Raw genomic sequence first — 53275 nt, forward strand, 5'->3', positions numbered from 1 at the left:
GCTCCAGGACATTACTGCTGGAGTTCCTCAGGGTAGTATCCTCGGCCCAACCTTCTTCACTACTTCATCAGTGACCTTCCTTCAATCATAAGGTCAGAAGTGGGGATGTTCACTGATGATTGCAAAATTTAGCACCATTCGCAACTCCTCAGATACTGAAGAGGTCCATGTAGAAATGCAGCAAGACCTGGACAATATCCAGGCTTGGGCTGATAAGTGGCAAGTAACATTCGCGCCACACAAGTGCCAGGCAATGACCATCTCGAACAAGAGAGAATCTAACGATCTCCCATTGACATTCAATGGCATTACGATCGCTGAATCCCCCACTATCAACTTCCTAGGGGTTCCCATTGACCAGAAACTGAACTGGAGTAGCCTTATAAATAGTGTGACTACATGAGCTGGTCAGAGGGTAGGAAGCATGCGGTGAGTAACTCACCTCCTGACTCCCCAAGCCTGTCCACCATTTACAAGGCACAAGTCTGGAGTGTGATGGAATACTATCCACTTGCCCATATGGGTGCAGCTCCAACAACATTCAAGAAGCTCGACACCATCATGCACAAAGCAACACGCTTGATTGGCACCCCGTCCACAACATTCACTCCCTCCACCACTGACGTACAGTGGCAGCAGTGTGTACCATCCACAAGATGCACTGCAACAATGCACCAAGGCTACTCAGGCAGCACCTTCCAAACCTGCATCCTCTACTGCCTAGAAGGACAAGGGCAGCAGATGCATGGGAATACCACCACCTGAAAGTTCTCCTCCAAGCTACACATCATCCTGACTTGGAACTATATCGCTATTCCTTCACTGTCGTGGGTAAAAATCCTGGAACTCCCTTCCTAATAGCACTGTGGGTGTACCTACCCCACATGGACTGCAGTGGTTCAAGAAGGAAGAAAACCACCACCTTCTCATGGGCAATTAGGGATGGGCAATAAATGCTGGCCTGGCTGGCGACGTCCACATCCCATGAAACAAATAATTAAATACAATAACAGCTCATCTCAATTCCTAGTATGTCTAAATCCCACCAGTCCAACATAAGCTGAACAATTATTGCATGTTGTGATTGACGGTCTGGTCTGTAAACTGCACTGTATCACAGATTGCTGACATTTGCTAACTGGAAGTGAGAACTGCAAAATCGGGACAGTAGTTCACATAGTCTGTCAGTGTGAAAGAATCAGGCAATGTGAGGTAATAGAATTTGTCTGTAAATGTTACACTCATATTGCTTTATATTTTTATATTGAAAATAAAAGTAATCATTTCGTGAAAATAGTGACATGTTGTCCAAACTTTGGTTGCCAGTTGTTTTCGTCTTGCACTCAGCAGGGCAATCCGCAAGAATACCAATTTAAGGGAAAACAACAACTTTCTTCTGTATGAGAAGAGAGTGCTGATTGGTTGGCAAGTGAACTCTGATTGGTCGAGGCATTGCCATTCAGAATGCATCAGTTTATGGTGACTGACAGATAACTGCCCAGCTTTGTTTGAAATTTAAACCAGGCAGCTTGACTCTGATTGGTCAAGGCATTGCCCTGTGGAATGAGCCAGTGAATGGCTGTCACTTATTTTGTTGAGCTGAAACAGGCACAATATGTGTGCATGTTCTTTCTGTCTGCAAAGAACAGGGCCCTGTGCATTAATATATGTAGCTTACAGTACACACCAATGCACCACACTGCAAGCCCTACTGACAGTCTTAAATCGGTTGTCAGTGTAATTCTTAGCACACTGAGAATTATTTAGCAAATGTTGTCCTATTGTGGAATCACATCTCATGTTGGATACTGTGTTTTGAGTTCTGCAAGCACGGGTTGGTTGGGTAGGGCCCATTGCGAACAGCGGAAGGGACATGTTATTTGATACAATCCACCAGTTTTGGGATACAAAGAACAAAGAACAAAGATAATTACAGCACAGGAACAGGCCCTTCGGCCCTCCAAGCCTGCGCCGATCCAGATTTTCTCTCTAAACATGTCGCCTATTTTCTAAGCTTCTGTATCTCTTTTCTTCCTGCCCATTCATGTATCTGTCCAGATACATCTTAAAAGACTCCATCGTGCCCGCATCTACCACCTCCGCTGGCAATGCGTTCCAGGTGCCCACCACCCTCTGCGTAAAGAACTTTCCACGCATATCCCCCCTAAACTTTTCCCCTTTCACTTTGAACTCGTGTCCTCTAGTAATTGAAACCCCCACTCTGGGAAAAAGCTTCTTGCTATCCACCCTGTCTATACCTCTCATGATTTTGTACACCTCAATCAGGTCCCCCCTCAACCTCCGTCTTTCTAATGAAAATAATCCTAATCTACTCAACCTCTCTTCATAGCTAGCGCCCTCCATACCAGGCAACATCCTGGTGAACCTCCTCTGCACCCTCTCCAAAGCATCCACATCCTTTTGATAATGTGGCGACCAGAACTGTACGCAGTATTCCAAATGTGGCCGAACCAAAGTCCTATACAACTGTAACATGACCTGCCAACTCTTGTACTCAATGCCCCGTCTGATGAAGGAAAGCATGCCGTATGCCTTCTTGACCACTCTATTTACCTGCGTTGCCACCTTCAGGGAACAGTGGACCTGAACACCCAAATCTCTCTGGACATCAATTTTCCCCAGGACTTTTCCATTTACTGTATAGTTCACTCTTGAATTGGATCTTCCAAAATGCATCACCTCGCATTTGCCCTGATTGAACTCCATCTGCCATTTCTCTGCCCAACTCTCCAATCTATCTATATTCTGCTGTATTCTCTGACAGTCCCCTTCACTATCTGCTACTCTACCAATCTTAGTGTCGTCTGCAAATTTGCTAATCAGTCCACCTATACTTTCCTCCAAATCATTAATGTATATCACAAACAACAGTGGTCCCAGCACGGATCCCTGTGGAACACCACTGGTCACACGTCTCCATTTTGAGAAACTCCCTTCTACTGCTACTCTCTGTCTCCTGTTGCCCAGCCAGTTCTTTATCCATCTAGCTAGTACACCTTGGACCCCAAGCGCCTTCACTTTCTCCATCAGCCTGCCATGGGGAACCTTATCAAACGCCTTACTGAAGTCCATGTATATGACATCGACAGCCCTTCCGTCATCAATCAACTTTGTCACTTCCTCAAAGAATTCTATTAAGTTGGTAAGACATGACCTTCCCTGCACAAAACCATGTTGCCTTTCACTGATGAGCCCATTTTCTTCCAAATGGGAATAGATCCTATCCCTCAGTATCTTCTCCAGCAGCTTCCCTACCACTGACGTCAGGCTCACCGGTCTATAATTACCTGGATTATCCCTGCTACCCTTCTTAAACAAGGGGACAACATTAGCAATTCTCCAGTCCTCCGGGACCTCACCCGTGTTTAAGGATGCTGCAAAGATATCTGTTAAGGCCCCAGCTATTTCCTCTCTCGCTTCCCTCAGTAACCTGGGATAGATCCCATCCGGACCTGGGGACTTGTCCACCTTAATGCCCTTTAGAATACCCAACACTTCCTCCCTCCTTATGCCGACTTGACCTAGAGTAATCAAACATCTGTTCCTAACCTCAACATCCGTCATGTCCCTCTCCTCGGTGAATACCGATGCAAAGTACTCGTTTAGAATCTCACCCATTTTCTCTGAGTCCAAGCATAACATTCCTCCTTTGTCCTTTAGTGGGCCAATCCTTTCTCGAGATACCCTCTTTCTCCTTATATATGAATAAAAGGCTTTGGGATTTTCCTTAACCCTGTTTGCTAAAGATATTTCATGACCCCTTTTAGCCCTCTTAATTCCTCGTTTCAGATTGGTCCTACATTCCCGATATTCTTTCAAAGCTTCGTCTTTCATCAGCCGCCTAGACCTTATGTATGCTTCCTTTTTCCTCTTAGCTAGTCTCACAATTTCACCTGTAATCCATGGTTCCCTAATCTTGCCATTTCTATCCCTCATTTTCACAGGAACATGTCTCTCCTGCACGCTAATCAACCTCTCTTTAAAAGCCTCCCACATATCACATGTGGATTTACCTTCAAACAGCTGCTCCCAATCTACATTTCCCAGCTCCTGCCGAATTTTGGTATAGTTGGCCTTCCCCCAATTTAGTACTCTTCCTTTTGGACCACTCTCGTCTTTGTCCATGAGTATTTTAAAGCTTACGGAATTGTGATCACTATTCCCAAAGTAGTCCCCTACTGAAACTTCAACAACCTGGCCGGGCTCATTCCCCAACACCAGGTCCAGTATGGCCCCTTCCCGAGTTGGACTATTTACATACTGCTCTAGAAAACCCTCCTGGATGCTCCTTACAAATTCTGCTCCATCTGGACCTCTAACATTAAGCGAATCCCAGTCAATTTTGGGAAAATTAAAATCTCCTATCACCACCACCCTGTTGCTCCTACATCTTTCCATAATCTGTTTACATATTTGTACCTCTATCTCACGCTCGCTGTTGGGAGGCCTGTAGTACAGCCCCAACATTGTTACCGCACCCTTCCTATTTCTGAGTTCTGTCCATATTGCCTCACTGCTCGAGTCCTCCATAGTGCCCTCCTTCAGCACAGCTGTGATATCCTCTTTGACCAGTAATGCAACTCCTTCACCCCTTTTACCTCCCTCTCTATCCCGCCTGAAGCATCGATATCCTGGGATATTTAGTTGCCAATCATGCCCTTCCCTCAACCAGGTCTCAGTAATAGCAATAACATCATACTCCCAGGTATTAATCCAAGCCCTAAGTTCATCTGCCTTACCAACTACACTTCTTGCATTAAAACAAATGCACCTCAGACCACCAGTCCCTTTATATTCATCATCTGCTCCCTGCCTGCTCTTCCCCTTAGTCACACTGACTTCATTATCTAGTTTCTTACAGGCTTTTGTTACTACCTCCTCACTGTCAACTGACCTCAATTGGTTCCCATCCCCCTGCCACATTAGTTTAAACCCTCCCCAACAGCGTTAGCAAAAGCACCTCCAAGGACATTGGTTCCAGTCCGGCCCAGGTGTAGACCGTCCAATTTGTAATAGTCCCACCTCCCCCAGAACCGGTCCCAATGTCCCAAAAATCTGAACCCCTCCTTCCTGCACCATCTCTCAAGCCACGCATTCATCATGACTATTCTTTCATTTTTACTCTGACTATCACGTGGCACTGGTAGTAATCCTGAGATTACTACCTCTGAGGTCCTACTTTTTAACTTGGCTCCTAACTCCCTAAACTCTGCTTGTAGGACCTCATCCCGTTTTTTACCTATATCATTAGTGCCTATGTGCACAATGACAACTGGCTGTTCACCCTCCCCCTTTAGAATGTTCTGTAGCCGATCTGAGACGTCCCTGACCCGTGCACCTGGGAGGCAACATACCATTCGGGAGCCTCGTTTTCGACCACAGAACCGCCTATCTACTCCCCTTACAATCGAATCCCCTACGACTATAGCCCTTCCACTCTTTTTCCCGCCCTTCTGAGCAGCAGAGCCAGCCACGGTGCCATGGACCTGGCTACTGCTGCCTTCCCCTGGTGAGCCATCTCCCTCAACAGTATCCAAAACGGTATACTTGTTTTGGAGGGAGATGACCGCAGGGGACTCCTGCGCTGCCTTCCTGCTCTTTCTCTGCCTTTTGGTCACCCATTCCCTTTCTCCCTCAGCAATCCTAATCTGCGGTGTGACCAATTCACTAAACGTGCTATCCACGACCTCCTCAGCATCGCGCATGCTCCAAAGTGAGTCCATCCGCAGCTCGAGAGCCGTCATGCGGTCTAACAAGAGCTGCAGCTGGACACACTTCCTGCACGTGAAGGAGTCAGGGTCATCAGCCATGTCCCTGAGCTCCCACATTGAGCAAGAGGAGCATGATACGGGTCTGAGATCTCCTGCCATTTTTAATCTTAAGTTTAAACTTAGTTAAATGAAAAAGGAACGAAAAGTTTTTACCAATCACAATAAAACCAGAGAAATCGAAAAAGCCTTACCTTATAAACACCCCACCGAGTCCTTTATTTTTTGGTTAGAGGAGGAGGGCGGGTGGGAGACACTACAAGTGTGGTGTCTCGGGTTCAGAAACCGCCCAAATATATAGTGTTTTACTTACCCAGCAGCCCCCTGGCCTCCGCCGAAAAACAAAAGGAAATTAAATTTACTTTCAAACTGACTTTCCCAGCTGCTCACTCGCTCACGCGCTGCTCCCGAAAAAGCTGCTGCACTGAAAGGAAAGTTATTTTCAACCGCCCAAATATATAGTGTTTTACTTACCCAGCAGCCCCCTGGCCTCCGCCGAAAAACACAAGGAAATTAAATTTACTTTCAAACTGACTTTCCCAGCTGCTCACTCGCTCACACGCTGCTCCCGAAAAAGCTGCTGCACTGAAAGGAAAGTTATTTTAAACCGCCCAAATATATAGTGTTTTACTTACCCAGCAGCCCCCTGGCCTCCGCCGAAAAACACAAGGAAATTAAATTTACTTTCAAACTGACTTTCCCAGCTTCTCACTCGCTCACACGCTGCTCCCGAAAAAGCTGCTGCACTGAAAGGAAAGTTATTTTAAACCGCCCAAATATATAGTGTTTTACTTTCCCAGCAGCCCCCTGGCCTCCGCCGAAAAACACAAGGAAATTAAATTTACTTTCAAACTGACTTTCCCAGCTGCTCACTCGCTCACACGCTGCTCCCGAAAAAGCTGCTGCACTGAAAAACCTTACATCACACTGGTATTAAAATTCATATATCACGTTACTTATTTGTGTGATAGGCAGGACGTCTCTTTTGCTTGACAGCAACATCCTGTTAGTGGTGAACACCACACTTGTTGCTCCTGCATAGTAACAGCAGGAAACAGCTCGCTTCACCTGTTACTCAAATACTGGGGATATATTACCCTTCCAGGGTAATTTGAGGGAGACTGGGCACTTTTCAGGGCTCAAAATGACGTCCTTGAGCCCGTTTATAAGTTTGTGTGATATACAGTGAGAAATGATCTGATCAGTGTAGCCATTGTAATGCAGGATGTCTTTGATTCGCCCTTTTTCAGCATCAAGCTTGCATGGTGAGCAAATGGCTCAGCCCTATTTATGAGGTTGTCGATAAGACCAATCTTATAGCGCGTGTATTGACCAGTGAAGGTAGGTTTGCGGTAGACCGTGGTAGAAAACCCCTTAGCAGATTTCTCAACTAGTACATCAAGGAAAGGGAACTCATTTGACTGCTCCATTCCAAAGGTGAATTTGAGTGCAGGATGGAGCCCATGAAGACGTGCAAGGAAATTATTTCATGCAGCTGCGGATTCAAATATAGCAAACGTATCATCTACATATTGGAAATATGCAAGAGGTAGGAGGTTAGGTTTTGATTAGATTAGAGATACAGCACTGAAACAGGCCCTTCGGCCCACCGAGTCTGTGCCGAACATCAACCACCCATTTATACTAATCCTACACTAATCCCATATTCCTACCAAACATCCCCACCTGTCCCTATATTTCCCTACCACCTACCTACACTAGTGACAATTTATAATGGCCAATTTACCTATCAACCTGCAAGTCTTTTGGCTTGTGGGAGGAAACCGGAGGACCCGGAGAAAACCCACGCAGAACTTGCAAACTCCACACAGGCAGTACCTGGAATCGAACCCGGGTCCCTGGAGCTGTGAGGCTGCGGTGCTAACCACTGCGCCACTGTGCCGCCCTAAAGGTGTCATTCCCTTAAAAACAGGTTTGTCATGGAATCCAACAAAGATGTTTGTGAGAGCTGGGCCTGGAGGGGATCCCATGGCAACACCAGCGATACATGGTGTCAATAAAACTGAACTCAACTGTGCAAGTTGCCAAGTTCATAAGTTCAATGAATACTGATTCACACAATGGTGACGGGTCTATATCGCCATGATATAGCACTGCAGTGCAAATATCTATGGCTTCCTGAAGTGGTACATTGGTGAATAGGCTAGCAATGTCAAATGACACATGGACACGGCATTGCTATCGATATGCAAGTCCTGTATGGTCTTCGCAAATGTGAAGGAATCCTTTACTGTGCATGTGGAGAACTTGCTCAAAAACTGGTTGTAACAATTTGCCCAACCATTTGGCAAATTCATTTCAGGATACTATTTACATTACTTCAAATAAAGAAAACACAACGACACAAAGAATTGAGCACAACGCTGAAAGTTTCACAGCAAATAGTCAAATGGGAAATGGATGAAATACAGAAAGAAAAAGCCTAAAATACTGAAAACACTCAGCCAGTCCGGAAACAACTGTGGAGAAGAGAAGCTCGGGTTAGTGGTCCAGTTCTGTGACCCTTCTATAGACCTGAAACATTGCTCCTCCCTTCCTCTCTCCACAGATACTGCTGGAACTGCTGAGTGTTTCCAGAATCTTCTGTTATTATTCAGATTTCCAGTGTGTGCAGTATTTCTCTTTTTGAAAATAAAATATTCCCTGAGAGGAATGGAACTTTACATAAAAAATAGGAGTAGGCCATTCGGCCCATCGAAATAGCTCTGCCATTCAATAAGATCACAGCTGATTTCCTACATCAACTCCATCTTACCACACTAGCACAAATCCCTTGATTCCCTTAGTATCCAAAAACCTATCGATCTCTCTCTTGGATATACCCAATGATTGAGCATCCACATCTCTAGAGTCACAGAGAGATACAGCACTGAAAAAGGCCCTTCGGCCCACCGAGTCTATGCCAACCAACAACCACCCATTTATACTAATCCTACACTAATCCCATATTCCTACCACATCCCCACCGACCCTATATTTCCCTCCCACCTACCTATACTGGGGACAATTTATCATGGCCAATTTACCTACCAACAAGTCTTTTGGCTTGTGGGAGGAAACCAGAGCACCTGGAGAAAACCCACACAGACACAGGGAGAACTTGCAAACTCCACACAAGCAGTACCCAAAATTGAACCCGGGTTGCTGGAGCTGTGAGGCTGCGGTGCTAACCACTGCACCACTGTGCCGCCCACAATGTGTGATCTCACCAAGGCTCTGTCTAATTGCAGTCAAACTTCTTTATTCTTATAAAAACTCTTCACAATGTTGAACACAACTATTAACTGCCATTCTGCTCTAAGAAGAAGGACCCCAGCTTCACACACCCCAGACCCCTATTCTTTCCACATTAGCTGAATTCCTGCATTTCTGATACCATTCCAGTAAATCTCCTCTGCACCCTCTCTAAGGCCTTGACATTCCTGCTAAAGTGTGGAGCATGGAATTAGACACAACGCTCTAACTGAGGCCTATAACCAGTGAGATTTCTAAAGGTCCAGCGTAAATTCCTTGTCTGTGTCCCGTACTCCCATTTCTGGTTTCTGACTCAATGTCGGCTCTGAGCTGTTGAAACTGCCTGAATAAATATTTCCACCCAACAAAGCGCTCGGAATGTGAGAAGGGACAAAGTGAGTGACCAAGTACATCAACTCCAAATAAAACTCTACCATGTAGTGAAAACACTCGAAACACAACGGCTCTTTTAAGAGCCACCCACAATCTCTCTGAAAAAGCTGCACCAACATCTCTCTAGAATTGGTTTATTTCATTGGTTTTAATGCTCAGTAACTCTCTGGAACTTTCTCACTGTCTTTGTGTTTTCTGTTTCAATCTGGTATGGAGATTCTGGGAAGATGAGTTTCACTGCCTGGGAGGATCTTTGTGGTTTTCCTGCAGAAACACAAAACAAAGTCTCTTTTCAGAGTCACCCACCGCCTCATAGGGACAGCAGTGACCTGGGAACGGGAGCTGGGGTGTGTTTTATGCCGGAAATAACAGTTAATGATTTATGTTGTGCTCTCGTTATATTCCAATCTCTGAATTGAGCCTTTCCACCGCACCAGGGTTATGGGGAGAGTTTTCATCGTTTCTTTTCCAAACGTACAGACGATGTTATAAAGTTGCTGATTTACCCAGATGGCGGATTCTCCCCTCACAGTGAAAAGTAACATCACACCTTCACATCTGCCCATTGTTTTATAATTGAATTATTAGTCAAATGGAATTATTTGTGATGTTATTTCCCCCCGAGACGGTGTTTCCTGCAGTGAAACTGATCACTTTCAGCTCAGTCATTCAGGGACCTGGAATTCCTGCAGTTTGAGCCCGCTGGAACCCCAGCCCACTTCTGATTGGTCACCCTCTTCTCATGAAGTCAGTGACAGCACATGAGGAGGCCATTCGCCCCATTAAGTCCATGTCGGGTTTCCAATCTGTTCAGTCCCCGACTCGATCCCCAAATCCCTGCGGGTCAAAATGACTGTGGCAGGACTCGAACCTGCAATCTTCTACTAACATCATAGAATATACCAAAGTCAGACGCCTTATCCATTAGGCCACACGGCCATTAGCTCGTATGAGTGATTCAATTAGAGAACCTCGAAGCACAAAATACAAAAAATCATTGGTTGAACCTGTCAACCTGGCAGAATATTTGAATTTGTGAAAGCCGCCAATTTCACTGTGGAAAAGAAGTGATCGACTGGAAAAGTAAATAAAAATCTATTTTCCCGTCGCGGTTTAAATAAACTTTTAAAACACAATTTTGCTTTTACCGACTCAAATTTCTGGTGCTATTTTATGAACAGCTTTATTTTGCCAATTTTTGTCAACTTCTCATCCGTAACTGACAGTAAAAGACTCCGTTCAGCAATCTTTCACACGACAAATAACTCAAACTCCGTGTGGAAGTAATAAATTACAGACTATTGGTAATTCCCCTTCACACAGGCTTCAGGGGGACAGTGAGAAGCCACTGAAATAGTTGCTTCATCCTTTTAAAAGATTCCCATTCTGTCCTGTTATTGACATGTTGGAATCAGATTTGTATTTAACAAGATATTTCTGTGAAAACAAAATCCTCAACAGACCAGCTGGGAATCTGGGAATCACTACAGTAAAATAAAAGGCTTTTGATTGAGAAGACGGGACCTTCTCACCAGCAGCCGGGTTACATTCCCCTCACATCCTTATACAGTGAGCAGCTCTTTCCCTCGAGAAATAGACAGCAGCAGTTGGAAGTTCAGTAAAAGGATCAGTTCATTGAGACAAGTTTCTGACTGACAGGTGGTGCTGAATATTAATACAAGAAGGTCCTGGAATGGGAAACAAGTGTCCAGAGTGGGGTCTGAAATCAGGACAGGGAAATGGCCAGCACTGACACAGATCATTTCATTATTACATTGATATCTGACTGTCTATAAGGAGAAGCGAGTTAAACACATGATGGTGAAAGGAATGGAAGATGACGCTGGTTGTTCTAGATGAAGAGGGATAGACAGAGGTGTGGGTACAGCAGACTTCAGACAGTAATCAGCCCTTTCAGATACTGTGGGTGGATCTGAAAAGAGCCTTTGGGTATTTGATAAAATCCTGGCAGATTGACTTGGTTTTGGTGCCCGGAGCGCTGGTTTTCTTGGGCAGCAACACGGCCTGGATATTCGGCAGCACCCCGCCCTCAGTGTCCTGGAATCAAAAGCAAGTGTCCAGAGTGGGACCTGAAATCAGGAGAGGGAAAAAAGCTCTTTGTTTAAAAACCCTCAAATAGCTACCTTGTAATTGGTCAGGTTACTCATGTTTTAGTTCGTGTAATTTATGAATAATTACTAATTAGAAAGTGCTGTTTGGACAGAGTGTAAAGCTGTGAGTTGATGTGTGATGGACTTCACTGACTAGGGGAAGGAGGTGCTCTTTGGTCTCTTCTCTTCTGCCTTTTCAGCCTCCATGGTACAGGGGAAGAAGCTGATCGGTGAGTAACTGGTAAATTATTCTACTTATTACACTTATTACACGAGCAATAATGAGTTTGTAAAGCTAAGTAATGGCAGGGCAGCTCGAAAAGTAAAAGTTCGAAATTGGGGGAAGGCAAATTTTACAAAACTGAGAGGTGATTTGGTGGATGTGGACTGGATACAACTACTTGAAGGAAACCCAAAGATGTTTTATCAGTCCATTAAGAGCAAGAGGATAACTAAGGAAAGGGTATGGCCGATCAAAGATGTACAAGGGAACTTCTGTGTGGATCCAGAAGATGTGGGCGGGGTTCTTCATGAGTTTTTTGTCTCTGCCTTCACAAAGGAGAGGGATGATGCAGACATTGTAGTAAAAGAAGAGGAGTGTGAAATATTAGATACGATAAGCATAATGAGATTGGAAGTACTAGAGGGTCTGAAATCCTTCAAAATGAATAAATCACCAGGGCCAGATGGTTTGCATCTGAGGTTGTTAAAGGAAGCCAGGGAGGAAATAGTGGATGCGCTGAGGATCATCTTCAAATCCTCACTGGATTTGGGGGAGGTGCCGGAGGATTGGAGGTCTGCGAACGTTTTACTATTATTTAAAAAGGATGTGAGGGATAGGCCAAATAATTATAGGCCGGTCAGTCTGACCTCGGTGGTGGGTAAATTATTAGAATCAATTCTGAGGGACAGGATAAACTGCCACTTAGAAAGATATATATTAATCAGGGATAGTCAGCATGGATTTGTTAAGGGAAGGTCATGTCTCATTAACTTGATTGAGTTTTTTGAGGAAGTAACAAGGAACATTGATGAGGATAGTGCGGTGGATGTGGTTTACACGGATTTTAGTAAGGCATTTGATAAGGTCCCACATGGCAGACTGGTCAGTAAAATGAAAGCCCATGGGATACAGGGGAATGTGGCAGGTTGGATCCAAAATTGACTCAGTGGCAGGAAACAAAGGATAGTAGTCAACGGATGTTTTTGCGAATGGAAAGCGGTTTTTAGTGGCGTTCCACAGGGCTCAGTGTTGGGTCCCTTGCTGTTTGTGGTATATATTAATTATTTGGAATTAAATGTGGGAGCTATGATTGGGAAATTTGCTGATGACACAAAAATTGGCCGTGTAATTGATAGTGAGGAGGATAGCTGAAGACTTCAGAATGATATGAATGGATTAGTTGAGTGGGCGGAAAAATGGCAAATGGAATTCAATCTGGAGAGTGTGAGGTAATGCATTTGGGGAGGGCAAACAAAGCAAGGGAATACACAATAAACGGGAAGATATTGAGAGGGGTAGAAGAAGTGAGAGACTCTGGAGTGCATGTCCACAGGTCCCTGAAAGTGACAGGACAGGTAGATAGAGTGGTGAAGAAGGCATATGGAATGCTTTCCTTTATTGGTCGACAAAAGCAGGGATGTAATGCGAGAACTGTTTAAAACGGTGGTTTGGCCACAGCTGGAGTATTGCGTACAGTTCTGGTCATCACATCACAGAAAGGACATAATTGCTGTGGAGAGAGTACAGAGGAGATTTACAAGAATGATACTGTGGGTGGCTCTGAAAAGAACCTTTGGGTATTTGATAAAATCCTGGCAGATTGCCTTGGTTTTGGTGCCCGGAGCGCTGGTTTTCTTGGGCAGCAGCATGGCCTAGATATTAGGCAGCACACAGCGCTGAGTGATGGTCACCCCACCCAGCAGCTTGGTGAGCTCCTCATCATTCTGGACGGCCAGCAGCAGGTGTCTGAGGATGTTGCGGGTCTTCTTCTTGTCCCGGGCCGCGTTGCCGGCCAGCTCGAGGATTTCAGTGGTCAGATACTTGAGCACAGCAGCCAGATAGACCGGGGCTCCGGCACCCACACGCTCAGCATAGTTGCCCTTTCTCAGGAGCCTGTGAACACGGCCCACCGGGAACTGCAGTCCAGCCCGGAAGGAGCGAGACTTGGCCTTGGACCGAGCTTTCCCGCTGGTCTTTCCTCTTCCAGACTTTTCTTTTCCAAAAATATACTTGAGGACATTCCGTGCAGACCACTGCCTGATGGATTGGTGGTCAAAGGTGTTTTTCCACACAAACAGTTCCACGAAGGCACAGTCCAACTGGATGGAGCGTTCCGTGGCAATGTCACCAGATCGATCCTTCGCAACACCGGGGTCAGATAGCACCTCAGCAAGTAGTGACACTTGGTGTTTGCATACTGGGGCTCTGCGCACAGCTTGATGCAGCCACATACTAAGGTGGCCATCAGGTTGAGGGTGACGTTGAGTACATTTTTTCGCCTTTATCCAGAGGTTTGAACATCGTGTCCCTCCAGACCTGGTCCATTTTGCGTCTTCAGATAAAGCGGGACATGGCTCGGGTGATCGCCACAGCACAGGAGTGGGGTATGGGCCAGACCTGTGCCACTTACAGCAACAACGTGAGCACCTTGCACCTGATGACCAGGTTCTTACCCATAATAGAGAGCGATCGCTGCTCCCACTTGCTCAGTTTATGTTGTACCCTGGCTACTCGCTCCTCCCAGGTTTTGGTGCACGTCCCGGCCCTTACAAACCATATCCCCAGCACCTACAGGTAGTCTGACCTGACAGTGAAGGGGTCAAAGGATCGGTCAGCCAAGTTTCCAAGGAACATGGCCTCGCTCTTGCCATGGTTAACATTGGCTCCCGAATCCAGTTTGAACTGGTCACAGATGCTCATCAGTCTGTGAATGGACAGCGGATCCGATCAGAATACAGCAACATCATCCATGTACAGGGAGGCTTTGACCTGAGTGACTCCACTGCCTGGGATTGTCACCCCTCTTATGCTCGCATCCTTCCTAATAGACTCAGCAAAGAGTTCGATACAGCAAACACACAAGGCAGGGGAAAGAGGACAGCCCTGTCTGACTCCAGATTTGATTGGAAACTTTCTGATTCCCACCCAATTTTTTGGACTGTACTACTGATGTTTGTGGAGAGCAGTTGGATCCAATTGCAGATTCCCTCCCCAAACCCCATTTTGGAAAGCACGTCCATCATGTATGTGTGCGATATCCTGTCAAAAGCCTTCTCCTGGTCCAGGCTGATGAGGCAGGTGTCCACCCTCCTGACCCGTACATCGGTGATCGTATCCCTGAGTAGCACGACACTATCAGAGATCTTCCTGCTGGGTACAGTACAGGTCTGGTCAGGGTGAATCACCAACTCCAGAGCAGACTTGACTCGACTGGCGATGACTTTGGACAGAACCTTGTAGTCTACATTAAGCAGTGAGATGGGCCGCCAATTTCTGATTTCTGCCCTCTCCCCCTTCTGCTTGTAGATGAGGGTGATGATGCCTTTCCTCATGGATTCTGACATGCTGCTGGCCAGGAGCATACTCTCGTACACTTCCAACAGGTCTGGGCTGACCCAGTACCACAGGGCCGAATACAACTCAACTGGTAAGCCGTCGCTTCCGGGAGCTTTCTTCATCTCAAAAGACTTGATGGCCTTTGTCAGCTTGTCCAGAGTTAGCGGTTTGTCCAGATTCTCCTGCATGCTGTCATCTAAGACCTCTGTGATAGATGACAGGAAGGACTGGGAGGACATGCTGTCCATGGACTTCACGTCTTACAGCCCAGCATTCAAGGATTTGCTAATCCTCAGTATGTCGGAGTGTGAAGTTGTGACCGAGCCATCCTCTTCCTTCAGGCTGCTGATCACAGAGCTCTCTCTGTGTACCTTTTGGAAGAAGAAACGCGAGCACGTCTCATCCTGCTCAATGGAGCGGACTCTGGACCGGAAGATGATCTTGGAGGCCTCCGTGGCAAAGAGCGTGGCCTGCTGGCTCTTCACCTCTTGGAAGTCCTCCTTGACCTCGACCCCCATCGACTGCAGCCAGAGCAGATTTTGCATTCTTTTCTGGAGTTGGGACATTTCCCTCTGTCTCTCTCTCCCTCTGAACACCTTTGGAGATAAAGAACCTCTTGATGTTCTCCTTGATCACTTCCCACCAGTTCACCGGATACTCAAAGAGGGTCTCACTGTTCTCCAACTTTTTCAATCTCTTTTGAGTTCCTCAATGTTCTCTGGGGTTAGCAGTGTAGCATTGAGCTTCCATGTCCCCCTGCCAACCCGCTGGTCATCCTGTAAGTGACAGTCAACCAGTAAGAGGCAGTGGTCGGAGAAGAACACCGGCTTGACGTCGATGGATCTGACCGTGAAAGCAGGGGACACATACAGGAAGTCAATCCTGGAACGGGCAGAACCGTCCGATCTTGACCAGGTGTATCTACGCTGCTCTCTGTCTGCAGGTTTGCTGAAGACATTGTGCAGTTTGGCATTTTATACTGTTTCCTTTAAGAATCTGTGCGGAGCGTCCAGTTTTCTGTCGTCACTGCCAGATCGTCCAGCTGCATCAATGATGCAGTTGAAGTCACCTCCAAGAATGACCGGCCTGGATGTCGCCAGCAGCAGTGTGAGCTGCTGGAGGATGGTCAGCCGCTCACTGTATTGGACCGGGGCATATACGTTGCTTAAATGGAGCAGAGCATTGTTGTACATTACATCTGCTACGAGAAGGCGACCGCCCACCAGCATCTTAACTTCAGAGATGGTTAAATTGCCTTCCCGCAGCAGAATCCCCAGGCCGGAGCAACAGGAATCATTTCCCCTGGACCAGATCGAGGTCCCATGGGATCACCATCGTGACCATTGCCTGTAAGTGCTGCGGTGCAGGATTCCACACTCCTGACAAAACAGTACGCCGGCTTTGACCTTTGCGAAGTCATCCAAGGTTGAAACACAGCACGTGGTGGATTTAACACAATGCATGTTAATCGAAGCAATCTTTATATCCACTATAAAGTTGGGTGTTGCTTCCCACACCAGGTGTCCTTGCTAGTCCCAGTCCTTGAGTATGTTCCTGCATACCCATAGTGTACGCAAGCTGTTTCACATTCGTTGAGCCCAGAAACCCCTCATGGTTATTCATGAGGGTTTTGTTCCACTGGGGTGACATCGGCGGGTGGGGGGGCGGGTCTTGTAGGCAGCAAGGCTTGGGTTGCCCTCTATTGTTGGTGTCTTTCCCCTCGGTCCCTCCTCGAAGACATCACTGTTCCTGACTTCCCGGAGCTGGAGCTGGAGTGCGCAGGACACTTTGCTGCTCTCGGTCTCCCGGAGCTGGGGTGCACTGAGCATCTCCTTGGGTTCCATGCTTTTGGTTTGGGGTGCGCTGGGCGTGTCACAGCTTCCAGTGCCCCGGAGCTGGTGGGCTTTATCTTCCAGCTCCTTTGAGTTCTGCTGCTTCTTTTGGAGGTGCCATCGTTCTGGCCCTTCCTCATCCAGTGAGGAGGAGCTGCTGTAGTCTGTCTCAGACGGTAGCCTCCTCTTGCCACTGGTTTGGGTGTTGACCTGTTCTTTTTTTGGAGCTTTTTTCTTTGTGGTCTTCCTTTGTACCACCTGCCACTGACCTGTTTGTCCATCTGCTGCCTCCTCCTCCATTAATTCTGTCTGTGGAGGAGGAGTTTCCAGGCACGGAGTAGGTGTTGGGTCACTGGTTGCAGCTGCCTCCTCTTTCTTCTCTTTCTCAGATAGACTTTCATCGCTGTGGGGAGGATTGCTTGTTTCCCTCCCAGCACCAGACATGTTCACCATTCCTTAACCCAGCCTTTCCTTGGTCCTTGCTGTCTGAGCATAACTGAGGCAGTGTTTGGGGCAGGTTTTGTAGAGGCGGCCTGCCCCACCTCACAGGTTGCAGTACTTACTCTGTTTACAGTCCTTGGTCTGATGGCCTTCCTTCTTGCAGTTCTTGCAGACGACTGTGCTGCAGTTAGCTGCTACGTGACCAGATTTGCCGCAGGTACGACAAACTCTGGGCTGCTCCGCATAGACCATGAAGCCTCGACTTCCCCCGAAAGCGAAGCTGGAGGGAGGATGGATGATGGCTCCGTTGGCATCGACCTTCAAGGTCACCTTGACCTGCCGCTAGCTGTTCCAAATCCCAAATGGGTCCTTGACATCAGTGCTGCCGCCGGCCACCTCAACATACCTGGTGAGGAAGGTGAGTACATCCATGACAGGAACATGGGGGTTGTAGAGGTGGCTTCTCACCACCCGGTCACGTTAAAATATCCACAGCTGGGGAAGTCCTGCAGGCAGAAGATGTTCGCAGCTTGGAATCCACAGCAATCAATAAGGATTTTCTTAATGAAGAAGGTACGATCAACCGGTGCATCTCCATCATTATCCTTCACTGCCACCCGAACGGTGTTACACACTCCCTGGCCTGAAGTTACAGAATTGGTTACAGCCATTTTACTCAAAAACTTACCTGAGACAGGATCATGGTCTCTCCCCTGCTCCTCTTCCAGACATTTCCACAATCTCACAAATACTTTCACAAAGAGTGAAGAATTCCTCCTGCACTTCCCTGCTTTACCTTCTGGAGGAATACAGTCCGGCTACTTCTGATTGGTTACTGTCTGCTGAATCTCATTGGCTGGTTCCTGTCACCAATCAGGTAGCTGCTATTCCGCCGATCATCAAAGAGCAATGAGAAAATGGGGTGGAGATTGACAGCGGCAAATTGTCAGAGCTGAAACCCATTCACAAATTTGAAAAGCCCGCCAAAATATTTGCTTAACAAGAAACAGCTGAAATATAATAAATAATATCGTCTCAAGAGGAAAATGTATTTCACTCTCTCCTGATATTGTGTTTCTCCTCATTGTCCGTCACAGATACCAGACTTACTTTCCTTCCGGGAGCGGAGCGGAGAAGAGTGGACCTGTGGGGAGAACGCCGAGAGCAGAACCAATAAATTGAGCACAAGGATCGCGGCCCAGTCACTCACCTTCCGGGAGAGGACTGGACCTGAGGGGAGAACACCGAGAGTGGAGCCGATAAATTGAGCCTGAGGATCGCGGCCTTGTCACTCACCTTCCGGGAGAGGAGCGGAGAGCAGTCCAGGCACGCCGGAGTTTGAAAACAAAGTGAGCAGTGATGTCATAGGAAGGCTGCAAGGTGATTGGTTGGTGAGTATCTGCTGTTAGGGAGTTACTCTAAATAGCTGGGTCAGTAACTAAAAGTAAAGGGAAAGGTCTACAGTTTTTTCAATAAAGGAGGTCGTGTTTTTTGGGGGAGAATCAAGGTCCCTAGTGTAAATAATTTTAATTTTTGGGTAATTTAAGGGGATAAATTAAGGGTAAGTCATGGCAGGGCAGCTGAGCAATGTGGAGTGATCCTCCTGTGCAATGTGGGAAGTCAGGGACACTTCCAGTGTCCAGGGCGAACACGTGTGCAGGAAGTGTCTCCAGCTGCAGCTACTCGAAATCCACGTTTTGGATCTGGAGCGGCGGCTGGAGATACTGTGGAGCATCCGCGAGGCTGAGATCATTGTGGATAGCACATTTAGGGAGGTGGTCACACCGCAGGTAAAGACTGCTCAGGTAGAAAGGGAATGGGTGACCACCAGGCAGAGTAGAAGAACTAGGCAGGTAGTGAAGGAGTCCCCTGGATCCATCTCGCTTTCTAACAGATTTTCTACTTTGAATACTGTTAGGGGAAATAGCTTCTCAGGGGAATGCAGCAAGAACCAAGTCTGTGGCACCACAGGTGGATCAGCTGCACAGGAGGGGCGGAAAAGGAGTAGAAGAGCTATAGTGATAGGGGATTCTATCGTAAGAGGTACAGATAGGCATTTCTGTGGCTGCAAACGTGACTCCAGGATGGTATGTTGCCTCCCTGGTGCTAGGGTCAAGGATGTCACAGAGTGGCTGCAGGACAAGGGGGAGGGTGAACAGTCAGAGGTCATGGTACACATTGGCACCAATGACATAGGAAGAAAGAGGGATGAGGTCCTGCAACCAGAATTTAGGGAGCGAGATAGCAGATTAAAAAGCAGGACCTCAAAGGTTGTAATCTCTGGATTACTCCCAATGCCACATGCTAATGAGTATAGGAATAAGAGGGTAGAGCAGATGAATGCATGGCTGAGGATATGGTGCAGGAGGGAGGGCCTTAGTTTCCTCGACCACTGGGTCTGTTTCTGGCAAAGGTGGGACCTGTACAAGTTGGACGGGTTGCACCTGAACTGGAACGGACCAACATACTTGCTGAGAGGTTTGCCAGTGCTGTTTTGGGGGGTAGGCGGGGTTTAAACTAATTTGGCAGGGGGGTCGGATACAGAGTGGAGGTACAGTAGGGGGTTAAACACAGTCAAATTTAAAAGAGAAACTGAGTCAGTCTGGAAGGCAGAGCAAATAAAGACCTGTTATGGCACAAGTGAAAAATGCAAGGCTGGATTGCATCTATTTTAATGAAAGGAGTCTTAGTAATAAGGCAGATGAATTGAGGGCGATGATTAGCACATGGGATTATGATCTTATTCCTATCACAGAGACATGGTTGAGGGAGGGGCTGGACTGGCAGCTCAGTATTCCAGGGTACAGAATCTACAGGCAAGACAGGTGAGGGGGTAAAAGAGGAGGTGGCATTGCACTGTTGATCAAGGAGTCAATTACTGCAGTAAGGAAGGATGATATCTTAGAAATTCCTCAAATGAGGCCATATGGGTAGAACTTAAAAACAAAAAGGGGACAATCACTTGGCTGGGAGTGTACTACAGGCCTCTAAACAGACAGGAAGAGATAGAGGAGAAAATATGTAGGCAAATCTCAGAGAGGTGGAAGAATCTTCTTCTTCTTTGGCCTCCTTGTCTCGAGAGACAATGGGTAAGCACCATTGGTGGTCAGTGGTTTGTGAAGCAGCGCCTGGAGTGGCTATAAAGGCCAATTCTAGAGTGATAGACTCTTCCACAGGTGCTGCAGATAAAATTGGTTGTCAGGGCTGTTACACAGTTGGCTCTCCCCTTGCGCTTCTGTCTTTTTTCCTGCCAACTGCGAAGTCTCTTCGACTCGCCACACTTTAGCCCCACCTTTATGGCTGCCCGCCAGCTCTGGCGATCACTGGCAACTGACTCCCACGACTTGTGATCAATGTCACAGGACTTCATATCGCGTTTGCAGACGTCTTTTAAGCGAAGACATGGACGGCCGGTGGGTCTGATACCAGTGATGAGCTCGCTGTACAATGTGTCCTTGGGGATCCTGCCATCTTCCATGTGCACACATGGCCAAGCCATCTCAAGTGCCACTGGCTCACTAGGGTGTATATGCTGGGGATGTGTTGGCGATACGGTCCTGCCACTTGATGCCAAGGATTCTCCGGAGGCTGCGAAGATGGAATGAATTGAGACGTCGCTCTTGGCTGACATACGTTGTCCAGGCCTCACTGCCGTAGAGCAAGGTACTTAGTCACAGGCTTGATACACTTGGACTTTTGTGTTCCGTGTCAGTGCGCCATTTTCCCACACTCTCTTGGCCAGTCTGGACATAGCAGTGGAAGCCTTTCCCATGCACTTGTTGATTTCTGCATCGAGAGACAGGTTACTGGTGATAGGTGAGCCTAGGTAGGTGAACTCTTGAACCACTTCCAGAGCGTGGTCGCCGATATTGATGGATGGAGCATTTCTGACGTCCTGTCCCATGATGTTCTTTTTCTTGAGGCTGATGGTTAGGCCATATTCGTTGCAGGCAGCCGCAAACCTGTCGATGAGACTCTGCAGCCACTCTTCAGTGTGAGATATTAATGCAGCATCGTCAGCAAAGAGGAGTTCCCTGATGAGGACTTTCCGTACTTTGGTCTTCGCTTTTAGACGGGCAACCTGCCACCTGATCTTGTGTGGAGGAAAATTCCTTCTTCTGAAGGGTTGAACGTATGTGAGAGCAGCAGGGAGAAGAAGACCCCAAACAATGTAGGTGCGAGAACACAGCCCTGTTTCATGCCACTCAGGATAGGAAAGGGGTCTGATGAGGTGCCGTTATGCTAAATTGTGCCTTTCATATTGTCATGGAATGAGGTGATGATACTTAGTAGCTTTGGTGGACATCCAATCTTTTCTCGTAGTCCGAAGAGATCACGTCTGCTGACGAGGTCAAAGGCTTTGGTGAGATCTATAAAAGCAACGTAGAGGGGCATCTGTTGTTCACGGCATTTCTCCTGTAGCTGGTAAAGGGAGAACAGCATGTCAATGTTGGATCTCTCTGCTCGAAAGCTACACTGTGCCTCAGGGTAGACACGCTCAGCCAGCTTCTGGAGCCTGTTTAAAGTGACTCGAGTGAAGACTTTCCCCAATATCCTGAACAGGGAGATTCCACGGTAATTGTTGCAGTCACCGCGGTCACCCTTGTTCTTATAGAGGGTGATGATATTGCCATCGCGCATGTCCTGTGGTACTGCTCCCTCGTCCCAGCACAGGCAAAACAGTCCGTAGAGTGCTGGAAGTATAGCAGGCTTGGTAGTCTTGATTATTTCAGGGGTAATGCTGTGCTTCCCAGGTGCTTTTCTGCTGGCTAGAGAATGAATGGCATCACTGAGTTCCGATTTTGTTGGCTGTCCGTCCAGCTCATCCATGACTGGCAGAGACTGGGCTGCATTGAGGGCGGTCTCAGTGACAACATTTTCCCTGGAGTACAGTTCTCGGTAGTGCTCCACCCAGCAGTCCATTGACTTCCGTTGGTCAGTGATTATGTCCCCTGATTTAGATTTGAGGGGGGCGATCTCCTTGATGGTTGGCCCAAAAGCTCTCTTATTGCCATCATACATTCCTCTGATGTTTCCGGTGTCAGAGGCCAGCTGAATATGACTGCATAGGTGTTGCCAGTAGTCATTTGCACAGTGCCTGGCTTTTCTTTGTGCAGCGCTTCTTGGCTGCTTTAAGAGCTACGGATGTTAACTCGCTGGGGGCTTTCTTGTAGTTCAACAGTGCAATGCGCTTAGCGGCTATGACAGATTCCAGCTCTTCAAAGTTTGATTGAAACCAGTCTGCATTCTGCTTCACACGTTTGCCATAGGTGATCATAGCTGAGTCATAGATGGCATCTCTGATGTGGGCCCACTTGGTCTCTGCATCCCCTGTAGGAGTGTTTTGAAGGACTTTATCAAGTGAATTTAGAAACTTACGTAACAGCTGTGGATAAGAAATTCTGCTAGTGTTGATGCGCGGGCGGCCCTTCCGCTTGGAGTGATGCAGCTTCTTTGGTTTGAGTCTAACCTTGCTGCATACCACACACTGCACACCACACACATCCTTGTCCACTCAACACAGTATTAGACTGGCAGTCAAGTAGCTTGTCTGCAGCTTGCTGTGAAATGGCATGAGACTGACATCTCTTGGTGTGAAATAGAACTGCAAGAGGGAAATTGATTGATAATAAAAAGCTCGGTGGGAATGCCAGCTGTGAGTGGGGTACAAAGGGCCGGATTTTATTTGGTGCACTCCCCCCGAGATTCCGGCCCTGCTCCAATTCTGGTCTTTTGAGCATCGCTGATTTTTATCGCTCCACCGCTGGCAGCTGTGACATCAGCTGTCCAGGCCCGAAGCCCGAGATTTCCCTCCCTGAACTCTCCGCCTCTCGACCTCTCTTCCCTCCTTTAAAACACTCATGGAAGCCGACTTCTGTGACCAAGCTTTTGACCATCTGCTCTAATACGGTCTTGTGTGGCTTGGGGTCCAAATTTGCTTTCCGACACTCCTGTGAAGTGCCATGGGACGCTGTATTACGTTAAAGGTGCTCTATAAATTTACACACAAGTTGTTGTTGTTTTTGGTCTGGAATGTATTGCCTGAGAGAATGGTGGAAGGAGACTCAATCGTAAGGTTGAAAAGGGAATTTTGATAAATAGTTGAAAGGAAATGAAAGAGCTGCCACAGGCACGATGGGCCGCCCTGGTTGTAGATGTCGTCGTCGTCATCCTTCCTTCTATGTGAGATGATGGACTTGCAGCAAATCCATTGGTGATGGGATAGTTTCCCATGGTGCACTTTGTCCGATAGCTGAAGAGGTCAATCTGTGAGAGGCAGGTTCTTCCACAAGTGACACATATGAGGTGGGATTATCAGGTGTCGCTGTTTTCCATGTTGGCACCTGCTGTCAAGCTGCTGTAGTCACTGATCGTCATGGTGACGCACACACCAGTCCAGGGGTAATATCACCATTTCCCTCTGTTGTTGGCCAGTGTCTCCCATGTGTGAAAATCGATGTTTCGGGCCTTCATGTCCTGCTTGCAGGCATCCTTGAAGTGGGGCTTTGGGCATCCAACTGGTCTTCTGTCTCCGGCGACCTCCCCATACAGAATACCCTTGGGAATGTGTCATCTTCCATCCTGCAAATGTGCCTGAGCCAGCAAAGTCACCTCTGCTTGATGAGTGTGAGCATACTTGGGAGATTTGCTTTTGAAAGCATTGTTACATTTGTGATTTTGTCCAGTGTTTATTTGCGCAGTGTCTCACTGTCTTTTGCACAACTGCCTTGGCTAATTTCAAGTCATATAATGTTCTGGCTGCTGGTTTCATGTTGTGCATCAGGTCGGTTCTGCTTTTTGCTTCAATAACAGATGTCATCTCTGCTGAGTAGGTGGGGAAGAGACAGTTGCCCACCTCCTTCTGGAATGTGTCTTTGCAAAGCAGGTGTGGAAAGAGATGCAGTGGTTTTTGTCGAGGTTCATCCCAAGTAGCTCTGTAACACAGGAGTCTGTGCTCTCCGGGCTGTTCCCAGGGATGCAAACCGAGACAAACATCAACTGCTGCTGGAGGACCATCAATTTGGTGATAGACACTCTTTGGTCTGCCCTAAACTTGCTGGTCTTCCAGCGCAAAAAGTTGTCCACGACCGAGTGTTGCAGACTGGCACATTCCAAGGTCCAGGACTACGTGCTGAGGGACGCACTAAAGCTTGGGGTAGCCACTGCAAAGGCTCAATGGGGAAAGACCACTGTGTAAGGTCCCCCCGCCATAGTGAACTGGGCAGCTGGACTCATTGGAAACCCCTCGTGCTGTATACACCAGATATGTGTTTGCTGTAAAATGTCCATGTCAGGTAAAATGGAATGGAAGGGTTGTGAGGCAACTCACTCCTGTATTGAAGAAAACTGATTTCCTTTGCACTTTTTGGAATGTCAACTTGGTGCTGTTTTGAACTGTTGTCTAATGCATTTTTTACAGATTTATATGAATAAAGCATATTTTTAGGAATAAAAACCTGGGGATTCATATGCATAGTTCTTTGAAGGTGGCAGGACACATTGAGAAAGTAGTTAGCAAAGCATATGGGATCTTGGGCTTCATAAATAGAGGTACTGAGTACAAAAGTAGGGAAGTTATGCTGAACCTGTATAAATTTCTAGTTGGGCCACAACCAGAGAATTGCATCCAGTTCTAGTCAACACACTTTTGGAGGGATGTGAGTGTCCTTGAGAGGGTGGAGGAGATTTAACAGAATGGTTCCAGACATGAGGGATTTTAGCTGTAAGGTTAGGTTGGAGAAGCTGGGGTTGTTCTCCTTGCAGCAAAGGAGATTGAGGGGAGATTTGATAGACATGTACAAGATTATAATAAATATGACAGGTTTAGATAACTTACAGGGCTATGGGGATAGAGCGGGGGAATGGGACTGAATGGATTGATTTACATGGGCTTGATGGGCAAAATGACTTCCTGTACTGTAGTGACTCCAGGACTCAATGACTCTCTCTCCTTCTCTCTCTCTCTCTCTCTCTGTCTATCGCTTTACCTCTCTCTGCCTCTCTCTCTCTATCTGTCTTTAGCTGGTCCTCTAACTTTCTATCGCACTCTCTCTCTTTTTTTCACTCTCTCTCTCTCCATTACACACATATTTGTCAATCACATGTCAAAGAAGGAAGCGTAATGAAGGAATGGCTGCGCCCTTGAAAATATTTCCAGCAGAATAGTTAAATGTTTAAAGTTTCTGTAGGGAGTTTGATCTGAGATGGTGAGACACAAGGATGTGAGGTTATGAAAGTCTTCACCAAATGTAAAAGGGAATAATTTTCTTCACTGGTGAACCCAAAGGAACAAATATGGCACAAGAATGAGAAAAGTCAGAGGATTGAGAAACATCCAATGGTTCTTCACATCTACAAGTCAGCAGACCCACAGAAATACAGTAGGTTGAGAGTTCAGATCCAGTGATAGACTGGACAAATATCGAGCCAGTGCTTTATTCTTTATAAACCCAACATCTGTCCACTTGGCTATTGCACCTCGTCTCCATGTATCTGATAATACTGATACTATTTGTATTCCACAGTTGCTTTGAAATCACAGGCAATATAAATGGATTGGGAATGTCAATGGTCAGGAACCATTAATGGATTGGGAAAGTCAATGGACTGGAAAATATCAGTGGATTGGGAAATTCTATAGACTGAGTTATATCAATGGATTGGGACAGTTCAGTACATTGTGAAACATCAATGGATTAGGAAACAGGAATTAAAGGGACAGATGGAGTTCAACCTGGAAAAGTGTGAAGTGATTCATTTTGGAAGGTCGAATTTGAATGCAGAATACAGGCTTAAAGACAGGATGCTTGGGAGTGTGGAGGAACAGAGGGATCTTGGGGTCCATGTCCATAGATCGCTCAAAGTTGCCACCCAAGTTGATAGGGTTGTTAAGAAGGCGTATGGTGTGTTGGCTTTCATTAACAGGGGGATTGAGTTTAAGAGCCGCGAGGTTATGCTGCAGCTCTATAAAGCCCTGGTTAGACCACACTTGGAATATTGTGTTCAGTTCTGGTCGCCTCATTATAGGAAGGATGTGGAAGCTTTAGAGAGGGTGCAGAGGAGATTTACCAGGATGCTGCCTGGACTGGAGGGTATGTTTTACGAAGAAAGGTTGAGGGTGCTAGGGCTTTTCTCATTGGAACGAAGAAGGATGAGAGGTGACTTGATAGAGGGGTACAAGATGATGAGAGGCATAGATAGAGTGGATAGCCAGAGACTTTTTCCCAGGGCAGAAAGGGCTATCACCAGGGGGCATAATTTTAAGGTGATGGAGGAAGGTTTCGGGGAGATGTCAGAGGTAGGTTCTTAATACAGAGAGTGGTGGGTGCACTGCCAGCGGTGGTAGTAGAAGCAGATACATTAGGGACATTTAAGTGACTCTTGGATAGGTACATGGATGATAGTAGAATGAAGGGTATGTAGGTAGTTTGATCTTAGGGTAGGTTAAAGGTTCGGCACAACATCGTGGGCCGACGGGCCTGTACTGTGCTGTACTGTTCTATGTTCTATGTTCCAGATGAAAGGATTGCATTAATCAATGGATTAGAATGTGGAGAGGCAAGAGAAAATGATGCCATTTTAAGTAGGGGGCCGGGGGTTAGTAGAAACAGACCAGGGCTATTTTACTCTCTATCTCACTCCTTTCTTCTATCTGGCTCATTATCACATCCTCTCTCTCTAAGAGCAGTGGGAATCACTGGAACCCACACTTGTTGCTCAGGTTGTTTGGTTCCGGGAAAATACAAGGTCCACATCAGATTGACAGGAAGGATAAATGTGATTCAGAGCCAATCATATTCCTTTTGGTGATGTGTGCTCAGCCTTGTTAAATCAGCAAAGGCAGCAGGAAATGCAAATCCTGAAGAGTTTTGATAGAGTAAAGAAGGAGAAAGTGTTGCTAGTGACAGAAGGGTCAGTAACCAGAGGAAACACATTTAAAGTAATTGACAAAAGAATTCGAGTTGTGATGAGGAGATTGTTTTTTCAGCAGTGTGTTGTTCTGGTCTGGAATGCAATCCTGAAAGGTCAGTGGAAGCAGATTCAATGTTAACTCTAAATGGAATTGGATATATACCTGACATGGAAAATATAACAGGGCAATGGGGGAAAGGACAGGCGTGCGGGATGTGGGATTAATAGAATAGCTCTGTTAAATATCAAGCAAATGCACAGTAATAAGGTTCTGTGCTTGAACCTCAGTTATTTTCACTCTGTCAATGGCAGAGAAGGCTCGAGGAACCATGTGGCGACTCCTCATGTTCTTCCCAGTGTCCAGGATAAAGTGTAACATGACACTGATTTCCAGATGGCCGACACAAATGCAACAGACATCTTTTCTGGAAACATCACATGCAAAGTGAGAAACTAATCATCAGGCACAGACAGGGATTGAACCCATAATCTTCAGTTTACGAGACTGACGCCTTACCACTTGGCCACCATGCCTTTCCTGAATGGACACCTGAGGCTCCAGAGGAGGATTTGTGATTCTTTTTCAATTTGGTTGAAACAGCATCGAGAAACATGCACAGAAATGAAGAGCGATTGTGGAATGGGGAACAGATCAGCCGCATTTACATCATCAGCATCATGAAATCTTCATTCAGACATTCCATTCCCATCCTCAGCTTTTCTCACATTTGTACAATAATATAAGAGTGGACATTGGGTTGTTACTGGGCAGATTATATAAATAGACTGTGTGCATCATCACAGGAAGTGCTGTAATATAATCTGTACGGCACCTCATGGAGAGTTGTAGATGAAACCTTCAATGCAAGATGTGCAGAGTAAACTCAGGTTATTTTAACCGTCAGATTCTTATAAATTCTGTACTAAGCCTTGACAGATATCAAAATATTATATGGGGGCCACAGTAAACCAAAGCGAAGATGGAGAAATCTTTGCCTGTACCTTTGAAAAGGTCACTGGACTGGACCAAGCCGAGGACTGGCCAAGATGGTTCCAGAGGTTTGCAAGGTATCGTACTGCATCGGGTCTCGTGCAGAAGCCAGACATGGAACAGGTCAGTACGCTATTGTCTGCAATGAAGGGAGTGTGAAGGCAACATCCTCATGAAGAACAGAAGGCAACATGTGAAGAAGTTATTAAGGCACTCAAGACCTATTTTAATTGAGGAAAAAAATGTCATCGTGGAGCCAAAGTTAAAACGCTGCATTTGCTGACAACGCAACCACCAGGTGACGCTGTACTAGCACATGCGCAAATGCAGCCTCTTCCACTGAAACGTCACTGTCTGTGACATTCAGGCAGCTGCCAGGCTTAAAGATGGAGCTCCTCAATTTATCACAGAAAACAACTTCAACCCAAAAATCCCCTCAAAGGTTGCCATCTCCGCCTCCGTCCCACCCCCAACAGTCCCCCGCTCCTTCTTGTGCATTCGCCAGTTATATAGTACCAAGTCATCTTAATTCACCTAAAGTGAATTACTTTCGGAGTAGTGACTGTCATTTCATAAGCAAATATGGCACATATCTACACAATGGACATGTTTTGGTTGATACTCGGAGAGCGTTGCGCTGTTTGAAGTCTCATCAGAAGGACAGCACCTCTGACAGTGCTGCACACCCTCTGTAATTCAGTGAGGTTTCATAGAGTCATAGAGTTATACAGCACAGAAACAGGCCCTTCGGCCATCGTGTCCGTGCCGGCCATCAAGTACCTATCTATTCTAATCCCATTTTCCAGCACGTGGCCGTAGCCTTGTATTCTGTGGCGTTTTGAGTGCTCATCTAGATACTTCTTAAATGTTGTGAGGGTTCCTGCCTCTACCACTCCTTCAGGCAATGTGTTCCAGATTCCAACCACCCTTGAGGTGAAACATTTTTTCCTCAAATCCCCTCTAAACAGTGCCATCCCATTCTCCGGACGATCATTCCCCGCTTCCCCCCATCCCACTCTCTGACTGCTCACTCCCCGCTTCACCCACCACCACCCCCATCCTGCTCTCTGGCCGCTCACACTCCAGGCCATGGGCTCTGCCGCTTCCCTCCTCTCGGCCACTCGCTCCAACATTGCCCCATCTCCCCTCGAGGCTCGCCTTGCTTTATCGGGTGGTGCGGTGAAGAATGATCGAATGTTGGAGCGAGAGGCCGAGAGGAGGGAAGCAGCATGGCTTAGAGCTAGTGTCTGGAGGGACGTGGGGGGGAAGCGGGGCGTGAGTGGACGGAGAGAGTGCAGTGCGGGGGTGGGGGGGTAGCAAGCGTCCGGAGGGCGGGGGAGCGGGGTAGCGAGGAGCGGGCAGTGAGCGGCCTGGAGTGAGTGGCTGAGAGGAGGTAGAGAGTTTTCCCGCGCATGCGCCACTTCGTCCTGGAAGACGTAGGCTGAGCATGCGCAGCATCTCAGAGCGCAGGAGACTGTTTGTGCATGTGCGCAGCTTGGAGCGCTCTGATGACGTCGGCTGGCAGCTGCATTGTCAGGAATCACTTTGAATTTAATAAGCGTACAAAACAGAAAGGGGAGAGTATTCATTCATTTATCAATGACTTGTACAAACTCACGGAGGATTGTGAATACGGCAACTTAAGAGAAGAGCTGAATGGAGACAGGATTGTGTTCGGGGTATTAGACAACACCCCTTCAGATCATCTACAGTCCAGGGCTGATCTCACATTAACGAAAGAGTATCAATTGAGCAGCCAAGCAGAGGTTAGAAAGTTTAACCAATCCGTTGTCCAAGGGGACAGGGAGAGTCTGATCTCGAGAGTTGCAGACTCAATTGAATTTGTTAAGAAAACAAAAGGAAAAATTAGTGGTAAAAGACAAGAAAGACGGGAAGAGCATCTAGTGGTAGCTGCAACCAATTGCAGTAGGTGTGGCCGAGAGAGACACAAGTGGGAAAACTGCCTCGCCAAAGAAGCTGAGTGTTTTTCCTGCAGAAAGATGGGACACTTTCAGTCAGTGTGTGGCAGTAAAATACCAGCACTGAATATAATTAAAGGGAAATCCCCAGAGAGCAAAAATATTAATGAAGTACAGGATATCCAAAGTGTGGAAATACATTTTTTAGGTGAAATCCAGGAAATAAAGTGAGAGTTGCTGGACGACAGAAATTCTGAAATATTTTAAGACAGAGGTAGATAGATTCTTGATAAACAAGGGGGTGAAAGGTTATCAGGGGCAGGTGGGAATGTGGAGTTGAGGTTGCAATCAGATCAGCCATGATCTTATTGAATGGTGGAGCAGGCTCGAGGGGCCGAGTGGTCTACTCCTGCTCCTAATTGGTATGTTTATATGTAAGAAAACATGTTCTAGATACAATGAGAACTATCATTTGTTTGGAAATGGATTTGAACCCTTTTATCAAAAGGTTATAGAGCTTTAATTTTTCTACAATTAACAGACAAATCCTTGTGGAGTTGAGATTGACAGAAACAATGGGCTGGATTCTATAGATCCCTCGACGTCAAGATCTGTGGTGGGGGTGGGGTGGGGGCCGCCTGAAGATGGCCCCGGATGAGACCCGCCACGGACCTCAACGCCGGCAGGGCCTGGCTCGATATTGCCGGCGACGGCGAGGCCTTGTGGGGGACCTCCACCGCTCGGCAACGGGACCACAAACCTGCATTAATTATTATCCCATCACTTCCTGATATCCCGCTGCGATCTTCAGCCCAGTGGCCGGCACTACCGTGCCTTCGGAGCCCCACCCGGGCAAATGAGGTGCAACACTGGTGGGGAGGGGGGAGAAGGTATGTTTCTCAGTGTGGGGGTGGGGAGATGGAGTCAAATTAATGTCATGGGTGTAGGGGATGGTGGGAAGGGTTATAGTTTACAATTTGTGCAGTTTTGGGCGGAAGGTCAGATGGTAAAGGTAGGTTTTGGGAGGGAAGGGCAAATAATTAATTTAACTGTTATTGGGGGGATGGGAGAGAGGCAAAAGCAATGTATTTATTTCATTTCATTTAATCTTCCTTTAAATATTTTCCAGTAGGACTAACAGCCCTTTAAAAATGGCTGACACTCCAGTACAGTACTAAGGCAGTGCTGCACTATCAGAAATGCTGTTTTTTAGGTGAGACAGAAAACTGAGGATCCCTCTGCCCTCTCAGGTGGATGTTAAAGGTACCATGGCACTATTTCAGAGAACAGAAGGGGAATTATTTCTGGGATGCTGGTCATTGTTTAACCCTGAATCAACATCACTTCAAAACAGATTATCTCGTTTTTATCACGTTGTTGTTTCTGGGAGCTTGCTGTGCGCACATTGGCCACCATGTTTCCTACTTGACTACAGTGACTACACTTGGAAAGTCCTTCATTGGCTATAAAAGGCTTTGCAATGTCCTGTGGTCGTGAAATGCAAGTCTTGCTTTTTCCATTGTTATCAGTGTCATTGTGATCAAAAGATAGGATTCATGAACACAAAGTTTAAATCAATTTTGATTAAAATAATGTAAAAGCATCTATATTCTTGCACTGTACTTAATAATCTCCATCTTCCTATCCTGACAGAGTGCAATGTCATCGACCCTGAAATTGATTCCAGAATCTCATAGAATCTTAGACTTATAGAAAGTTTAAGGCACAGAAAGAGGCCACTTGGCCCTCAGACAATTTCAGCCCAGTTCTGATGAAAGGTCACAGACCACAAACGTTAACTCTGTTTCTCTCTCCACAGATGCTGCCAGACCTGCTGAGTATTTCCAGCATTTTCTGTTTTTATTTCAGATTTCCAGTATCTGCAGTATTTTGCTTCTGTGTTAATTTGAAAGTTAAAACTGAACCACCTGTTTACAATTCACACTGGGGTCTCCCATGAAATGATTCTGTATAATATTGATATAATGAATACAGATTCCGACACAGAGCTTCCTGTGGGGAATTGGGGATATGAAAACCAGCAGACTCTGCAGGGATTTCCACTGGGAGCACAAATTCACAAAATCTACCTTTTATATATCGATTCATTTTGATTGTCCTTCTGGAAAATTATTTTGCAACAATTTAAACATCAACCCACAGCTCCATGACTGGGTCAATTATGAGGTCATCCTCTGACAGGTCATGTGACAGCTGGAGCCACAAGACATCAGAACCAGATTTGTGACTGGATTAAAACCCGGAATCCTGTCAGAATGGCTTTTCAAATAAAGCTGTTGCTGTTTGAAAACACAGCAGTTAAACTTTCTGCCTGACCATGAGGGGAGCTAGGGAGAAATTTACAAAACTCAATCCTTCAACAAAATAGTTCAAAAATCATTAATATCGAAATCATGTGAGGATTTATATGCAGTAGAGAAACAAGCAGATACAGAAAGTACAGAGGAGAGCTGAAAAAGGAAATGAGATCAGCAAGAGAATGTATGAGAAAAGATTAGCAGGTCACATAACTGGGAACACTGAAGTCTTTTACCAACATATGGACAGTCAATGAAAGGGTGGGTCAATTAGGAGATCCTGTGGAGGCAGAGGGTGTGGCTGAGGCACTAATTAAGTATCACAAAATAAGCGGATGCTGCAAATGTCACAGTAAAGGAGGAGGAAGTGAAGAAATTGGACAGGATGAAAATAGATAAAGTGGAGACAATTACAAGGTTGGCAGCTCTCACAGTAGAAAAGTCACCCAGTTTGAATGGGCTGCATCCTGGGTTGCTGAGGGAAGTCAGGGTGGAAATATCAGAGACTCGAACCACAATCTTTCAATCCTCCTTAAATATGGGAATGTTGCCAGAGGACTGGAGGATGCAGGTAAGCTTGGGTAGTTCGATCTTAGTTTAATTTGACCATTTTTATAATGTATCCATTGTAATAACTAACAAGGTCAAGAAAGCCATTTTATAATTAACACATGACCAAAGGAGCCATTTTGTGTTCAGTACTAACGTGCCGTGTAGAGGACACTATTTGTGCTTAAACATTAGCACAACACGGGAAGAAACGGTTACCGATTATAAGCTCTCACTCAATTGGTGCAGAGTATGAGCGCCAGGGGTTACTTCTGACAGTTGAAGAGATCATCGCAACTCATTGGATAGCTACCACCCACTCCAAGCTGGGTAGCCTCCAATCAGTTAGGTGCTGTCCTGCCACGACCTCCTTGCTTCAATGGGTGCTTGGAGCTTAGAGAGTCATCTCTCAACAGACGGATTGATAATCAATGCACCAAGAAAAACAAGCTCAACAAAGAAGACACCAGTCCTTCGCATCGCAAGCTGGAATGTGAGGACCATGTGTCCTGGCCTTACTGACACCCTTCTGCAGGTTGATGACACACACAAGACAGCTTTGATGGACAAAGAACTCACAAGGCTCAATGTGGACATTGCTGTGCTGCAAGAAACTAGACTCGTTCAAAGTGGATCCCTCAAAGAGAAACACTACACCTTCTTCTGGCAGGGGAAAGCCCAAGATGCAACTCGTGAGCATGGAGTGGTTTTCACAGTAAAAAACACGCCACTTGAGATGAGTGAACCACCCACAGTAGGCTCAGAGAGACTTCTTACTCTTCACTTGTCAACAAGCGTGGGCCCAGTTAATCTCATGTGCATCTATGTCCCGACACTCACCTCCATCCCAGATGTCAAGGATCAATTCTATGTGACACTTGATACTGCCATCAGTAGAATTCCCAGCACTGAGGGACTGTACCTTCTAGGAGACTTCAACGCAAGCTTGGGTACTGACTACAGCTTGGCCAACGAGCATAGAGCACCAGGGGATTGGCAAGATGAATGAAAATGGACAGAGGTTGCTGGAGCTATGCTGTCACCATGGATTCTGTGTGATGAACAGCTACTTCCAGGTCAAGCTGTGCCACAAGGTGTCCTGGAGACATCTGAGATCACACCACTGGCACCAGCTAGACCTTATCATCACCAGACATACCACCCTCAGCAGTGTCCTCATCACTCAGAGCTATCACAGCGCTGACTGTGACACTGATCACTCCCTGGTGTGTAACAAGGTCAGGCTTCAGCCAAGGAAGCTTCATCCATCCAAGAAGAACGTCGTCCTCAGATCAACACTTGATGAACCACTGATCCAGAACGGACCCAGGAGTTCCTCAACATCCTCGATCAGGCTCTTTCAGACAACAATGCTCAAGGTCTCAGTGCGGTGTCAAAGTGGAATCATCTGTTAACAAGCAGATGGAAAGGTGAGTGGAGCATTACCTTAAACTCTACATAACGGAGAATATTGTCATTGAAGTGGCTCTCAGTGCCATTCCAGACTTCCCTGTCATGGAGGAGCTGGACAGTGACCCCACCATAGTGGAGCTCAACAAAGCCATTGACCATCTTGCCAGTGGTAAAGCCCTGGGAAATGATGGTATTCCACCTGGAATCATCAAGAGTGGAAAAGCAGCTCTACTGCAGCATCTCCATGAACTTCTGTGTCTCTGTTGGAAGGAAAGATCTGCACCTCAAAACATGCGTGATGCAAACATTGTCACCTTGTACAACAATAAGGGGGAATCGCAGTGACTGCAGCAATTAGCGAGGCATCTCCTTGCTAAGTATTGTGGGGAAGGTCTTTGCTCGCATTGCTCTGACCAGATTGCAGACCCTGACATCACACATCGATCCTGAGTCTCAGTGCAGCTTCAGAGCTGGTAGATCGACAGTCGACATGATTGTCTCACTTCGGCAGTTACAGGAGAAGTACTGTGAACAGTACAGACCACTCTACATTGTCTTTACATATGAACATACGAATTAGGAGCAGGAGTGGGCCACTCGTCCCTTCGAGCCTGCTTCACCATTCAATAAGCTCATGGCTGAACTGATTACTCCACATTTCCATCTACCTCCGATAACCTTTCACCCCCTTGCAGATAAAGAATCCATCCATCTCTCCCTTAAAAATATTCAAAGACTCTGCTTCCACTGCCTTTTGAGGAAGAAAATTCCAAAGACTCACGACCCTCTGAGGGGGAAAATTGCTCCTCATCTCTGTCTTAAATGGGTGACCCCTGATTTTTAAACAGTGACCCCTAGTTCTAGATTCTCCCACAAGGGGAAACATCCTTTCCACATCCACCCTGTCAAAACCCCTCAGGATCTTGTATGTTTCAATCATGTCGCCTCTTTCTCTTCTAAACTCGAGTGGATACGAACCTAGCCTGTCCATTCTTTCCTCGTAAGACAGCCCACCCATTCCATGTATTAGTCTGGTAAACCTTCTCTGTACTACCTCCAATGCATTTACATCCTTCCATAAATAAGGAGACCAGTACTGTACTCAGTGTTGCAGAAGAGGTCTCACCAATGCCCTGTATAGCTGAAGCATAACCTCCCTACTATTGTATTCAATTCCCCTGGCGATAAATGATAACATTTATTAGCTTTCCTAATTACGTGCTGTACCTGCAGACTAACCTTTTGCGATTCGTGCACTAGGACACCCAGATCCCCTGCATCTCAGATCTCTGCAATCTCTCACCATTTAGATAATATGCTTTTTTATTCTTCCTGCCAAAGTGGACAATTTCCCACTTTCCCACATTATAGTCCATTTGCCAGGTCTTTGCCCAGTCACTTAACCTATCTATATCCCTTTGTAGCCCCCTTACGTCCTCTTCACAACCTACTTTCCTACCTATCTTTGTCATCAGCAAATTTAGCAACCATACTTTTGGTCCCTTCATCAAAGTCATTTCGAGAATTGTAGAAGGTTGAGGCCCCAGCACAGATCCCTGTGGACCACTCGTTACTTCTTGCCAACCAGAAAATGACCCATTTATGCTGACTCTCTGTTTCCTGTTTGCTAGCCAATCTTCTATCCATGCCAATATGTTACCCCTGACACCATGAGCTTTTATTTTCTGCAATAACCTTTGATATGTCACCTTACCCTTCTGGAAATCGAAGTACAATACATCCACCGGTTCCCCTTTATCCACAGCACATGTAACTCCCTCAAAGAACTCCAATAAATTGGTTAAACATGATTTCCCTTTCACAAAACCATGTTGACTCTGCCTGATTACCTTTATTTTTTCTAAATGCCCTGCTATAACATCTTCAGTAATCGCTCCTAACATTTTCCCTAAGACAGATGTTAAGCTAACTGGCCTGTCGTTTCCTGCTTTCTGTCTCCCTCCCTTTTTGAATAAATGAATTACATTCGCTACTTTCCAATCTAACAGAACCTTCCCGAAGCGAGGGAATTTTGGAAAATTAAAACCAGCGCATCAACTATCTCACTAGCCACTTCAGGACCTGGCGACTTGTCAGCCCGCAGCTCCAATAATTTGTTTAGTACCACTTCCCTGGTGATTGTAATTTTCTTGAGTTCCTCCCTCCCTTCCATTTCCTGACTTACAGCTAATACTGGGATGTTATTTGTATCCTCAATAGTGAAGACCAATCCAAAGTATCTGTTCAATTCATCTGTCATCTCTTAATTATCCATTATTAATTCCCCAGACACACTTTCCATAGGACCAACACTCACTTTGTTAACTCTTTTCTTTTTAAAATATCTATCGAAACTCTTACTAGTTTTCTTTATATTTCTTGCTAGCTTTCTCTCATACTCTAATTTTACCTTCCTTATCAATCTTTTAGTCATTCTTTGCTGTTTTTTATATTCTGTCCAATCTTCTGACCTGCCTCCCACCTTTGCATAATTATAGGCTTTTTCTTTAAGTTTGATAGTATCTTTAACTGTTTTCATTAAACATGGATGGTGAGTCCCACCTTTGGAATTTTTCTTTCTCGTTGAAATGTATCTATTCTGTCTATTCTGAAATTTTCCTTAAATGTCTGCCACTGCATCTCTATTGACCTATCCCTTAACCTAATTTGCCAGTTCACTTTAGCTAGCTCTGCTTTCATGCCCTTATTATTGCCCTTATTTAAATTTAAAATACTAGTCTGGGACTCACTCTTCTCTCCCTCAAACTGAATGTAAAATTCAATCATATTATGATCGCTACTACCTGGGGGCACCTTAACTATGAGGTCATTAATTAATCCTATCTCGTTGCACAATGCCAGGTCTAGTATAGCCTGCTCTCAGGTTGGCTCCAGAACTTATTTTTCCAAGAAATTATCCCAAAAACATTCTATGTACTCCTCATCGAGGCTACCTCTGCCCATCAGAATTTTCCATTCTATATGGAGATCAAAATCCCCCATAATTATTGCTGTACCTTTCTGACAAGCTGCCATTATTTCTTTTTTTATATCCCATCCTACAGTGTGGTTAATGTTAGGTAGCCTGTACACCACTCCCACAAGTGACTTCTTGCCTGCATTATTTCTCATCTCAACTCAAACTGCTTCTACATCGTGATCTCCTGAACTCAGGTCATCCCTCTCTATTGCGCTAATACCATCATTAATTAACAGAGTTACCCCACCACCTTTTCCAAACTTCCTGTCCTTCCTAAATGCCATGTAACCTCCAATATTCACATTCCAATCTCTGTCGCCCTGCAGCCATGTCTCTGTAATGACTATCAGATCGTACTTATTTATTCTATTTGTGCTCTCAGTTCATCTGTTTTGTTTCGAAAGCTCCATGCATTCAGATACAGAGCATTTAGTTTTGTCCTTTTATTATTTTTGTAACCTCTCGCCTTATCTGTCGATTTACTCTTAGATTTGTATGCTCTGTCCCTTCCTGTCACAGTCTGTTTATCATTTCCCATATTTATACCTTTCTCTCTTGCCTTGCCTCTCCTCCTTGATTCACCATATCTACCCAAATTTGATCCCTTGCCCCCACTATTCAGTTTAAAACTGTCTCTACTTCCCTAGTTATGTGGCTCGCGAGAACACCGGCACCAGCACGGTTCAGGTGTAGACCGTCCCAACGGTACAGCCACCACTTTCCCCAGTACTGGTGCCAATGCCCCATGAACCAGAACCCACTACTACCACACCAGTCTTTGAGCCACGCATTAATTTTTCTAATCTTATTTGTCCTATGCCAATTTGCACATGGCTCAGGTAATAATCCAGAGATGATTACCTTTGAGGTTCTCCTACTTAATTTGGTGCCTAGTTCCTCATACTGACTATGCAGAACCTCTATCCTTGTCCTGCCTATGTCGCTGGTACCGACATGGACCACGAAGACTGGATCCTCCCCCTCCCATTGTATGTTTCACTCCAGCCCTGAGCAGACGTCCTGAATCCTGGCACTGGCAAGCAACACAGCCGTCTGGACTCTTGCTCTTTGCTGCAGAGAACAGAGTCAATCCACCTGACTATACTGTCGCCTACTACCACTACATTCCTTTTTTCTCACTCTTTGAGCCGCAAACACTTTTTTTTTATTTCCAAAATATACTTTCTTCTTAAAAATCTGCAAAAATTACATTGCCAAACAGTTTCAAACAGCACCAAAAAATACAAATATTGCAAGGGAGATCAGTTTCCTTCAATACTGTCATGAGTTTCTTCACAACCCTTCCATTTCACTATTGTCATGCCAATTACAGTTTTACATTTACAGCAATTGAGAATATTAACGATACAGTTCGAGGGGTTTTCCATGGATCCAGCCCCTCAGTCCAGCTTGGTGGGGGGACCTTACACTGTGGTCTTTCCCCATTGAGCCTTTGCTGCGGCTGCCCCAAGCTTTAGTGCGTCCCTCAGCACGTAGTCCTGGACCTTGGAATGTGCCAGTCTGCAACATTCGGTGGTGGACAACTCTTTGCGCTGGAAGACCAGCAGGTTTCGGGCAGACCAAAGGGCGTCTTTCACCGAATTGATAGTCCTCCAGCAGCAGTTGATGTTTGTCTCGGTGTGCGTCCCTGGGTACAGCCCGTAGAGCACAGACTCCTGTGTTACAGAGCTGCTTGGGATGAACCTTGACAAAAACCACTGCATCTCTTTCCACACCTGCTTTGCAAAGACACATTGCAGGAGGAGGTGGGCGACTGTCTCTTCCCCACCACAGCCAATGTGGGGGCACTGTGCGGAGGGGGCGAGACTTCGGGTGTGCATGAAGGATCTGACGGGGAGGGCCTTTCTCACCACCAGCCAAGCTACGTCTTGGTGCTTGTTTGAAAGTTCTGGTGATGAGGCATTCCGCCAAATGACTTTGACGGTCTGCTTGGGGAACCATCCGACAGCATCCACCGTCTCCTTTTCCCGTAGGCCCTTGAGGACATTCCGTGCAGACCACTGCCTGATGGACCGGTGGTCAAAGGTGTTTTCCCGCAGAAACTAAACACTTACTGCAGATGTGTTTGCCCTGGATCACACTGGCATCCAGGAGCTCCCACATGCTGCAGCTGTGACACATCACCTGTCCTGTCATCCTTAACGTGTTTCAATTAACTACTTAATTATTTTATTCAGTTGTTTATTTTATTGTATATTTTATTAAGCTTACCACTAGTTTGTTTACTATTTTAAACATTAGGACTAAAATGGACCTTAATCACTTACCAGATACTCATCAAACATGCAGCTTTTTCCAAACCAATCAACTACCTGCTTGCCTGTGATGTCACAGCTTACCAGCTCCTCACCAAACAGCTCCTTCCACTGCACCGAAGCAAGAACCAAATCCTGGAAACTCACCCCAGCGGCTCTCTGTTTCCCTGCTCTCACTCTCCATTGTGATGTCACTCCTTGATTTTTTTACCCCTGCTCCGCTCCTGCCGTGCTCCTCTCTCTCTCGCTCTGTCTCTGAGTCGGTGCTTTTGACACACTTGTTGACTCTCTGTTCTGTCGTGCTCTTCTGTCTCTGGTCCAAAATCTGACTCTGGTGGGATTTGAACCCACAACCTTTGAATGCCTTCTTTATTATTGTTTAGAAGTCCAACACGCTATCCATTGCGCCACAGAGCTGCACATATTGTGATCGACATCACCAAGGCCTTTGATCTTGTCAGCAGAGACGGACTCTTCAAACTGCGATGGAAACTCGGCTGCCCTCCTGAACACTTGGGCATCATTTCTTCTTTCCACGAGAACATGCACAGTTCCATCAGTTACAATGGAGCAACATCAGACACTTTCAAGATCAGCAGTGGGGTAAAGCAGGGCTGCGCACTGGCGCCAACCCTCTTCGGAGCAGAGGAACATAGGAGTAGGCCATTCAGCCTGTCGAGCCTGTTCTGCCATTCAATTCGATCATGGCTGATCATCTACCTCAACGCCCCTTTCCCGTGCTATCCCCATATCCCTTGATGTCATGAGTATCAAGATTTCTAACAATTTCTGTCTTGAACATGCTCAATGATTGAACTGCCACAGCTCTCTGGGGTAGAGAATTCCAATGATTCACCACCGTCTGAGTGTAGAAATTCAACCCTATCTCAGTTTTAAATGCCCTACTCCTTATTCTGAGACTTGGTCCCCTGATTTTAGACTCACCAACCAGGGCAAACATCCTATCTACATCCACACTGTCACGCCCGATAAGAATTTTATCAGTTTCAATGAGATCACCTCTCATTCTTCGAAACTTTAAGGAATACAGGCCCAGTTTCAGTCCCACCATCCCAGGGATTAGTCTGGTGACCCTCTGTTTCACTCCCTCTATGGCAAGTATATCCTTCCTTAGATGAGGAGACCAATCTATACACAATACTCCAGCGCGGTTTCACCAAGGCTCTATACAATTGCAACAAGACATCTTTACTCCTGTACTCATGACCCCTCGTGTGAAGGCCAACATACTATTTGCCTTCCAAATTGATTGCTGCACCTGCACAAGAGCTTTTAGTGTCTCAGGAACAAGGACACCCAGGTCCCTTTGGACATCAACACTTCCCAACCTCTCACCATTTAAGAAATACTCTGTCTTTCTGTTTATTCTACCAAAGTGAATAACTTCACACTTATTCACATTATATTCCATCTGCCATGTTCTTTCCCATTCACTTAGCCTCTCCAGGTTCCCTGGAAGCCTCTCTGCATCCTTCTCACAACTCACACTTCACCTAGCTTTGTGTCATCTGCAAACTTGGAAATATTACATTTAATCCCTACATCCAAATCATTTATTTCGGATGTTAACAGCTGTGGCTCCAACACTGATCCTTGCAGTACCCCAATAGTAACAGCCTGCCATCCTGAGGAGGACCTGTTATTCCTGCTCTCTGTTTTCGGTCTGTTAACCAATTCTCAATCCATACCAGTATATTATCTCCAATCCTATGTGCTCTAATTTTGTTTACTCACCTCCTGTGTGGGACATTACCAAAGCATCCACTGGTTCTCCTTTATCTGTTCTACAGGTAACATCCTCAAAAAACTCAACGGGTTTTTTCAAGCCTGTTTTCCTTTTCATAAATCTATGTCGACTCTGCCCAATCATATCATTATTTTCTAACTGTCTATTTATCACATCCTTTATAATTGGTGTATTCTTCTCCATGCTGCTATTGTACACTTTCAATGACTCAGATGGGGGTGTTCACCTGTATATCAGAGCTGACGACAAGCTGTTCAACTTGGCAAGACTCCACTTGGACGTAGAGACTTGGACGTAGAGACTCCACCTTCCATCAACAGCTTCACATACCTTGGATCAACAATCACCAGCAATCTGTCCCTTGATACTGAAATCAGCACCAGAATTGTCAATGCTGCAGCTGTCATGTCAAAGTTGAGAAGACGGGTGTGAACCGACAGCAAACTGACCGAAAATACAAAGCTCCACGTGTACCAGGCTTGTGTTCTCAGCACCCTCCTTTATAGTAGAGAATCATCAACAACTTATACAAGCCAAGAAAAGCAGCTGAACAGCTTCCACCTCCACTGCCTCAGATGGATACTGGGCATCTCCTGGCAGGACAGAGTGCCGAATGAGGAAGTACACCAGCGTGCAGGGATCCACAGCATGTTTGCCCTCTTGAGTCAGAGGCGGCTCTGTTGACTGGGCCAAATGAATGACAGTCACATTGCCAAATACATGCTCTATGGTGAGCTTGCTATCAGCACAAGAGCAACAGGTCAGGGAAAAAATCAAGTCATTTGAAGAGGTTTGAGTTAATTAAGGAGAGTGGGCATGGATTTATAAATGGAAGTTCATGCTTGATGAATCTAACTGCATTTTTTGATAAACTATCTGAGAAAGTTGATGAAGGGAATGCAGTGGATGTTGTTTATATGGATTTTACAAAAGCATTTCATAAAGTACCACATAAAAGGGTGGTTAACAAAATTGAGGTTCATGGATTAGGAGGGTCAGTGTCCATTTGGATAGTAAATTGGTTTAAGGACAGAAAACAGCGAGTCACATGAAATGGTTCTTGGTCAGACCGGAGGATAGTCGACAGTGGTGTTCCCCAAGGGTCAGTGCTAGAACCATTGCTTTTTTTTGCTACAGATTAATGACTTGGATCTTGGAATATCGAGTTGAATCTCAAAATATGCCGATGACACCAAACTTGGAGGAGTGGCAAACAGTGAGGATGATATGAACTGCCTGAAACAGGATAGTTATCGGCTAGTAGGATGGGCAGACAGGTGGCAGATGGAATTTAATAGTGACAAGTGTGAGGTGATGCATTTTAGCAGAAGGAATAGGGAGAGGCAATATATACTCAATGCTACAGTTCTGAAGAGTGTGCTGGAATAGAGGGACCTGGAGTACATGTCCATCATTCTTTGAAGTTGGCAAGACATATTGCGAGAGTGGTTCGCAAAGCATGTGGGATCTTGGGCTTTATAAATAGAGACATTGAGTACAAAAGCAGGGTTGTCGTGCTGAACTCTAGTTAGGCCCCAATTGGAGTGTTGCATCCAGATCTGCTCACCACACTTTAGAAAGGATGTGCAGATTCTTGAGAGGATGCAGTGGAAATTTACCAGAATAGTTCCAGGGATGGAGGGTTTTAGTTTCAAGGTTAGGTTAGAAAAACAGGGTTTTTTTCTGCCTGTATCAAAGGAGATTGAGGGGAGAATTGATAGAGGTGTCGAAGGCTATGACAGTTTTAGACTTCAACTCAAGAAGTTGAAGCGCTTGTCAAGAGGAAGAGGGCGGCTTATGTTAGGATGAGACGTGAAGGCTCAGTTAGGGCGCTTGAGAGTTACAAGCTAGCCAGGAAGGATCTAAATGGAGGGCTAAGAAGAGCAAGGAGAGGACACGAGAAGTCATTGGCGGATAGGATCAAAGAAAACCCTAAGGCTTTCTATAGGTATATCAGGAATAAACGAATGATAAGAGTTAGAACAGGGCCAATCAAGGATAGTAGTGGGAAGTTGCGTGCGGAATCAGAGGAGATAGGGGAAGCGTTAAATGAATATTTTTCGTCAGTATTTACAGTAGAAAAAGAAAATGTTGCCGAGGAGATTACTGAGATACAGCCTACTAGGCTAGATGGGATTGAGATTCACAAGGAGGAGGTGTTAGCAATTTTGGAAAGAGTGAAAATAGATAAGTCCCCTGGGCCAGATGGGATTTATCCTAGGATTCTCTGGGAAGCCAGGGAGGAGATTGCAGAGCCGTTGTTGTTGATCTTTAAGTCGTCATTGTCGACAGGAGTAGTGCCGGAGGACTGGAGGATAGCAAATGTTGTCCCCTTGTTCAAGAAGGGGAGTAGAGACAGCCCTGGTAATTATAGACCTGTGAGCCTTACTTCGGTTGTGGGTAAAATGTTGGAAAAGGTTATAAGAGACAGGATTTATAATCATCTGGAAAAGAATAAGTTCATTTGCGATAGTCAGCACGGTTTTGTGAAAGGTAGGTCGTGCCTCACAAACCTTATTGAGTTTTTCGAGAAGGTGACCAAACAGGTGGATGAGGGTAAAGCCGTGGATGTGGTGTATATGGATTTCAGTAAGGCGTTTGATAAGGTTCCCCACGGTAGGCTATTGCAGAAAATACGGAAGTATGGGGTTGAAGGTGATTTAGAGCTTTGGATCAGAAATTGGCTAGCTGAAAGAAGACAGAGGGTGGTGGTTGATGACAAATGTTCATCCTGGAGTTTAGTTACTAGTGGTGTACCGCAAGGTTCTGTTTTGGGGCCACTGCTGTTTGTCATTTTTATAAACGACCTGGATGAGGGTGTAGAAGGGTGGGTTAGTAAATTTGCGGATGCCACGAAGGTCGGTGGAGTTGTGGATAGTGTCGAAGGGTGTTGTGGGGTACAGAGGGACATAGATAGGCTGCAGAGCTGGGCTGAGAGATGGCAAATGGAGTTTAATGCGGAGAAGTGTGAGGTGATTCACTTTGGAAGGAGTAACAGCAATGCAGAGTACTGGGCTAATGGGAAGATTCTTGGTAGTGTAGATGAGCAGAGAGATCTTGGTATCCAGGTACATAAATCCCTGAAAGTTGCTACCCAGGTTAATAGGGCTGTTAAGAAGGCATATGGTGTGTTAGCCTTTATTAGTAGGGGGATCGAGTTTCGGAGCCACGGGGTCATGATGCAGCTGTACAAAACTCTGGTGAGGCCGCACCTGGAGTATTGCGTGCAATTCTGGTCACCGCATTATAGGAAGGATGTCGAAGCTTTGGAAAGGGTGCAGAGGAGGTTTACTAGGATGTTGCCTGGTATGGAAGGAAGGTCTTACGAGGAAAGGCTGAGGGACTTGGGGTTGTTTTCGTTAGAAAGAAGGAGGAGGAGAGGTGACTTAATAGAGACATACAAGATAATCAGAGGGTTAGATAGGGTGGATAGTGAGAGTCTTTTTCCTCGGATGAGGATGGCAAACACGAGGGGACATAGCTTTAAGTTGAGGGGTGAAAGATATAGGACAGATGTCAGAGGTAGTTTCTTTACGCAGAGAGTAGTAGGGGCGTGGAACGCCCTGCCTGCAACAGTAGTAGACTCGCCAACTTTAAGGGCATTTAAGTGGTCATTGGATAGACATATGGATGTAAATGGAATAGTGTAGGTCAGATGATCGGCGCAACATCGAGGGCCGAAGGGCCTGTACTGCGCTGTAATATTCTAATTCTAATTCTAATTCTAGATAAGTTGGCAAGGAAAAATTGTTCCCATTAACTATTGGTACAAGGACTAGGGGATTCAGATTGAAGGTTTTGGACAAGAGACGCAGGGGGAATGTGCAGAAGAACCTTTTTACACAGTGATTGGTAATGATCTGTAACTCGCTGCCCCCGAGGGCGGAGGAAGTGGAGACAATCGTTGGTTACAAAAGGAATTTCGATGGGCATTTGAAGGAAATAAATTTACAGGGCTGGGGGGATCGAGCAGACAAGTGGGACTGACTGGATCGCTCCATGGAGAGCTGGCCTGTACTCGATGGGGCGAATGGCCTCCTTCTATACCACAAATGACCCAATGACTCGATGAGTCTATGTCACTCTCAGAATCAAGACAACAGAGTGACAGATTTAACACAACATTATAACATATGTTTGGTTTGACAAATTCAATAATAACTCGTCTCCACTCCTAGTATTTCTAAATCCCACACATTCACTATAATGTGAACAATTATTTCCTGTTGTGTCTCTCTCACATTTGTAAACTTCACTATATTGGAGTGAGGTGACATCTACTGGCGGGAAGCAAGAACTGCAATCAAGCAGCAGAAACTCCACAGTCTGTCAGGGTTAAAGAAACATTGCAATATGAGGAAATAGTGAAGGGGTTTGATCGGGTTGATGGAAACATGATTCCACTTGTGGTATCGTATGAAGCAAGGGCCGGAAATATAAAATTGTCGTTAATAAAAGAAATGAGGAATTCATGAAAAATGCATTTGCTTAGAGAATGGTTATCGAGATATACAGCACTGATATAGGCCCTTTGGCCCACTGAGTCTGCACTGACCATCAACCACCCATTTATACTAATCCTATGTTAACCCAGAATTCCCTACCACATCCCCACATTTCTCCTATCACCTACCCTGGGGCCAATTTACAACAGTCAATTTATCTATCAACCCACAAGTCTTTCGTTGTGGGAGGAAACCAGAGTACCTTGTGGAAGCCCACATAAACAACTTGCAAACTCCACACAGGCAGTATACAGAACTGAATCGGGGTCATTGAAGTTGTGAAGCTACAGTGCTCACCACTGCACCACCCTTAGAATGTGGATAGAGTAAAAAGTGAGATTGGATGGACAGAAGCAGTCTGAAAAGATGGCTCAAACAAAAGGTGAAAACCCTGAAATGTTAACTCTGTTTCTCTCTCCACAGATGCTGTCAGAGGTGCTGAGTATTTCCAGCACTTTCTGTTTTTATTTCAGCTTTGTAGGATATTGTTTTGATCTTAAAAAAATGCATGATCGGCTGTGGGTGCCAGTGAAATTCCACAGGAGCGAATAAAAGCCATTCCAACGGTGGCTCGTTGGTCCAGGGGTATGATTCTTGCTTTGGGTATATAAGTGATTAATATGTGAGAGGTCCTGGGTTCAAATCCCAGACGAGCCCTTCTCTGTTGCCATTTTTAGTTTAAGGTCATCGATTGCTTTCAGCCTTCCAGAAAGCGGAATCGATTTCCAAACTGAGCCTGCTTGAGGACCGGGGAACTGGATTCAAAGAGCTTGTCGACAAAATTGAAATGAACAAAATATACAGATTGTCAAGTGGGAATATAAGGTTGCAACAGTAACTAAAGGCCTGCTCGGGTCAGCAAATGAAACCCGACCCAAGCCTGACAGCACCACATCCGACCTGGTCCGAGTCCTTTCATTTTTTTCCCGTGCCCGAACTGACCACCAGAATGTTCAGTTAAACTTGCTTCCGTTTTTCACTTTTTAAGCTTGTGCAGGTAAGGCAACAAAAACTGTAACTGGACTTGAAAGGTTGTTTAAATGTACATTAAGATTAGAGCTACGTACCGGAGGTGATGAGCTGAAGATTGTTACCATAGAAGTTAGTGATTGTTAGGTCACTAGTGAAAGAGAAACTCATGGAGTTGTGCCCAGACAGGTTGTCCCACACTGTATTGATTAAAATATTGCCCGAAGGCTAGAAAATATCATTATACATTCCCTAGACTCCTGCTTTACAGGTTGAAATACTTTCTGCAAGTTTATCCAGAGAGCAGCTGAGATGCAGAGACCAGGAAGGTCTTGAGTGATTAATTATTATAAAATATACATTCTTATATTAAAGAGATTGTGCTCTACCTTCGATGGAATCGCTCACTGCAGACTAGTGCGGAGTGTTTCCCGCCTTGACGTCCTGGCTGTCACTGGATCTTGAGTCCAGGCCTCTGGATTACTGGTCCAGTAATCTTTGAAATTTCTCCCTTGATCTAATATTTTAATCTGGTAAGTCAGATTTTACAAAAAAAAATTAAATGATTTAAGACTGCTTCATGTTCAGCAGTGCCAAATGAATAAAGAAATTCAAATATATTCAAAATTATATATCAACTTTTAAATACTAATGCCCAGCTTTGAATACAAAAAATGCCTCTAATTGTGTTCTGGTCTGGAATGGAATTCTTCAGTGTTTCTGTTGAGCTTGGATTGACTCATCGATTTTCTTGTTTTTCACTTTGTCGATGCCTTTGAATAATTGTGGATCCTTCTTCAGGGAGTCTTCTTTCACCAGGTAGTTCTGACCTCTGATGATGTTGATCGTAATCAGCTTCAATTTGCTGATAGTTTTGGAAGTGAGCAGATTTCCTTTGCTTGAGTTCACAACATGGAACTTAGTCTGACGTGTGGACCCATGGGAGGATTTGAAAGCTGCCCTTGCATTGGAGCATACAGTTGCATCCATCCAAACAGAGGTACAGTAGAAGTGACATATTCAGTTCAGTCTGTCGATCATGGGACTTTTAATCTCAGGGTTGTGAGTTTGAGCGCCATTTAGTTTTTCCATTTTTTAGGCTTCATTAGCAGAGAGTACAAGGAGTGTTTGAAATGAAATTCAACAACAGTATGAGAAACGCTCTCTTTCATTCGGGACTCTTAACTCTCTGCAGCATCTCGCTGTGAAAGATTGAACTTTATCTCATTTGTTTTTCAGCTGGGGGTCAGTGCAGCTCAGTGGGACTTCTGGCTGTCTCCCACCTCACAATCCATCAGTGCTGAGAAAGCAATGGGAAATATTACTCATGGCTGAGTAAGCAGAGGACACCGATTTAAGGTGAATGGGAAAAGAACCAAAGGCAACATGAGGAAAAACCTTTTTTATGCAGCAAATGGTTAAGATCTGATATGTACTGCCTGAGAGTGTGACGGAGGAAGATTCAACCATAGCTTTCAAAAGGATATATGATAATTATCTGAAGGGAAAAAAAATTCAGGTTTTCATGGAATACATGAGGATGTGGCATGAGCTGAGTTGCTTGTGCAGAGAGGCAGCACAAGCACGCTGAGCTGAATCCCTCCTTTTGTGCTGTAAGTATTCTGTGATCTATGATTCTATACAAAGTGAAACCAACACTCACATATGAGAAACTGACAGGTAAAGTGTAAACCCCACACTAACAAACCAGCAAATGCCAGGGACATAGTAAAACCAACAGTCCTAGACAAGAAACTGACAGATACTGTGTGAAACCCAAAAATCACTTATCAGGATTTGGCAGTTAATGTGTAAAAACCTCTCTTCAATATCCATCCTGCAAGGTACAAAGAAAATTAGGTACAAACCCAGGCTCATACTTCGAAGACTGAGAGATAAAGAGCAAAACACAGACTCACCTACAAGAGGCTGACAAGTACAGAGAATAAAACAGAGGAGGTGCAGATTAAAAACACATGCATGTAACGGATACTGATAGAGATAGAATCAAACCCTTTCTCACACATGACACGAAAATTGGTGGTGTCGTAAATAGTGAGGAGGAAAGCCTTAGATTACAGGCCAATATAGATCGTCCGAGGCAGAGAATATAAGAGCAGGGAGGTTATGACGGAGCTGTATAAAATGCTAGTTAGGCCACAGCAGGAGTACTGTGTACTGTTCTGGGCACCACACTATAGGAAGGATGTGATTGCACTGGAGAGGGTACAGAAGAGAGTCACCAGGATGTTGCCTGGGCTGGAGCATTTCAGCCATGAAGAGAGACTGAAAAGGCTAGCGTTGTTTTCCTTTGAGCAGAGAAGGCTGAGGGGAGATAAGATTGAGGTTTACAAAATTATGAGGGGCATTGATGGGTTAGATAGGAAGAAACATTTTACCTTAGCGGAGGGGTCAATAACCAGGTGGCATAGATTTAAGGTAAGGGGCAGGAGGTTTAGATGGGATTTGAGGAAATAAATTTTACCCAGAGGGTGGTTGGAATCTGGAACGCACTCCCTGAAGAGGTGGTAGAGGCCGGAACCCTCACAACATTTAAGAAGTATTTACATGAGCACTTGAAATGCTATAGCATACAAGGCTACGGGCCAAATACTGGAAAATGGGATTAGAATAGTTCGGTGCTTGATGGCCAGCACAGACTCAATGGGCTGAAGGGCCTGTTTCTGTGCTGTATAACTCTATGACTCTATATCAGAAACTGATAGATCTGGACAAAAGCTGATGTTCACATACAAGTTGTTGAAAGATATGTGGTGAAACTCACATTTTTTTTTTATTTCCAAAATATACTTTATTCATAAAAATCTGTAAAAATTACATTCCCGAACAGTTTAAAACAGCATCAAGTCAAAAAATACAAACAGTGCAAAGGTGATCAGTTACCTTCTGTACAATCATGAGTTGCCTCACAACCCTTCCATTTCATTGTCATGCCATATACATTTTTACATTTACAGCACACAAAATTTCTCCGATACAGTTCGAGGGATTTCCCATGGATCCAGCCCCTCAGTCCAGCTTGGTGGGGGAACCTTACACTGTGGTCTTTCCCCATTGAGCCTTTGCTGCGGCTGCCCCAAGCTTTAGTGCGTCCCTCAGCACGTAGTCCTGGACCTTGGAATGTGCCAGTCTGCAACATTCGGTGGTGGACAACTCTTTTCGCTGGAAGACCAGCAAGTTTCGGGCAGACCAAAGGGCGTCTTTCACCGAATTGATAGTCCTCCAGCAGCAGTTGATGTTTGTCTCGGTGTGCGTCCCTGGGAATAGCCCTTAGAGCACAGACTCCTGTGTTACCGAGCTGCTTGGGATGAAGATCGACAAAAACCACTGCATCTCTTTCCACAAAGTTAACTCACATAGCAATAGCAGAAACAGTCACAAACCGAAAACTGAAACATACAGAGTAAAAACCCACATTCTCACACCAGAAATTCACGGCTACAAAGTGAAGCTGACTCTCTCCTCCCAGGCACTGACAGGTACAAAAGAAAACACGCACTAACATACCAGGAAATGAAATGTAGGAAATAAAACCTGATTATCATGTCAGAGATTGGCATTAATGACAGTTGTGGTACCCAGAATGCTCTGCGCTCCAGAATTTGCCTTGTCTCTGATAAGGAGCAGGCACGGTAGTGGCTGAGCTCCATCTGCAGCTGGAGCGGAATATTCACAAAGTGCAGGGAGACCGCGCCCGTAGCGGGTGCACACAGCTGGAGCAGGGCGTCAAGGCCACAATAGGATGGAACAATCCCGTTTGTGTCCCTGCGTGTGGTGGTGAAGCTTTTCCCTGTGAGGCTTCCCGAAACTGCCCGCCAGCAAGGTCAACTGGTCAGAGAGCGTCTGTAAATGGATAGGAATTGGGGATTGGGCAGGGAGCGTCTCTAAATGAATAAGATTTGGGGACTGGGCAAGGAGCGTCTGTAAATGGATAAGAATTGGGGATTTAGCAGGGAGCGTTTTTTTATCCGTTCGTGGGATGTGGGCGTCGCTGGCTCGATCTCAGCTACAGTAATGTGTCCAGTTCTGGGCACCAGGTTTCAGAAAGGACATCAAAGCTTTTGAGACAGTTTGGAGGAGATTTACGAGAATGATACCAGAGATGAGGGGTTTCAGTTCTCTGGACAGGGTGGTGAAGCTGGGATTGTTGGCCAAAAATGTCAAGGGGAGGTGAGGAGAGATCTTTTTACCCAGTAACTGATTCGGATTTGGAATGAATTGTCTGACAGGGTGGTGGAAACAGATTCAATTATAACTTTCATAAAGGAATTGGACAAATATTTCAAAGTGAATTTCTCCAGGACTATGGGGAAATAGGCAGGGGGTTGGACTAATTGCATCATTTTTTTCACAGATTCAGCACAGGCACAAAAGACCGATTGGCCTCCTTCTGTGCTGTATGATTCTATGAAATAGTGACAGTCAGGGCAAGTCTGTATAAGAAGGAGAAATGGAGACAGGTCAGGGAGAGCACATCACCAAAACTGGGAGATACTACATTGGACAGGGAGGGTCGGAGGGGGAGAGAGCACATACATACAGTCAGAATCAGCACCTTCAGGGGAAGAGAGAGAGAGGAACCAGTGAGTGTAGTACTGAACCCAGCCAGAGTCAACCTGCTGAAACACCAGTGAGTTCACACTGGGGAGAGATCATTTACCTGCTCCGTGTGTGGGAAGGGGTTCACTCAGTCATCCAACCTCACTGAACATCAACTTGTTCACACTGATCAGAGACCTTTTCAATGTCCTGACTGTGAGAAGAGCTTGAAAAGCAGTAATGATCTGCTGAAACACCAACACATTCACTCTGGGGAGAGGCCGTTCCCCTGCCATGTGTGTGGGAAGGGATTCACTCAGTCATTCAATCTGCTGCAACATCAGCAAGTTCACATGTAACTGCAGGGGTTGGATTCTGCTGTTGTTGCTGCTATTCATCACTTTCAGAGACAAAGTTGGGTCTTACTTTATAACCAGTGTAGTCCAGAGCAAAAGCGTCTTCTTAATGTTGAGATAAACGGGAGAAGAAACCGGGAAGTGGCGGCGAGGATGGGGGAGGTGTTGCACCATCACTTTAATGGTGCACCCTCCCTCCCCCGGGTCCTTGCTGCACGCCCCCCAGGCCTGGTGGCTCTGATTGGGGTCCTGAGAGCCCCTGAGACTCGGTGCAGCTGAGGCTGCGCTCACCCCCGCTCAGCTCTGTTGTGATATTTAAAATACGAAAGGCCTGTTGGACTGAGAGCTGATCTGGAATTTAGACAGCAGCATTACTGGAGGCTCATTGCTGCTCAGCACAATCTCACCCCCCGCTCCTGGGAATTGTTGATTCTACACCCTGTAGTTCAGTTCTGCAATTAACTCGAGGGGGAGATGTGTGAGCAGAAAAACAGAGCGAAATGAAAACACAGCTGGACAGATGTGCAACAGGTCAATCCACTGTTACAATAACTCCATCTCTGACTCCCTCCTGACAGTAACCAGCCCTTTCACAGAGACTGTGGGTGGCTCTGAAAAGAGCCTTTGGTTTATTAGATGTCATTTTGGCCGCTTTACTTTTTCTGGGAGCTCTGAGCGCTGGTTTTCTTGGGCAGCAGCACGGCCTGGATATTAGGCAGCACCCCGCCCTGAGCGATGGTCACGTCTCCCAGCAGCTTGATGAGCTCCTCGTTGTTGCGGATGGCCAGCTGCAGGTGTCTGGGGATGATGCGGGTCTTCTTGTTGTCCCGGGCCGCGTTACCAGCCAGCTCGAGGATTTCAGCGGTCAGGTACTCGAGCACAGCAGCAAGATAGACCGGGGCTCCAGCACCCACACGCTCAGCATAGTTGCCCTTTCTCAGGAGCCTGTGAACACGGCCCACCGGGAACTGCAGTCCAGCCCGGGAGGAGCGAGACTTGGCCTTGGACCGAGCTTTCCTGCCGGTCTTTCCTCTTCCAGACATTTCCACAATCTCACAAATACTTTCACAAAGAATGGATAATTTCTCAGCTTTTGTCATAAGCTTGAAACAGTCAGGATGGCCGAGTGGTCTGAAGGGCTGTGTTCAGGTCGTAGTGTTTTCTGGAGGCGTGTGTTCAAATCCCAAATCTACCAAGTTGCGTTTTGACTGAACTGGAGGGATTTGGGAGCAGCGGTGAAGGGAGAACATGGAAGAATATTGACAAGTAAAATGAAAATGGACCCAAAGATGTTTCTTCAATACATTAAGGTAAGAGGCAACTAAAGAAAGAGGAGTGCACTGAAAAGACCAAAAAAATCACAGTGATTTTTGACATCT

At 45.8% G+C, this 53275-nt stretch overlaps 1 protein-coding gene and 2 non-coding genes across 3 annotated transcripts; all 3 read right to left on the minus strand.

The window, feature by feature from the left end:
• Nucleotides 1–27754: 27754 nt before the first annotated feature.
• trnat-cgu (transfer RNA threonine (anticodon CGU)) lies at nucleotides 27755–27826 on the minus strand. The gene has a single exon. It is a non-coding gene; the product is annotated as a tRNA-Thr (tRNA).
• Nucleotides 27827–40064: 12238 nt separating this feature from the next.
• Nucleotides 40065–40155, minus strand: trnar-ucu (transfer RNA arginine (anticodon UCU)). Its single transcript is given in 2 exon segments — nucleotides 40065–40100; nucleotides 40119–40155. It is a non-coding gene; the product is annotated as a tRNA-Arg (tRNA).
• A 143-nt stretch (nucleotides 40156–40298) lies between these two features.
• Nucleotides 40299–52939, minus strand: LOC137350401 (histone H2A-like). Its single transcript, XM_068015063.1, has 2 exons — nucleotides 52574–52939; nucleotides 40299–40373 (listed from the first exon to the last, which is right to left on the minus strand). Exons 1-2 carry the CDS (start codon nucleotides 52937–52939, stop codon nucleotides 40299–40301), a joined length of 441 nt encoding a protein of 146 aa, XP_067871164.1.
• Nucleotides 52940–53275: the final 336 nt, after the last annotated feature.

The sequence above is a fragment of the Heterodontus francisci genome, chromosome 35 (genome assembly GCF_036365525.1).
Source record: "Heterodontus francisci isolate sHetFra1 chromosome 35, sHetFra1.hap1, whole genome shotgun sequence".
Taxonomy (NCBI): domain Eukaryota; kingdom Metazoa; phylum Chordata; class Chondrichthyes; order Heterodontiformes; family Heterodontidae; genus Heterodontus; species Heterodontus francisci.

Excerpts from the sequence above, each read along its gene's own strand:
- LOC137350401 (XM_068015063.1), bottom strand. The coding sequence starts at position 52,939 with ATGTCTGGAAGAGGAAAGACCGGCAGGAAAGCTCGGTCCAAGGCCAAG. Across the intron at positions 40,374-52,573 it reads TGCTGCCCAAGAAAACCAGC|AGGGTTGGCGCCAGTGCGCA; the intron begins GCTCAGAGCTCC and ends TCTGCTCCGAAG.